This window comes from Tachypleus tridentatus, chromosome 7 (genome assembly GCF_004210375.1).
Source record: "Tachypleus tridentatus isolate NWPU-2018 chromosome 7, ASM421037v1, whole genome shotgun sequence".
In the NCBI taxonomy this organism is placed as follows: domain Eukaryota; kingdom Metazoa; phylum Arthropoda; class Merostomata; order Xiphosura; family Limulidae; genus Tachypleus; species Tachypleus tridentatus.
The window spans coordinates 131,572,022-131,644,110 of record NC_134831.1 but is presented as its reverse complement, the minus strand read 5'-3'; the positions used below and the strand labels follow the sequence as shown (position 1 = coordinate 131,644,110).

The 72,089-nt window shown below is 35.8% G+C and overlaps 2 protein-coding genes across 2 annotated transcripts; both read right to left on the bottom strand.

The window, feature by feature from the left end:
• Window positions 1–51,268: 51,268 nt before the first annotated feature.
• LOC143256617 (uncharacterized) lies at window positions 51,269–54,279 on the bottom strand. Its single transcript, XM_076514043.1, has one exon. It carries the CDS (start codon window positions 54,277–54,279, stop codon window positions 51,673–51,675), a length of 2,607 nt encoding a protein of 868 aa, XP_076370158.1. The 3' UTR covers window positions 51,269–51,672.
• Window positions 54,280–54,400: 121 nt separating this feature from the next.
• On the bottom strand, window positions 54,401–70,848 carry LOC143256616 (uncharacterized). Its single transcript, XM_076514042.1, has 4 exons — window positions 70,573–70,848; window positions 59,390–59,454; window positions 58,730–59,030; window positions 54,401–56,859 (listed from the first exon to the last, which is right to left on the bottom strand). The coding sequence occupies exons 1-4, from the start codon at window positions 70,664–70,666 to the stop codon at window positions 54,401–54,403; spliced, it is 2,919 nt and encodes a 972-aa protein (XP_076370157.1). The 5' UTR covers window positions 70,667–70,848.
• Between the last annotated feature and the right edge of the window lie 1,241 nt (window positions 70,849–72,089).

Genomic DNA, 72,089 nt, shown 5'->3' with positions numbered 1-72,089 from the left:
ATAACGTGGTACGTTTTCGATAATAAATAAAGATTTTATTATGAAAATAACCAACATAAAAATTCATCATAAAGCGCAAATTCTCAAAGTTTCTGAGCTTAAATAAGCTTCAACATTGTGTCAATTAATCAACTGAACTGAATATTATTGTTTTCCAATTAAAGTTATAATTACCCAACATATCAAATCTTATTATCTCCTGCCCCCCGCTAGTATAGCGGTATGTCTCCGGATTTACAACGCTAAAATCAGGGCTTCGATTCCCCTCTTATTATCTCCATAACTGAAAGAGTTACGTGAGGAATTCGTGGGCGCATGCGTTGGAAGATTTTTAAACTTTATTTACTACGTGTAAGCGTAGATTGAATGTAGATAGTATTTGGAGAATGGACTTTTATCCCTCAGATTCCAACCTCAGACAACAGTGTTTTGGGGTTAAATTTATGTGTGTGAAATTATTCATGCTTATAAATACACAGAGTATTGGTGCTGTAATCCTGTTGATTAGGGACCTGGAAGCAAAATAACTGAGTTTTAATAATCGACCTAGGTACCAAGATTTTGACCTCGTCGCTATTACTAAATAAATCGATTTGTTTGCCAGTTTTATTCAGTCCATTAGGCTTAATGTACTTTGTATACTAGAATTATTTCGTGAACATCACATGTTGTGTAATAGGCTAATCCACTTAGATGTACCCATCACAGTTATTGAGACACCAAGCACGACTGTCAGATTCACTCAAAACTCGAGTTACTTAATCTTATGCATGAGTTTTCTACGCAGGTTATTTAAAAGTAGTAATTATGTTAAATGCACATAACTCTTATAAACGGTTTGCATTCAAACACATTGTACCACAAACGAAAAAAATGCCTCAGAACCTAAACACAAGTTTCGTCCTACTGAGAGATATGAAGAGCCAACTGGATGAAAAATTCAAAAATAAAGACTTCAAAGACGACAGAGTGTCTACAAACAGAGATACAGTGAACATTACCTAGATTGTAGTTGTATGAGCAAAATGTTTTCCGTAAAATAAAGACTTTAAAACATTCTTCCAAGACACGTTATGAATAGTAGCTGGGAAATAATACATCAAATACAAACTCGAGCCACTACTTATATAAATGGTTGGAGAAGTTTTAAGGTCTAAATGTGTTTTGTAAAACGATTTTAAAGTCCATAAATTGTCCTTCAAAACAAACCTGTTACGAGGTTCGTCTCTAATCGTTTTTCCAAAAATGTATGCCATAGTTTCTTTTTTAACACATTGTAAGTCGTTAACTGAATTTATAATTCTTTATTAAGTGTTTTCTATAACTTGATAAACAACGTAAAGGATGATAAATGTAAATAAGTGATTACTGCTACATCAAGACCATTATATCTAGTTATAATACATATATACATAAGTTCACTTTCTCCAATAAAAGTTTCTAAAACACTTTAATTGTCTTTGCAGACACATGGCCTTTTTAACTCGACAATTGAGTTGAGATCCTTTCTGTTAACAGTTGTGACCATGTTAAGGCAAAACTATGAAAGGCGAAAAATATCAGTATTGTAAGTGAACATTATTATATATAACATTGTTGTTTTGTTAAAGTTAAGCAAAAACTACACAATGGGCTATCTGTGCGGTGCTTACCACAGGTATCTAAACCCGATTTCTAGTGATATAATTCCATTGGTACGGCTGTGCCACTGGGGTAGTATATAATATAGAGTAAAAAAAATAATTTCTATTGGTGAGAAATTTTACTGTTACAATAAATTTCTTACATTGTTTAGGAACTGAGATTATTTAAAAATATATATTTGTAATTATAGGATGAAATTATGAAACTAAATTTAAACTTTTAAGATGTTTTAATTATTCTTTTGTTTCCTATATTCCCCCAAAATTGTGCAGAGAACTATCTGAGAACAGACGTCTATAACTGCGAACTAATAGGGTAGAGGTAAGGAAGCTAGTTTATGAAACCCACCGCCAACTCTTCGGTTGCTCTTATCTGACCGAATTATGGAACTTGACCGCCACTCTTATAGAACAACAAGGACATAACGTGCAGCTCGTTTTTATGGAACACGGATGTTAAATCCACTCCTCACCTATCTGGAATACATAATGTGATCAACAACGTTTGGCATAAGGTTAAGAAGTATGTGGGCCCGGCATGGCCAGGTGGTTAAGGCACTCGACTCGTAATCCGATGGTCACGGGTTCGAATCCCGTCACACCAAACATACTCGCCCTTTCAGCCGAGGAGGCGTTATAAAGTTACGGTTAGTCCCACTATTCATTGATAAAAGAGTAGTCCAAGAGCTGGCGGTGAGTGGTGATGACCAGCTGCCTTCCCTCGAGTCTTACACTGCCAAATTAGGGACGGCTAGCACAGATAGCCCTCGAGTAGCTTTGCGCGAAATTCAAAACAAACTAAACCAAAGAAGGATGTGAAAAATGTTAGCTTTAGATTTATTAAACTTATGACTGAAAACTAAAAATAGATATCGTACATAATTTAGTATTAATACGTAATAAACTAGAGAAATCTGATAAAACTTTATCGTCCTACAGCCTTCTTCAAGCGTACAGTTCTTTATAAAATGAGATAGAAGACATGTAAACTTCTAGTTTTAAAATTGCTAGTTAAGGGTGCGCGTTAAAGAAATAAAAAATTATGTAAAGAACAATGTTAGTTAATGTTTCATTCTTGACGTCCTCATTACGTCATATTTGCATACTCTGTTTTGTGGAAGTTAATTTATATGATTTAGCGCGTGCGTGTTTAATGTTAAAGCATGGTGATTAGAGCACTCGACTCACAATCGACGTGATCTAATCGCCGTCACGCTAGGCCTTCAATTCAATTGTGAGAGTGTTATCATGTCACGGTAAATCCCACTATTCGTTGGTAAAAGAGTAACCTAACAGTTGACGGTGGGTGGTGTTCAATAACTACATTCCCTCTACTCTATCACATCCAAACTAGGATTTGTTTGTTTGTTTGTTTGTTTTGGAATTTCGCACAAAGCTACTCGAGGGCTATCTGTGCTAGCCGTCCCTAATTTAGCAGTGTAAGACTAGAGGGAAGGCAGCTAGTCATCACCACCCACCGCCAACTCTTGGGCTACTCTTTTACCAACGAATACTGGGATTGACCGTCACATTATACACCCCCACGGCTGGGAGGGCGAGCATGTTTAGCGCGACGCGGGCGCGAACCCGCGACCCTCGGATTACGAGTCGCACGCCTTACGCGTTCGGCCATGCCAGGACATATCCTCTCAGCCCACCGAGGGGAATCGAACCCCTGATTTTAGCGTTGTAAATCCGGAGACATACCGCTGTACTAGCGGGGGGCTCCAAACTAGGAACAGATAGTGTAGATAGTCCTCGCGTAGATTTGCGAAAACTCCAAAAGGAATCAAACCAGAGGTCTGTAAAATGTGAAAGTTCGCCCTACTTTAGAGGTCAATTTATCCCTTCTTCTATTATCAAAACCTTAAAATAAAATAGCCCATTTAGCCCATAGGACACAAAAGTGCAGTATTCGAGCCGGCCAACAGTGGTTGATGGAACACCTAAGTTTATAAAGTAGTGGAAACCTGTTCTATTTCAAGAGCATTATTGTGCTTCATCTTTGGTAAAAATCATCAAAACAAAATAAACGATGTAAACAGTTGGATAATTTCCAGTTACCATACCAAAGAGTATGATAATCGAGCCAGCTAATTTTGGGTGACGTATGCTAACACACCCACCCACACACACACATATGTAATGCATTATTTGTATAATAAAAAAAAAGATGTTTGCATAAGATTGTTACTTTCAGATCAAATCCTTTGTGTTTCACTTTTGGATTCTCCTTGAAAGCTGTTTCAGTTCTATTCCTTGTGAAGAAAGAAATCCTCAACAACAAATAAATGCTAAATTAATCTGTAGTTGTTTATTTCTGAATTTCTCGCAAAGCTACACGAGGGCTATCTGCGCTAGCGGTCCCTAATTTAGGAAGGCAACTGGTCGTTACCACCCACCGCCAACTCTTTGACTATTTTTTTACCAATGAATAGTTTGATTGACTGTCACGTTAATACGTTCCCACGGGTAACAGGCTGCGCATGTTTGGTGTGACGGTGATTCGAAACCGCGATCCTCGGATTACTAGTCAAGTGCCTTTACCACCTGACCATTTCATGGAACTCTGTGGTTGTTGTTATCGTAATAACTTGCTTGGCACACATTAAATTCTAATATTAGGTAATAACTGATTTGTCTTTTGAGAAGATCTCAAAATGATTTTTACATTCAGTAAAAATGTTAACAGTTATTATTCCAAGTTAAAAGCTAGGAATATTTTCTCTCCAGGTATTTTAAATTCTTAGGTTAGTTAGGCTTTTAGTAGACGTCTGGTTTTAATGGAAATATACATTTTGAATTTTGACAGACCGTTTATTAAAGTTCATAACAATCAGGTGCTTACAAACGCTTTTTTGTTAACTATTTCTTGCCGCTTATGAATGTTGGAAAGATGTACAATGAGTAATTTATGAGAATGAACTCATATGTAGAAAATGAATTAAACTGCTTTAAACTCCGTTGTGTATAATTATGGGCCGTGCGTTTCGTTGTAATTAAGCCACGTCAGAGATGGAACTCAAAGCGCAATGTCATTTAATAATCGGTAATATGATGTTTAGTTATTAATTAATCATGGATATGCGAGTGAGACTAAATAGCGAAATTTGGTATCGACTCGTTTACAAGAATGTTCCTCGGAGCAAGAAGTGACTCGTTGTTGTAGTTTTGAGAGAACTTCTTGTACTAGTCAGTTACTTGTAATTAGGTATTATTCATGACCATAAGGCATAATGTAGAAAACTGATTAGTGTCCTTAGTTCGAGAATAAAATCTTCTTGGTCCAAACAGCAAATCAGGAATGTTTGGATTTTCGATTTGTTTTGAATTTTGCTCAAAGCTACACGAGGACTATCTGCGCTAGCCGTCCCTACTTTTGCATTCTAACATTAGATGGAAGGCAGCTAGTCATCGACACCCACCGCCAACTCTTGAGCTACTCTTTTACCAACGAATACTGGGATTGACCATCACGTTATAACGCTTTCACGACTGAAAGGGCTAACATGTTTGGTGTGACGAGGATTCGAACCCACGACCTTCAGATTACGAGTCGATTACCTTAACCGCCTGGCCATGCAGGGTATCATTTGGTTTGAGAAGAGTACCGCAACACGTGATGATAAGTCTTTCCTTCATCAAAGTCCCGGCTCAGCATGACGAGGTGGTTAGGGCGCTTGATTCGCAATCTGTGGGTCACGGGCTCGAATCCCTGTCACACCAAACATGCTCGTCCTTTCAGCCGTGGGGTGTGACGGTCGATCCCACAATTCATTGGTAAAAAACAACTAGCTCTCTTGTAGCTTTGCACGAAATTAAAAAAAAAAACAACAACAAGCAAAACAAGCACTAAGTCCATTGCTTCAAAGTTAAGGACGTCTGGCACAAGTATGTCTTGCGCTTACTGATAAAAAGAACTAAATGAAACAGACAGTTAACCAGATAATTGTAAATTATTTTAGTGAAACCCCTCAGACAATAATTATATTTAGTCATTCCGCTAATAGATTAGTGTGTTAAGAAGGACTACGATAGAAGTCGAATCACAAGGTAGCTTGCACTATTATTAAATGACTTTAACATATTATGTTTGTAAAGATTTAGAATAAAAGAGAAAATAGCTTGAGACTACTTCCGTTTTGGGGTTGGGTATTCTTTGTTTTGTCATAATTTACTACTAGCAATGGTTCAGTTTGCTGTAATCACTTGTAATAAACAAACAATAGGTTTATTTTTCTCTACCTAAATCTGAAATTATGTCTCTTTATTTCTTCTACATTACATTATCACCTACTTCAACACACAATAAACTTCTCATGACTCAGGTCGACGGCTCGGCATGGCTTAGCGCGAAAGGCGTGCGACTCGTAATCCGAGGGTCGCGGGTTCGCGCCCCCGTCGTGCTAAACATGCTCGCCCTCCCAGCCGTGGGGGTGTATAATGTGACGGTCAATCCCACTATTCCTTGGTAAAAGAGTAGCCCAAGAGTTGGCGGTGGGTGGTGATGACTAGCTGCCTTCCCTCTAGTCTTACACTGCTAAATTAGGGACGGCTAGCACAGATAGCCTTTGAGTAGCTTTGTGCGAAATTCCAAAACAAACAAACAAACAAAGACTCAGGTCGTCTGATACTGGTTTATTGGGAAACAAGTACCCATAATCAGGCAAACAGCAAAATCAGGGGACGATACCAGTATATTGTACTACTTTATTTTGTTTATCTAATCCACTGGGCTTGGCATGGCCTAGCGCGTAACGCGTGCGACTCGTAATCCGAGAGTCGCGGGTTCGCGCCCGCGTCGCGCCAAACATGCTCGTCCTCCCAGCCGTGGGGGCGTTATAATGTGACGGTCAATCCCACTATTCGTTGATAAAAGAGTAGCCCAAGAGTTGGCGGTGGGTGGTGATGACTAGTTGCCTTCCCTCTAGTCTTACACTGCTAAAATAGGGACGGCTCGGTGCAGTGGGCTAACAACCTACTCACTTAAATACTTGTTGAAGAATCCGCAAGCGATTGCTGCCCTATGTTCCTAGATGGAATCTAATGGTGATAACTAACTAATCCACTATTTTAACATTAACTATTAATAAATGTAGAATCCACCTGTGAAACTGTTTTCAAGCAGTATATAAAAACTGTATGTTTCTCTGTTTATTTTTTATCTTTTGGCTCTGTTATATGTGTTCAAACAAATCGATATTTGTCTTTTCATTTCACAGTTAACAACAACGCTGAGTAATGACGAATGTTACTCCATCTCTGGATAACCGCTATTGCACACTTTTCGTTCAGAAACTTTAAGATGCCATCAATTATACTGTATAATTTGTTCCACTGAGAGAAAGTTCGGAGGAAAAATTTAAATACATTAACACAACTAATGGAAATAATTTAATTATTTTTTAATGAGAAAAACTTATTATTGCTTGTTTGTTTTTAAATTTCGTACAACACTACGCAAGGGCTATCTGTGCTAGCCGTCCCTAATTTAACAGTGTAAGACTAGAGGGAAGGCAGTTAATCATCACCATCCACAACCAAAATTTGGGCTAGTCTTTTACCAACGGATAGTAGGAGTGACCGTGACATTATAATGATCCCACGGCTGAAAGGACGAGCATGTTGGGTATGACGGGGATTCGAACTCGCGACCCTCCGAATACGAGTCGAGCGTCCTAACCACCTGGCCATACCGACGCTCGTTACGACTATAAAATTTATCATGATATTACTTTTTTATTACTCTAACCAAATGTTTATATAATCCACTCTTAATGTTTGCAAAGTTTTATTGGATTATCATCATTAGTGTCCCCCAGTGAGACAGCGATGTGTTAAGGGTACATAACATTAAAAAACGGATTTCGATACTCGTGACGGGCAGAGCACGGATACTCCATTGTGCAGCTTTGTGATTAACTTCAAACAGGAAAAATCTTTATTGGATTATTTCAAATTTATAAAATATTTTTAGAATATCACTGTTAGATTTGTTTAAATTTTTTCAAAATCTTATTGAAATATCAAAATATCGGATTTAGCATTTGACTGGTGAAGAAGTTGAGAGGCCGTTGTGTTAATTCCAATATGTTTAAAAGAACACAGATTCTAATAATGTTTTGTGAAAAAGGTATTTTGCTACTAAGCTAGTTATTTCATTTTTGAATTTTTGTCGAATTAAATTTTTATCTGCAGAAGATTTGTTGTTGTTTTTTTTAATTTCGCACAAATCTACTCGAGGGCTATCTGTGCTAACCATCCCTAATTTAGTAGTGTAAGACTAGAGGGAAGGCAGCTAGTCATCACCACCCACCGTCAACTCTTGGGCTACTCTTTTATCAACGATTAGTGGGATTGACCGTCACATCATAACGCCCCCACGGCTGAAAGGGTGAACATGTTTGGCGCTACTGGAATGCGAACCCGCGACCCTCAGATTACGAGTCGCACTCCTTAACACGCTTGGTCATGCCGGGCCCACCTACAGAAGAAGAGTTACTTCAACAAAATTTAGGGGTGGTGGCAAGTTTGTGTCAGGTGTCGTTTAATTTCTTCTGTTTTCCATCTGCTGTCGCAAACAAATCAAAATTTTTACTGAGGTTCATAACCGAGTGTAACATTACTGTATGTGGTGTAATCGTGTCGATATAATCGCTGAACGATGCAGCCGTGATAATTACTTAACAACTACGAAATATGAATCACATCAGCTGAATGGACGTCCACTGACACGTGAAAACACTGAGAATTCACAATTATGTATATCATATTACAACGGACTGTATTTCTGGGTAATGTGGGAAAAGAAAAAACGTTTGAAAATTCGTACTTTTACTTTATTTGTTTATGAAGAAAACATCGAACATTTTTTTATATCCCACGATATCTGAGGAAGAAACACTGGTCAAACTCTGGGAGAACTCCCGTTACCCTGAAGCCAATAACTTCGACGACCAACAGAATTTGGTTTGTTTATCTGCCTCTTGATTCCCACGTAGTAAGGAGCCAGTGATCTTGTGATTTGTTCACTTTAGCAAAAACACTTCCTTGTGAATGTTTTAAAATTCCACATAAAATATTCTCCTTTACTTTCGTCGAAAAACACTGAGGGTTTCTTTACTGTGTTTCAAATATTAGGATTTTTTACACTGCAATATTTTTAATACTGTTTTCAACCTGTATGATAACACTACCTATCGCTGTACAATGATAGGTAAGAATACATATTATCGTGGTATTTTCTTTGTGCTGTCATTAAATACTGCACCGTCGATATACACCTATAATGAATGATATTTTATATTCTATTCTCCATTTTCCACTATTTAGATTTCCATCCCCTGCCTTTTAATTAGTTATCGATTTTGTTTCACAATAGAAGATGTCTGAGTAGAGCATGTTTCTTGTTTTTGGAATTTCGCGCAAAACTACACGAGGTTACTGCGCCAGCCGTCCCTAATTTAGCAGTGTAAGACTAGAGGGAAGGCAGCTAGTCATCAACACCCACCGCCAACTCTTGGGCTTCTCTTTTACCAAGAAATAGTGGGATTGACCGTAACATTATAACACTCCCACGGCTGGAAGAGCGAGCATGTTTGGTGTGACGGAGATTCGAACTGCGACTGCTGGATAAAAAGTGGAATACCTCAACCACCTGGCCAGGCCGAGCCAAGAGTAAAGCAAACTAGAAGTAACTTCTTGCGAAATTCAGCAAATAAACAGTCGATATGCAAAGTATGAATTGTCTACCATAAATCTCATTTCATGTGCTGATGGTTAAAAGTGCCTTTCATAATAAAAAAACTTCGATTAAGTCAAACATGTCCTTTTAGGGACTATGATTCAATGTCGCCAAATCTTTCATTTAATTTTTTATGTCGTTATTTCTGATATTATAATATAACGCCCACACAGTTGTTGATTTAGATGAATGAAATGAATCTGTTTTTATAATATAACGCCCATACAGTTGTTGATTTAGATGAATGAAATGAATCTGTTTTTATAATATAACGCCCACACAGTTGTTGATTTAGATGAATGAAATGTATCTGATCATTTTTCAACCTTTCCTACGCTAACTTGTTATCAAAAAATCGTAATTTTCTACTGTATTATTGGTGCTTTGAAACTCTTGCTGGCGCTTGAAGCACGAATAAAAAAACGTCTACCACTGTTTGGTGAAATGTATTTGGTTCTGTGATCAGAAATCAATGTATTAGTCCGCTAATTCAAACGTTTACAATACCTACGTATTAACAGTTGTAGATTTAAAAAGATGTAGAAAACAATATGAGACAAACTTTGAAAGATAAAATTTTGAATATGTTCAACATATTAACATATTATGTATTCTTTGTTGGTTTTTTTGTTTTATTTTCAATGAAGCAACAACTATCAGTATGTTTATATGCAAAAACGGCTCGTTTGGGCTGAGAAAACACTTTTACATAGAAGGTCGAAACGTTGTTCGCTCTTCTATGTAAAAGTGTTTTCTCAACCCAAACGAGCCGTTTTTGCATATAAATTTTCTCAACAAGTGGGTTTCTCGTCATCACTGATTAGAACTATCAGTATGGCTTTTTTAAACCCAAAGCACTTAAAAAATGGTTGAATAAGAACATCTTTTATAAAACAGCTTCTAGAAACAGTTACTACAGTATTTCATGAAATTTATTCATCTATACCTGTGATACTTTCTGATAGATTAAATATAGTTTTGTTAAGACTTAAATAAGCACATTTTATTCAGCTGAATTCGATCTTACTTCTGTTTGTATAATCATCTAGAACACAAAATATTTCAAAAACGATTATAAATTATTTATAATAAGTAGCTCTTTCGTAATTTAGTATATGTTACATTTTAAAAAATATAGAACAACTTTATTTGTTTGTACATTTCGGCTAGCGAAATTAAGAATCAAATACGTAATGCTAAAATAGTGTTCACCTCTGTAGGCTTAGCGGTAAGCCTGAGGGTATATAACGATAAAAATACAAAACAACAACCCTATACCCTTTGTTAACAGAGCACTGATAGCCAACTGTGTAACTTTACGTTTAGTAGCAAACAAATCATGAGATTCAGACATAAGTCTAAGGGCATATAAAGCTAAAAATAGAGTCTCGATACCTGTATTATGTAGTTTTGGCTTTAGAAGTAAAAAAACAAGCAAACAAAAAGCTATGATAGATTTTTTCTAACTGTCATCCATTGTAAGCAATCCTAGAACTTTTGAGGGTTGTAATAGCAATTTTATCTCACTAATTCTTATCAATACAATAGTCAGTTTATTTCAGTCATCAAACTTTTATGACGGTAATCTTAGCTTTACAGTTTCTTTTTGTACCCTTTTTTATCATACAAACGAATAAGGTTCAAACAATTATATTTATAGGGTTCTGAGTTCTTTATAATTCATCTTACAGTAACCTAAGCTAATTTAATGTGTATGTGTATGTGAATAATGTTATACCACTGAGCCCAATTCATTATTTTATATTATACAGTGGACCGACCGTTTAATGATTATTTATATACATGTGATATATAAACGCAACAGATTTATTTATTTTCATCAGAAGTAGGACTGAACAGAGAATATTTTGAGTAAAGGTGTTAATACACTTAGATTACTTTCCAATTAAAAAAGGACTTGTGAACCTCATAAATACTGTATATATATATATCACTATTATAAGAAGCTTAATAGAAGTTTTGTGGTCTGTTGACCCAAGCTGAACTGTGGTGATAAGCCTTGAAACTGTAGTCTAGAGAATCCATTAGGCCTCGAAGTATTTTTTTCAATTTTACCTTTGGTGAAAATGAAACAAAATCTTTAACACACACTTACATACATACATACATATGTATATAATGATTAAAATAATTTGTCTTATAAACGTAATTATATAGTAAATAGTCATTATTTCTTACATTGGATATTTCCTTGAGACCATCTCACCAACTTTCTTGGATTTTTATGTGTAAACTGTTTTGTTTACGTAATTACATTTAATATAAAATTGTATACGGTATATAATGCAGTAAGGTTATCTTTGTAGCGCTATCTGAAGTTGGATTTAACAAAATGTCCATTTCCTTTTGTTTTATAGTTTTTTCCAGAAGCTAAGGTGCGATTTAGATCAAATGGGTTTGGAGTTACATAAAATATAACATACATAATACTGCTTGATGTATTTAGTTATTGCATATTGTTACTTTGATTATCAGTTTTGGATGAACTATAAAAACCATCTAACTCCCTCGTTTTTTGCGTTATCTAGTGGCAAGAAATTGAACTTCGCATTAATATATTTTACTAATTTTAGAGAGACCGGGTATGACTTAACGGTTTACATGCCCGGATTGTGGGTCAAGAAAATTCGTGGTTTGCTTTTCTTGTAGCAAACATTTACTCAGTGAGTGCCCTATAAACGTTACGATAAAGTAGTACTTTATTCAGTCAGGAAACACTCACCCAAGAGTTGACGGTTGGTTCTGTTTACTAGTTTCCTTCCTTCTTGTGTGCCAATTTAAAATTAGAGACGACTTTGCTCAGATAGTCCTCGATTATCTTTGCTCAAAAATTCTTAACGGACAACAAACAGCTTTGTATTTAAACATGAGTGTTAGGTCTCCATGAATGATTACAATCAATGTTAAGTAATAACATAAATTACATTTATAATTTTTTTACTAGCCATCTTGGTGCCCTTACTCTAAGCTTTTGATTGGACTTTTTTCAAAGATATTTATGTTAATCTACAAAAGTTTAACAAAAACCATTATTAAATTTAGCGCATTTAGGTATATGAACGTTTCTTAGCTTTGATGTTTACAAATCACTACGATAGGAAAAGACCACTCAGATTACACCTTATAAAAATTAATTTACATTACATTTTCTCATGGAAATCGTTATTGTTTTAATTCGTAGTTCGGTAAAATTACTTCTCAGTCCAAATTACGTTATTTTAATGGAAAAAGACGTAATTAGCGAAGATTTAGATTGGTTCTTGTTCAGTACAAACCTACACAAAGAATATTTTTTTCAGTAGAACAAGGCTGTAAGTGCTCTCGATTTCTAATTAAGGTGGACGTCTGATTTGTAACGTACATCATTACGGTTAAGATGGTTTTAAGATATATAACTCATAAACTGGCATGATCGATATTTGAGTAAGAAAGCGCTAGTAGGAGGAATGGCAGTGGCATTCTTTTGAGATTAATTGGAAGTAAATACCTGACGCTCTCTTCTCTCAAAACAAATGATTAGCAGGATGGTATTTCTTTTGATAAAATTTATGCTTCATTTTTACATCGTTAGTTTGTTGTTTTTTTTTAATTTCGCGCAAAGCTACACGAGGGCTATCGGCACTAGCTGTCCCTAATTTAGCAGTGTAAGACTAGAGGGAAGGCAACTAGTCATCAACACCCACCGCCAACTCTTAAGCTACTCTTTTACCAACGAATAGTTGGATTGACCATCACAATATAACACCCCAAGGTTGAAAGGGCGAGCATGTTGGTATGACGGGGATTCGAACCCGCGACCCTCAGATTACGGGTCGAATACCTTGTATACCTGGCCATGCCTGTCCTCAGTAATTTTTAAACAATTTAATAATGACAAAAACATTCTTTTACACTTTATCTTAACAGATTTATTTTTACAGTAAAATGAAAAACTTTATCCAGCTGTGTAAACAAGAAAAAGATTGTTTATGTCTTTAATTATAAAGTAAACAATGGGTTGTCTGTGCTTTACTCACCACGAGTATTGAAGCCCGATTTTTAGAGTCGTGAGTCGACTGACTTACTGCTGAGATATTGGAAAGGGGGTAAAAGATCGCTTTCACGCGACATGTTTCAATAACAATCATTATAGAACTAGGGTACACTAGCGTGACGTTTATCAAACATTTAATAACACGGTTATCGTAAATCAAAGGTAACGTCTATAAATAATAGTTTAATTACTCCATTTAACTGATTACAACTCCTAGGAGCATGTATACATAACTTTCAAATTAGGCTTCAGACTTATGGAAAACTAAATACGTGTTTGTGTTTCCACATCAGGCCATCTGCTGAGTCCACCGAGGGGAAAACTGAATACGAAAATAACAAAAATAATTTCTTTTTCAAAGTAAATTTATATTTTTCTTATGCTTTCAAAGAATCCTAAGAATCCTGGCATTTTTTCCCATTACAAAAATGTAAGATAAAAATATTAACAAATGACATTATTTATTTGGAACGCCAAAAAGTGTGGTTAAATCCCACATGATGAGTTAGCTCTAGTGTTACTGTTCATTATAACTAAAACAAATATTTTACAGGATTAAATCCCATCTTTAATAACTGGTCCTAAATCCTTCATGTGCCTAAATATTAAAATGATATCATTGTTTGTTTTAAGTTGTTTTCGCTCATTTCTGCGAATATTTTAATGAACTCAGACGTTTCTAAAATTATGCCTTAACTTGAACAAGTGCACGCACCTTGTTGTTTTCTCTTTTGAATAGAGGTGATATACCTTTATTCATTTAGACGTTTGGAAATTAAACGTTAGGAAAAAATTAAACTTTTACGTGCCAAAACGTGTAGATTTAATTAAACTTCTTATAATCCGTCCGAAATGATTTTTTATTTGAACATTTATGGTACAAAAATGTTTGAGCTTCTGTTAGCAGCCATGAAACAGATTCGGTAAAACTCGGTGAGTTTGAACGTTTTCTTCGACTGTTTATTCTATCTGTTTTGTTAGTGTGACTCAAATGTATTTAAAATTTCACATTTTTGATCATTACACTGAATAAAAAGTGGGTGTAAATAATAACGTACTCACTTAAAAAAATTAAAGGTTATAGAAATGGAAGAAAAACTTAAATCAAACTGGCATATACACGAATGAACAAATTATATATTATTAAATTAAACTGATATATTAAGTTCAAGAAAACTAGTTGCCATTTTAGAACTTGAAAGAGAAATATTAGGAGCTGGAAATAAGACAAAAATTATCAATATATCACATGTATAATAAACGATATATCATATATATATGTGTACAGACAAAGCTCAACCAACCCCTCAAGTAGTTTTGTGATAAGTAACAACCACAACTAATATGAGAAGTCCAGCTATAGATTATGTTCAAATCGCTTCCAGATATTTCAACGTTACAGACATATTGAATAACATAGAATGAAATTTACGATTGGGACATTTCAACAAGCATATCATATTATGAACAAACAGAATAAAACAAAATTGAGTAAAAATGTTACTTGGAGAGAGAAAACAAATCTGTTTAGATGTATTCCTGTTTATAGAAAATGTATTATTGTTACACATCCATCTAAAGATCTGATTAAGGCCGTTTTGAGTACAGTTAGTAGCATTCTTGATACTAATACAGCCACCAGCCATCTAACGATATAATTAAGGTTGTTTTGAGTACACTTAGTAGCATCCTTAATACTTATACAGCCATCAGTCATCTAACGATTAAATTAAAGTCGTTTTGAGTAAACTTAGTAGCATTCTTAATACTAATACAGCCATCACCCATCTAACGATTTAATTACGGTCGTTTTGAGTACATTTAGTAGCATTCTTAATACTGATACAACCTTCAGCCATCTAACGATTTAATTGTAATTTTGAGTAGAGTTAGTAGCATTATAACACTACAATTATTTTACGAAAAAACAAAATCATCAGCATAAAAAAATTATTTCTAAATCGGGTAACTTGAATCAAATTGAAATAAAATTTGGCCTATACCGGACGCGAGAAGTTAAATGATTATACCAACTGCAACAATTATCACTTGTTGTAGTAATAACTTATTGTTGAAATTAGTTTTTAAACAGCTTTAAAATGTTTCTTCTAAGATTTATTTTAAAAGTCCCACGTTTTGTTTTTTTATAAAAAACTACTAATTTTAACGGCAAAACTGTCTAACAATGATAAAGAACTACTAATTTTATTTTATGAGAAATAATGAAACATTTCTGAAGGTAGTTTGTACGTTTGCTGACGGTTTATCTTTCTGTATTTTTCTTAAATAATAGATCATATTGGAACTGCTTTATAATTAACATAAACGCTTTTCTTTCACTTTTTTTAATAAGCGGCATAGTGGTATGTCTACGGACTTATACCGATTTGAGATATCCGTGGTGAGCAGAGCACAGATAGCCCTTTGTGTAGCTTTGTGCATAATAGCAAAACAAGGAAATTCTTTTTTATAAATAGATCAAATTATAGAAACTTTTAGAACACGAGAATTCGTGCCAGAGTTAAATATTAAATGAAATAATTGTGTCAAAATCATCCGTAAATAATGTCATCAATACCTGGGGTTCGCTCCCCATTTGTTCAACAAAACGTCCGAGGGCTCACACCATTAAAAACTGAGTTTCGATACTTGTGATGGCCACAATATAGATAACCCATTATGTAGCTTTGTGCTTAATAAAAAACAAATCTGGAGTTTTATTTTAATTCTTTTGATTTATAATTTACATTATTTATGTTTGTTTTGGAATTTCGCACAAAGCTACTCGAGGGCTATCTGTGCTAGCCGTCCCTAATTTAGCAGTGTAAGACTAGAGGAAGGCAGCTAGTCATCACCACCCACCGCCAACTCTTGGGCTACTCTTTTACCAACGAAAAGTGGGATTGACCGTCACATTATAACGCCCCCACGGCTGGGAGGGTGAGCATGTTTTGGCGCGACTCTGGCGCGAACCCGCGACCCTCAGATTACGAAGTGCACGCCTTAACGCGCTAGGCCATGCCAGACAATCATTAATTATGCGAATAATCGGGAAGTTTTCCATCTTTTAACTTTCAGAAGTTATTATTACAATAGTCTGTAATATCCTCTGCTGGGACATCCATATTCTTCGAAATTAAATTATAATTTGTGTATTTATTATCATTCTTAATAATTCATTAACTATTTCTCAAGTTACTTTAATGTCATTTTCATTTTATTAAAATTGAGTATTGTAATCGTCCGATTCGAAGTTCACTTTTGCTAATTACCATATTTCTGTATCTGACATAATTTTATCAGTAAGTGCCACTGATATGTCCAAATGTCCACTGAGGACGTCCAAAGATATTGAATTTTTTTGATACAGTAATACGTAGTACTTCAGCTGTATAAATCCTAATATTATTCTAATAGTATGTTAAAATGTCTCGACAGTAAATGATTTGCATACTCGTGAGTTGATGTATTAAATTTGGATGTAATTATGATATAATGTATCCTTTAGGAAATTAATGAATAAGAATATTATCTGCAGCCTAACTCTGCTTGTTTATCCATTACGAATATATTTAAAATTAATAAAATCGTGGACAGTATTATACCGATTTGGTACATCAGAAAAATCTCATATTCAAACAACTTGAAAAACTTGAAAATCTAGTAAGTTAAATTCAGCGTTTGTGTTTTGGAGTTACTGTAGTACTAATAAGGCTCTCTGCCATCGTCCCCAGTTTGAACTACTGACCAGAGGGAAGACAGCCAATCAGCAGCTCCCTATTACCAACTATCCACGCTAAGGAAGTGGCAGTAACTCTTATTACGCACACACAGATTAAAGAGAGAACAATATTTTATGATATCACAAAGATTCAAAGGAGGATCATCAGCTACAAGATCCAGAGTTCTAACACCAATCTAGCCCACGCACATAACTATGTTTGAGCTTGTAAATAATTTATTCCAGCAATATTCATTAACATCTTCAACTTTCTTAGCAAACATTCTGTTTTTAAACAAGACATACATCACTTTTTTTTTCTCTGACATGGTTTTTGTTTTCCTTTAAAACTTTGTTCAGAGAATTAAATTTTCGTTCATACCAGTTACAGAATTTTTGTATGTTGGTGGTGATGCCACCAAAGGATGTATTGATGCGACTACTGGGGTAGTGGGCGTAGTGTAGTGCTTCTACATTCTCCCTTTCAGCTGCCTCCGCTGGCTAGCCTACGGGTGGAAAGGGGGAGCGGACTGTGTAAGTCTCCCTTTGCCAGTACAGAGCCTCTTCTGCACCAACACTTTTGCTGTGCCTTACGGCCCCAGGTTAAACTGCAAGAGATCTCGGAGCATCTTAGACCCAGAGGTGCAATGTACATGGCCCATCGATGTGCGGACACGCCCTGACATCCATCATTCAAGACCCAACTATGGGTTAAATAGTTTTGCTGCTTTGCGGATTAGGATTTTTATCTAAAAACTAAAGAAACTGGCCCTGACAGAAAGAAGAAGAATTGACTGTCCTCCAGACGGATGAGAAGTCTTCTAGACGACCAATGGCTCAACCTGAGTACTGGAGAGGACACTCCAGCTGCTGATACTACTACCAGCAGACACAACACGGTAGGTGGCAGTCACCGGTTTTAAGGGTGTCCATATCGGCGTAAGGATATCCGCTAAGGGTCGTCTACGACGGTAGTGGTGTTATTTAGTGTTATTGGTCAGTCGCCGACCGCCTAACCGAGGTAGCCCCTGGGCAACAGGCAATGACCCGTAGCTATCTACCTGCCTCATTGGACGTATGAGGATTAGAGGTAGTGCCCTAACAAGTGGACAGTAACTTGTCATCTACAGATACAATAAACTCGACAATTAGTGCCTATGCGGTGCTGGCCGGCGCTACAATGTGCGTGCGCCAGGATAGATGACTCTAATGGTCAACAGGAGAAGAGTGGATAGGAGTAATAGGAGGAAAAGAGGTCCTAGGAATAAGAAACCTAGGAAACGAGCTGAAAAAAAAGACAACTCATTGGAAAGTGTAAAAGATTGAGAAGGAAACATTTCATGGTAGCATACTGCAACATCAGGGGAATAAGAGGAAGCAAACCTATCTTGGAAAAGGTAATAGGGGCATTTGACCTCATACGTCTGCAGAAGACCAAGCTTCAAGACAATGCTGAATTCGATTTGGAAGGATGGAGTTTGGACAGACTGTTAAACAAAAGTGTGATGGATGCTATCAGGACCAGCAAGGAAGGAGCACCATCATCATATAGCATCACTGTCAAGAATGTTAAAGACCTGCAAATAGAGGTGATTTAGAGCTTAGAAAAGGCTTATGAACAAAGCTGGAAGTCAGGAGTCATCCCAGAAGTCTGGACAGATGCTTTCATAAGTTCTGTGCCAAAGCCAGGAAAAGACCACAAAAGCCTCAAGGGATATCGTATCATTGTGGTACAGAACTTTATTGGAAAGATCCCTGAGAGAGTTGTTGCTCGCTACATCACCAAACAGGTTGATCACCTGCTTCCTGATGGTCTTGGAGGATACAGGCTTTACTGTGAAACTTAGATCAATGCTACTAGCTTCACAGCGGAAACGTGGTCTGGTTTTGAACGGAAGGAGAACACTCTAGCAGTTGTCCTTAATCTTGAAGATGTCTACAATAGGGTGCGACTTTCTCTCCTCGCTGACAAGATGTTGCACTTGGGACTCCCAACTTTTTGTATCAGATGGGTTATGTCAGCCCTCAGCCAGCGCCGTGTCATGAAAAACATGGTGAATGGGGGTCAGACTGGTCAACCATAAGCACTGACCTTCCACAAAGTTCATCTCTGTCACCTGTCTTTTTTAACATTTACACCCTTGATCTAGCAAGGCTGGATAGACCTGACATCAGAATCAAACCTTTGCTGACGGCACCTTCGTTCATACCAGGGGGACATCTACAGAAATGATCATAAGTAGGATTCAACCCAGGCTGGACCACATAAGAAACCGATGTAAAGATAATGGCACGCCGATTAATCCAGAGAAGGCCAAAGCACTGTTTCTTAGTCTGAACAAACATGCTGACACATCAAATATTCCTTTTTCAACCTTTGTAGGCACAAAAATCACACAGAAGGGCTCATTGTGTTATCTGGGCATTGTGTTTGACATGCAACTGAACTTCTCTAAGCATGTGGATGAGCTCATTGTTAGGACCACGAAAGGAATGAGTGTCCTTCGTGCTGAAGTAGGCAGGCATGCTATATAGAATCCTTGTGCTTTCAGTGGTTGATTATGCACTGCCCCTGGCACAAATCAGAGATAACCAATTTGGAAGGTTGTAAAGGCTGCAGAAGGCATGTCTCAGGATCATCAAAGGTTGCATCAAATCGACTACAGTATCAGTACTCCATCATTTCACTGGATTTCCAAATATCAAATACAGGCAAACATCACAAAGAGCGCCATACTGTTTGCAAAGGCTTGGCAAAATCCAAGGCATGGACTTCACATGCTTACAAAGAAGTAATCTTTCACTGCTGAACCATCCAATCATAAAAGAAGTTCTCTATGCCACACAAGACCTAGTAGCACCTAGGTCTTATCTAAAGAGGAAGTCGTGGCTTCAAGTAGCTGCACTGGCTTGCAAGAAGATCTGCAATCCATATTCCCTTTCAACCAAACTCCATGGCTTTGGTCTACAGAAGAGGAATGGCCGTGCTAACCTGCAGTGATTGTCACGTTCAACAGAGATTGTAGAGAGTGGCCTCAAGGTGCAGCAGAAGCAGTATGCCAGGAGATGTTCCAAGAATTTGACCAGAAAGAAAATCTCATCATTTCAACAGAGTTTCGTTCACACCAGATATCATGAGAGCAGGTTGGGGATTTGCTGCGTTTCTGGATGGCACACCTATAACTGAGACGTCTGGAGCATGGACCCTGTACACAAGTAACACCAGAATGGAACTTGAAGCTGTCAAGCAAGCTTGTGGATGGTTTGTTCGAGAATTCCCTGATGTCACCACAGTTGTGTTTGTCACCGACTCCGCGGCGGTGTGGCTAGCTACCTGATGGGTGGAGAGAGGCTGCATCTTATCTCTATGATAAATCTCCCGTCTTTGTGAATGTCCCAGGCCACGCTGGTGTCAAGTACAATGAGAAGGCTGACCAACTTGCAGCAACAGCAGAACCAACAGGCCAGATGTCACTCTTTCCTCAAGATGTCTTGCGCCAGCAATCAGCACGCCAGAGCATCAGAGAGTCTCTCATGCACTTAGAAGAGGGAGATAAAATTCTAAGCTTTAAGACCCCTTTCGGCATCTCTCGTGACAGCCACAACAAAGGCCAAGACAGATGTCACAGGAATCAGCTGATCACCCACAACATTAGCGGAAGTACACTCGACCTCCTGTTGACTGGAAGGGTCGAAGCGGAGAGGATTTGTGACCCGCTGGATGCACCCTTTGGGATGCCCACCGGCCAACCCAAGTAATTTCCCTAAACACTGAATTGTGAGCAATCAAACTAATTCTTTCTACTCTGTATTTAAGAGTCCCTCGAAGGTCTGCTGGTAAAACGAATTATAATAAACAAATAACATACATTTGGTGTGGCTGTGTTCTGTAATATTTTACTTTTCTCGTCAAGTTTCAAATGACAAATCAGTTTTTGTTATTTCCATTCTCTTTAACTGAAGCCTTATTTACTTTAATATTCTGATTTTAACAGTATCGATCTAATTACTAAATGTTTTGTCGTTAATCGTACATAGAAGTATATCATACTCTTTAGTGGTTTGAACAAAAAAGTTATTATCCCACGTGTCTCAACTTTCCGTGACTTTAGTGTTGACTTGGATTAAAATATCGTGTATACTAACACTTTCAGTTGTTTGTTAACTTGTTGACAGGGTAATATCAGTTCCTAGGTGGAATATATTCATGCTCGATCGAGCACGTGTTTGGGTCATGTCTATTCCGTATGGAATCGGTTTCTCACTGCAAAAGATCGGTTCCACGTGAAGAAGTTCTTTCCGCATTTGTTATTTCAAGGATATTATATTTAGCAAACTTCCATACTTTTCACTGTCTATCGACAACTTACCATAAGCAGAATCAATAACGGTAGAACAAAAGTAATAATAACCACCTTGACAGAAAAATCCATTTCAAATAGCAAATCCTTGTCACAAACCGAGCGTTTATTCATTATATGTGAACCATTATAATACAAACCTGCAAATTTAAACCTCATGAAAGTTATTTTGCTTCTAATAACGAATTTTCTGTAATTCAGATAAGCATACTTTTTCTTCCCATAACGTAAGTTTTTTATTTGTTTTTTTTTTACAAATCGGAAAGAAAAAAACTTTTACTTACATCAAATTATTATTTCGTTTACGGCAATGAACATATTTTAATTATTGTGTTGGTTAATAACAAATACAAACAAACTAAAGAAAATGGAAGAACGTTAATATAAAACGAATCCTCATTCATTGTGATTTTGTTTGTGTGTGTGTGTAAAATCCATATCTTTTATTTTCAAAGAGAGAACACTATTAGTTAATACAACTCACCGATAGCTCTTGAGTTACTCTTTTATCAATTAGTCGTAATATTATACAGAACAGCGGCTGATATGTCGAGCATGTTCGGTGACGAGGTTTAAACTCACGTACGACTGACTGTGAGTCGAACTTCCTAGGCCCGCCATGGCAAGGTGGTTAAGGCGTTCGACTCGTAATCTGAGGATGGCGGGTTCGAATCTCATTCACGCCAAACATGTTCGACCTTTCAGCCGTGGGAGCGTTATAACGTAACAGTCAACCCCACTATTCGTTGGTAAAAGAGTAGCCCAAGAGTTGACGGAGGGTGGTGATGACTAGCTGCCGTCCTTCTAGTTTTACACTGCTAAATTAAGAACAGCTAGCGCAGATAGCTCTAGTCTGGCTTTGCGCGAAATTCAAAGATAAACAAACAAAGAAACCATCAGACCATGACAGATAAAATAGTAAGGTAATAAGGTGAAACGGATTCCGAGACCAGTGATGAGCTCTGTAGCTTTATTTTCCATTACTAACAAACCTCTTCCAGCAATCTCAGTCGCTCAAAGTCACAGTAAAACTTCAATGATCACACGTTAAACAACCATTTGCTTTATAGGTTGAGAGAGTAAAAAACCAGTTAATTCCATATGCTAGTATTATTCTATGATAATGTACTGAGACAGAAGTGTTAAAATAGCGAGGAAACTATCAACTTTTTGACGTCCATATATAGTTACTACAATTTTCATACACTTCAATATTAAACATCCTCAGGTTACTGGAATAGTTTCTTTTTTTAATTAATATATTCACACTATCGTGTTTTAGTTTTAGAGGTATAAGAAAAAAGTATAATGGGTAACAATAGTAAATCGTGTTTTAGATATCTTGAGGTATAAGAAAAAAGTATAATGGGTAACAATAGTAAATCGTGTTTTAGATATCTTGAGGTATAAGAAAAAGTATAATGGGTAACAATAGTAAATCGTGTTTTAGATATCTTGAGGTATAAGAAAAAAGTATAATGGGTAACAATAGTAAATCGTGTTTTAGATATCTTGAGGTATAAGAAAAAAGTATAATGGGTAACAATAGTAAATCGTGTTTTAGATATCTTGAGGCATGAGAAGAAAGTATAATGAGTAACAATAGTAAATCGTGTTTTAGATATCTTGACGTATAAGAAAAAAAAGTATAATGGGTAACAATAGTAAATCGTGTTTTAGATATCTTGAGGTATAAGAAAAAAAGTATAATGGGTAACAATAGTAAATCGTGTTTTAGATATCTTGAGGTATAAGAAAAAAGTATAATGGGTAACAATAGTAAATCGTGTTTTAGATATCTTGAGGCATGAGAAAAAAGTATAATGGTTAACAATAGTAAATCGTGTTTTAGATATCTTGAGGTATAAGAAAAAAGTATAATGGGTAACAATAGTAAATCGTGTTTTAGTTATCTTGAGGCATGAGAAGAAAGTATAATGGGTAACAATAGTAAATCGTGTTTCAGATATCTTGAGGCATGAGAAGAAAGTATAATGAGTAACAATAGTAAATCGTGTTTTAGATATCTTGACGTATAAGAAAAAAGTATAATGGGTAACAATAGTAAATCGTGTTTTAGATATCTTGAGGTATAAGAAAAAAGTATAATGGGTAACAATAGTAAATCGTGTTTTAGATATCTTGAGGTATAAGAAAAAGTATAATGGGTAACAATAGTAAATCGTGTTTTAGATATCTTGAGGTATAAGAAAAAAGTATAATGGGTAACAATAGTAAATCGTGTTTTAGATATCTTGAGGCATGAGAAGAAAGTATAATGGGTAACAATAGTAAATCGTGTTTTAGATATCTTGAGGCATGAGAAGAAAGTATAATGAGTAACAATAGTAAATCGTGTTTTAGATATCTTGACGTATAAGAAAAAAGTATAATGGGTAACAATAGTAAATCGTGTTTTAGATATCTTGAGGTATAAGAAAAAAGTATAATGGGTAACAATAGTAAATCGTGTTTTAGATATCTTGAGGTATAAGAAAAAAGTATAATGGGTAACAATAGTAAATCGTGTTTTAGATATCTTGAGGCATGAGAAAAAAGTATAATGGTTAACAATAGTAAATCGTGTTTTAGATATCTTGAGGTATAAGAAAAAAGTATAATGGGTAACAATAGTAAATCGTGTTTTAGTTATCTTGAGGCATGAGAAGAAAGTATAATGGGTAACAATAGTAAATCGTGTTTCAGATATCTTGAGGCATGAGAAGAAAGTATAATGAGTAACAATAGTAAATCGTGTTTTAGATATCTTGACGTATAAGAAAAAAGTATAATGGGTAACAATAGTAAATCGTGTTTTAGATATCTTGAGGTATAAGAAAAAAGTATAATGGGTAACAATAGTAAATCGTGTTTTAGATATCTTGAGGTATAAGAAAAAAGTATAATGGGTAACAATAGTAAATCGTGTTTTAGATATCTTGAGGCATGAGAAAAAAGTATAATGGTTAACAATTGTAAATCGTGTTTTAGATATCTTGAGGTATAAGAAAAAAGTATAATGGGTAACAATAGTAAATCGTGTTTTAGTTATCTTGAGGCATGAGAAGAAAGTATAATGGGTAACAATAGTAAATCGTGTTTCAGATATCTTGAGACATGAGAAGAAAGTATAATGAGTAACAATAGTAAAAACAACTCTGTATGACATACTAATGGACCTTACAAATGTTCAGGCGTGCCTGTTTACGCTGTCTTCATTTAATGTTCTAGTGTACTTGTTATTATTTCTAATAATAAGGTTACAAAATTTACAACATGTTTAAAACAGCTCAATTTTCTGCTAATGCTTTCAAAGAAAGAAAATTCTATGTGAGCCAAGTCATTACTGGTCGGCCAACAAAAGAAACTAAATTACACACTTAATGGCACGTGGATTCGCTCCGAGTATCACGTTTTGTGCTGTAGTGAAAGAAACAGAGTTATACATTGAAATATTTTTATTTTTTACTCAAGTTTAAATTAGCAATAAATCAATTTCATATTATTATACACCAAGCTCATACTGGTTGAGTTAAAACAGGAGCCATGTTATGCCTTACAACTCAAGTATACGACATTTAATATTAAATCATTGGAAACATGGTTTAAATCTAAGGTTTAAAAGTTGACGTCAGTGAGTGTAAAAACTGAGTTAAACAATAATAAAACTGTCTGAAGAAATAGAAGCGCAACTTAGAAATACTAAATAAGTGACTTCTCGAGGAGTCAGTCGTACAATATAAAATGTATCTTGTCTGAGAAAAACAAAGCAAATATTTTGGGCCAGTAGAGACCTCTATAATCGTATAAATAAGTTTGGTCAGGTCAGTGGGAGTTCGGATGAAAGAGAAAAGTACCGGACTTTGGAACAAATATGTAATTTCAATTACCATTACACGAATTCCTTTCGGTATGGCAGAGAGGATAATTAAAATATTATAATTATTTTTACATGACCCTCGTTTAAAATTTTACAGTTAATTAATTAATGAAAATGTGATTTCAAGAAACACCCAAATATTTACGTTGTATAAAATAAGAAACTGAATAAATGTCTTAATAATAGAAAAAAGATCTCAGTAGTTAGAGAAAATCCTAAAAAAAATCCTTGGGAACACGATATGAGAATTACTGTGCCGGGTGTAGCCTAGGTGTAACGTACTGGGCTAGAAATCGAAGAGACCGAGGTTCGAGACAAACTGCCATACTTTATGTTATGGTATAGAAATGATAGTAAATATTGTTAGTTGGTTTTAAAAAGTCACATAAAGCTCTTGTGTCAATCAGTAACTGAAAATTAAGGACGATTCTCCATGAAACCTAGAGGTCTTTCACCTTAATTCCAGTGTGCATGAAATGCAGTTCGTGTTTGAAACTTCCAATACCATTGTAGCGATCACCAACGTTTATTAAACCTTTAACATATTCTTCATTTTAACTTAAAGTTTCTAAGTGTTTCCATTATTCTAATTCGTTATCTTTTTTTTACTGCAAAATTACACAAGGGCATATCTGCACTTGTAAATTTACATTTACCACTGACATACAGGGGGAGACCTTATAAAATGTTTAACGAAAATAATGGCGTGTTTGTTTGTTGTTTGTTTTGAATTTCTCGCAAAACTACATGAAGGCTATCTGCGCTAGCCGTCCATAATTTAGCAGTGTAAGACCAGTGCAACTCTTGGGCTACTCTTTTACCAACGAATAGTGGAAATGACCGTCACTTAACGTAGTTTTTTTTTTTTTCAGATGAAATATTTTTGTCAAATGCGTATTAATCAGAATCATAAATCCAAAAACGAAGTCGAACGAAATTAGAATGATGATTTAGTTCATGAAATCTTCTCATAGAATTGAAACTAGAGCTTTTGCGAATTTTATAAATAGCATGATTTAAAAGCGACTGAGATAACATGGTTTGTTTGGAATTTCGCGGAAGGCCACTTGAGGGTTATCTGCGCTAGCCGTCCCTAATTAGCAGTGTAAGACTAGAGGGAAGGCAGCTAGTCATCACCACCCACCGCCAACTCTTGGGTTACTCTTTTACCAACGAATAGTGGAATTGACCGTTACATTATAACGCCTTCAAGGCTGAAAGGGCGAGCATGTTTGATGTGAAAGGGATTCGAACTCGCGGCCCTCGAATTACGAGTCGAGTGCTTTAACCACCTGGCCATGCTGGACCGAGATAATATGATGGTTAAACTTATTCTGTTAATTATCCAACTAGCAAGATAAACTATCTTATCTTATTGCATGATATCTGATGAAAATAAGTCTCTAAATATTCTACTATATGTATATAGTTAACCAGAAAAGATAGGTTTCTAATTGTTTTATTTATCACCAAGAACTCAAAGAGCGACTGTGGTAGTATACATGTTTTACCATTTGTTGCTAGCTGTACTAGAAAGTACGCAGTAGTCTGTGCCTAACTGAAACGTCACGATGCTTGACTCCTACCTTTCAAAGTCCTACAAAATAAACAAGGATCTGTATCTGACTAGAACATCAGGATGGTCGACCATAACCTGTTGAATGTCCTACGAAGTACGCAGGAGTCTGCACCTAAATAAAACATCACGATGGTTGACTACAACCTTCTCTCTCTCCTACAAAATAAACAATGTTTTATACCTGACTGAAACAAAATGGTTATTGACCTCGTTATGCCTTACGATTTCATATGGTTTAAAGCTGAGTGAGTTCAATTGTAATTTGGATTTATAAGTTAATCAATTGTCAATATGTTTCAACTGTATGATGTATGTCAACAATACTGATACACATAGTATTTATTGTATGAAATATTACAAGTAGTTATTTCAAATAATGATTTATAAACAAAAACGTCACATATTTAGAAACAATATTGAGTTTTTTATCTGATTCGGAACTTCCTTGATATCCTATTGAGGAAAAACGATGAGCGAATAACTTCCGAGTTGATATTGGTACAATTTACTTAACGGGGAGATAGTTAGCTCTTAGCTGATCACGCATGAGCTTTTCACAGCTGAAGTTATATAATATCTCCGTGAAAACACTTATGTTCGAAATCTATAAACGTTCTTGGTCAAATATCTGTAGTTTCCCAATTAATAATCGTTTCTTAAAGTTTTAGCTTTAGTTGTTGTACCAGTAATATATACAGATTATTGGCTCATTGTATTGGTTACTTTTTACAGGCGTTAAGCGAGATTCTAGAAGCTTTAGCTTGCACTACAGTACTGATATTTGCTTCCACACACAATACATTGTTGATTCTTTCTGACGAATTCACTATTATATACGGCCTGGCATGGCCAGGTGGTTAAGGTGCTCGACTCGTAATCCGAGGGTTGCGGGCTCGAACCCCCATCACACCAAAAATGCTCGCCCTTTCACCCGTGGGGCATTATAATGTAACGGTCAATTCCACTATTCGTTGGTAAAAGAGTAACCCAAGAGTTGGCGGTGGGTGGTGATGACTAGCTGCCTTCCCTCTAGTCTTACACTGCTAATTAGGGACGGCTAGCGCAGATAGCCCTCAAGTGGCCTTCCGCGAAATTCCAAACAAACCATGTTATCTCAGTCGCTTTTAAATCATGCTATTTATAAAATTCGCAAAGGCTCTGTTTCAATTCTATGTTTCAATTCTATGAGAAGATTTCATGAACTAAATCATCATTCTAATTTCGTTCGACTTCGTTTTTGGATTTATGATTCTGATTAATACGCATTTGACAAAAATATTTCATCTGAAAAAAAAAAAACTACGTTAAGTAAGACATTATTAAGACTACCTTGACTCCTTATTATTAAGACTACCTTACTCTCTTTATTATTAAGACTACCTTGACTCCTTATTATTAAGACTACCTTGACTCCTTATTATTAAGACTACCTTAACTCCTTATTATTAAGACCTACCTTACTCTTGACTTTTCCTTATTAAGACTACCTTATTAAGACTACCTTGACTTGACTCCTTATTATTAAGACTACCTTGACTCCTTATTATTAAGACTACCTTGACTCCTTATTATTAAGACTACCTTGACTCCTTATTATTAAGACTACCTTATCTCTTTATTATTAAGACTACCTTGACTCCTTATTATTAAGATTACCTTGACTCCTTTTTATAAGACTACCTTGACTCCTTATTATTAAGACTATTATTATTAAGACTACCTTAACTCCTTATTATTAAGACTACCTTGACTCCTTATTATTAAGACTACCTTGACTCCTTTTGCTACTAATGTTTTTGCTGATTCTTGTTACTATAAGTAAAACTTATTCCCAAATATTTTTCACTTTCTCATCAATGACATCTTTCCTCCATCTCTTAGAAAATCATGATATAAAATGAAGAAATCGAAGCTTCTTTAATTTTGGTATAATAAGCACTTCTAATACAAGGGTCACTTCATCTGCAACTGTGTGGACTTGTGAAGTTAAAATCCGGACTTCGATTATTAGTATTGGACAAAGTTCAAATCGTCCATTATGCAACTTTGCGCCAAAGCAGAAACAAACAAAATCTTTACGAGGTTTTACTTACCAGTGCTGGAAGAAATGATTCCTAAATGAAGAAGTAATTGAACACCTTTAAAAACGTTGTGGTACTTCGTTTGAAGTTAGTGTCAACGTTTGGGATTTAAGAACTGTCCACGAATTATTTCAAAATTTTACGACGTGAATTATTCTCTATTTCCAACATAAGCTAGTCTTCACGCTACGTAACGCCAAGTCAATTGCCAATATGAAAGAAAAAAAATAAAACCACTCTCTTTTACCAAAACGCTGATAAAAAAATAACTAAAACTCCTAAATAACTGGATATTCTATAACTTTATTTCAAATGGGATTCTTTTTCTTTTTTTAAAGCAAAAGATCAAAGAAATCAAGTGAGTTAAACTTTCAATAGAGGGCTTTGATGCGGAAGCATTACGGATAATTTTAAAGCAAAACATTTTCAAAAACGAAAAATAAATTGGCTAACTTTCCTAAAAGTTGCTCCAACTTTATTCTTCTAAAATGTTTATGGTCGGTATTTTCTATCTTACTTTGCATCAACGAGCTCATTCAATAGGAGATTCGTAATATTTCATCTGAGCTTTTTGATGTTTCATTTACATCCCCGCCAGTGGCGGAGTGGTATGTCTGCAGACTTGTACTGCTAGAAACTGAGTTTTGATAGCTCTAATGGGCAGAGCATAGATAGCCCTTTGTATAATAACAAAATAAACATTTTGTTTACATTTATTTTCCTGTTTGTTTCGAAATTTTTCGCGAAAAGCATAGAATTCTTTAGTTTTTAACTGAAGAACTCGAGAAGAGATAGCTTTTTGATAGCACCCTCCGCCATCTCTTGTGTTATTACTTTATGGCCATATAGTGAGATTTGACTGACACTTTATTAGCGCACCTATGACCTCAAAGTACGAAACTCATTTTTTCGGCAACAGAACACGAACCATATGTTCCATGATTCCTAGTTTTGACACACTAACCTTTAGGGCTTGGTCACGCCAAACTCTTGTCATGTAAAAATGAAATCCCCATCGCCGGTGAGTGAAGGGTAACTTTACGGACCTGCAATCCGGAGATGGTTTGTTTGTTTAGTTGTTTTGGAATTTCGCACAAAGCTACTCGAGGGCTATCTGTGCTAGCCGTCCCTAATTTAGCAGTGTAAGACTAGAGGGAAGGCAGCTAGTCATCACCACCCACCGCCAACTCTTGGGCTACTCTTTTGCCAACGAATAGCGGATTGACCGTCACATTATAACGCCCCCAAGGCTGAAAGGGCGAGCATGTTTGGCGCGACCGGGATGCGAACCCGCGACCCTCAGATTACGAGTCGCACGCCTTAACACGCTTGGCCATGCCGGGCCCTCCGGAGATGGACAACGCGCAGATTGTCATTTGTGTATTTTTGCACTAAAAACATCAAATAAACGATCATACAAAAGATAATCCAAGAAAAATAAAATGTGTAGTTCGTAAAATGCTCTCGATAGGATTATAACATAATAGCTTATTCCTTTATGTTTGTTTGTTTAACAGCGTTAGTATTAATATAAACTTTTCTCCAGACTTCTGGTGGCTAAAAAGAAATTAAAATGCACTAAATTCAATAACATAACATTAAAGAGTGTTGAAGAAGAGCTGAAATCTTAACGAATTATTTTGCTTGTCTTCATTGCACTATATATCAATACCACAGTATTCAAATATAAATTTTCAAGGTTAGTAAATAAGCTGTATTTGAGACTAAAAATAATATGAATTTTTGGGCTCAAAAATGTCTTACTTAATGTGTATGATTTTCCTATAGCAAAGCCACATCGGGCTATATGTTGTATCCGTCTAGGGAAATCGTAATGTCTCACTTTGCCACTTGGAATCAAACCATAGTAAGAAAGGAAATGTTTTACAGAGGCTCAGAAAACCACGTGAGGGAAATTCCGAGCTTCTGATTTGTTATTCTCACATGACAGATAACAGCAGGTACATGTGAAAAAGTGTTTCCAGAAATAAAAAGGTGCGAGTAGGACCACTGTGTTTGATTTAATAAATGTATCAATACATCTGGGGGCCTGGCATGGCCTAGCGCGTTAAGGCGTGCGCTTCGTAATCTGAGGGTCGCTGGTTCGCGCCCGAGTCGCGCCAAACATGCTCGCCCTCCCAGCCGTGGGGGTGTTATAATGTTACGGTCAATCCCACTATTCGTTGGTAAAAGAGTAGCCCAAGAGTTGGCGGTGGGTGGTGATGACTAGCTGCCTTCCCTCTAGTCTTACACTGCTAAATTAGGGACGGCTAGCAGAGATAGCCCTCGAGTAGCTTTGTGCGAAATTCCAAAACAAACAAACAAGCAATACATCGGCAAATAAATAAGCGAGTTATGCATCATTGTATGTCTTATTTATATATTGACATACCGCGAATAATAGAATTATAAATTCCAACACTTTTTATATTCAATATTACGGTTTTCACTGTGGTATTTTTGTTCAAAGTTCTTTGAAATTTTTCAAACGGTAAGCACGACTTGTCATATTCATCCAAATGTTCCTTACAGAAATTTGATTCAATTTTAGTAGGAAATGATATATTAAACTTTATTTTATATGGGTTTATCTTTATCCTCTAGTAATTAATCGAAAAGTGCCTACGAATGTTCTAAGGATTTTCTCCCTCAAATCCTTATTTTCTATGTTCTATTTTTAAGGTTTCGCTGAGAGCAATGATTAAAAACGAATAGTTGAATAGAAATATTTTACATTTTGCAAACGGAAAATAAATACCAAACTAAGATTGGGAAATAACCACCAGAAGCAAAGCTTACTCGGAGTTCATTGCCATACTAATCTCCAAAAAACCTTGTTCGTTTAAGAGAATTTCTTTGAGAATTAAATTATCTTAGGGCTAATGAACCAGCGGCAGTGTTAAGTTAATGTGCGCTGATCTTTTTCAAAGACAAAGCTGTTTAAATTAACTGAAAACTTCAGTCTTTAGCAATAATTAAAAATTATTTTATGATAATACCCACAGTTGATTTATAAGCTATGAAATTTTTCCTAAAATCTTGCAAATTTTCTCTTTCTGGTTAATAATTTGATGGAAGTTTTGCGGCAAAGCTTTATTAGGTGGATCACTTTCATTCCAAAAATTTGCTTCATAAATCGTGTTAAAAACACTAAACGTTATTTTACATTTGTAACAATAAGATGAGAAAGCTAGTCTATAATCTAGAATTTTTAAACTGAGCTAATAACAGTGGCAGAAAGGGTAGGAACTTTGTGGCGTTTGAACGTAATTAACGTGACTACTAGCTTGATCTCGAATCAGGGCTGTGAATTATTATCTTCAAATACCATGCTTCACCCAACCCGTATTACACTTATGCGATGAAACTGATCGTAAGGACATATTAGTTTGATCTTATTGTTATTATGTGAGATGTTTGTTTGTTTCGAATTTCGCGCACAAAGCTACTCGAGGGCTATCTGCGCTAACCGTCCCTAATTTAGCAGTGTAAGACTAGAGGGAAGGTAGCTAGTCATCACTACCCCCTCCAACTCTTGGGCTACTCTTTTACCAACGGATAGTGGGATTGAGCGTCACATTATAACATTCCCACGGGTAAAAGGGCGAACATGTCTGGTGCGACGGGGATTCGAACCCGCGACCCTCAGATTACGAGTCGAACGCCTTAACCCACCTGGCCATACTACGCAAATTATGTGCGAACTAACTGCTTAGCTCTTTCAATAATTTTATTACAAAAATAAATTAGCATAAAATGTTGACATGTTGTGTAGTTATTAATGTCGTTAAGACACAAACGACGTATTTAACTTATGCATACTGCACATGTGTATCAGGTTTATGATGTTAAATATTGTATGTATATTTCATAGACGTCAAAACTGATCTAGACTGAAAAATATGTAAGCTGTCATTTTTCTTATAATGTTTTGTAATAGAGAATTAGAAATATGGTTGCGTATATAGTTGTTTCATCCGTAAGAATAAATACATTTGACATCATATATGAGTTCTGGACAAACAAGTGTAGAACATTATATCAATGATGACGTTATTGTCTGCCATATATCCTATCTTTTCCAGTAAATAAATCTTTTGACTTCTAAGATGTTAATATGGCTTAGAAGCTCTACGTCTCTATAAAGCGGCTTCGTTTCTGCTTTGCAATAAGCTTTTATGCAGTTTGTGTTTTCAGTATTTTGGTAAGAAAACAACAACACAGTTTTCGCCATGTTTGTTGGTTAACGTCAACTCTGACCCTCAAGTATTAGCACTACTATGGTTCTTACAATTAATTATAACTAAAGGCAAGTACGTAAATAAAAGAATGAATACATTTTATTGAACTGTGTTACTATGACAGAAAACAAACAGTTTCAGTAAAGTGAAATCAGGTAGATCTTTATGTTTTATGTCCCCGACCTTCTTCGTATATATAGCTTAATTCTAACTGATTTTCTCTGAATACTATAGCAACCTCACAGGTTTCTTTATCTTCACAAAGACTATATTCTTAGGAAACGCCAATCCTTGTAACAACTAAATATGTAATCAAAACTTCATCATATGTATGTATGTTATATATAAGTGTCTTTCAAGATCACTCAGTATATATATACATATATATATACATATGAGTACTCTCAAATGACTAAGTTACAGATGTAAGAAGAAGAAACTGGAAGTAAAAGCAGATATTAAGTTCTACACGTGAAACAAAACTAGAACATGAAACTCAAAACAAAACCTTTATTCTATGCTGTAGGTTCATTCTTAATTCAGCCAAAATGTGGATCATACAAAAAAATAGATAGCCTTTTATTCCTTTCCGATATTTGAAACGAAATTATACGGAAAGTTGAAGAAACAAAATACTTGGAACCACATGGAACTGTAAAATGTGTAATCGTACAATACAAGAAATAAGTTTAGTTTAACAGAGCTCAAACTACAAATTAAGCTTGAGAAACTATGATTAGACAATAGTCTCTCTCTCTCTCTGTGTTTATTCTTTTACTCAGATATGTCTGAATTTATCGCAGTTAAGACTTTTAACGACAGATGGAGCTATTATAGACCTTTTTTTCACTGTCTTTTACAATCGATTTTCGACTAGTAATTGTTGTCAGGGTCTAGAAATGACGCTTAAACATATATTTTTCCAATTTAAACTATGTCTGTATTAGTTTTATTATGCAGCGCCATCTACTAGGAACGTTATTGAAGCAAAACATACAAAGAAACATTTGATTTTACCTATAAAAATAGCATTCTAATTGATACTATTAGCAAAAACGACGCCCTGCTGGCGGCTGTTTTTGCTAATAATTACTAATCATAGTATTAAACTATGAAGATTTTGTATATTAAAATTAGTAGCACTTATTAAACCAATAATAGTGATTTTTTAAAAAACTCCAGTTTCTCTCTACTACATTCAAAAATTATATCAATAAAGATATAATTCAATCCTCACGTTCAGTTCTAGTGAAGGTCGTGTTTTTATTGTGAAGAGAATACTTTTACTTAAAACTGTGTTATATTACAAAAAATAATAGTTGTCGCACATGCCACAATTATTTTTCTAATTGTCTGAATCTTGAATACCCAAAGTATGAAATTTACAATAGATTTTTGGTTGTGGTGTCATTATATGGATGTCGCAAAAGTTTTGGTTACACTGATATTGACGTACTCGTTACGTCCATTATAGTAAGATGTCGTAGCAATAGGTTTCATACGAACATACTAAGCAACCAAATGTCTCCAGAATACTACATGCCTGTTATATTTAATTATACTAAGACTATGTGTGTTGTGCCACAAAATTATTAACTTCCTGAGCTTCATAACTCATGCCACAGCATGCTTGTTTTGAATTTCGCACAAAGCTAGTCGAGGGCTATCTGCGCTAGCCGTTCCTAATTTAGCAGTGTAAGACTAGAGGGAAGGCAACTAGTCATCACCATCCACCACTAACTCTTGGGCTACTCTTTTACCAACGAATAGTGGGATTCACTGTCACATTATAACGCCCCTACGGTTGAAAGGTCGAGCATGTTTGGTGTGCCAGGGATTCGAACCTACGACCTACGGATTACGAGTCAAGCGCCTTAACCACTTGGCCATGCCAGGTCTAGCTGATCAGCACATTTCTAATAAGAAAATTTCTAGGCTTAGTTTTACCGATCTAAAGGTGTTTTCTATCTTATTTTCAGTGTTCATGAAATAAAAAAAACTCACAACAGCAAAGTTTCACCTGCGGAAGGCTTTTAAACTGCCTCCAAAATGCATATGTTATTTTCCTTTCTTGTTTCCATTTAAACACAGTAGCTTGTGCAATCAAAGCGTGTGTTCAAATTTGTGCAACATTGCTAGTGACGCTAGTGACAAAAATAAAACTACACAAACAGACTATATATCTGTGCTGGATACTGAAACCCAATCTTTAGCATTATAAACCTTCAAACTGACTGCTGATCCACCGAGTGGATATCGAGAATTGATATTTTAGGGTTTCACGTGCACGTGTTCTAACTGATAGATTCATATCAGACAATACAAATAATATTGACTCTAATATGCGTTTGTGTTACATGCTATAAGAAAACAAACACAAATGTATCGCATGCGCAATGAATATAAAAATATTTACATATGAACATCTACTTTAATGGCACATCCAGTGGCACACCGATATGTTTGCGGACGTATACTGCTAGAAACTAGTATATATAGTTTTAGCAATTATGCATGTCATGATTTGTTCCTGTGAATCGTTCAAGAGAAATAAGCTCACATGTCGTTTCAGTATATTAAAATATATTACTGGGTTTTATCGTTATCACGGATTGCTACTGTATGATACATATGTATAACAGTTTGCTGAATACATACCGGATAAATGTTGCTACTAAGTACAGAGCTACACAAAGAGTCATCTGTGTTCTGCCCAACACGGGTATTGAAGGCCGGTTTCTACTATTTTAAGTCCGCAAACACACCGCTGTGTTACTGGATGTGCCATTAAAGTAGATGTTCATATGAAACACACAATACACGTAAATACTTTTATATTGATTGAGCATCTGATACATACATACATACAGCACAGATATATAGTCTGTTTGTGTAGTTTTATGCTTGGCATTGGCAACAAAAAAAATTACACATCTCTGAATCTTATTGCATTTTACAAACAGAGAAGAATGTATATCGAAATCACGTGCCTACTTCACGTGATTTTACTTGTATTATTTCCACTGAAGATTCATACGCTTCATAAAACTCTAAAATAATTTTAACCTTTAAAGTTAGTCAGTTGATTATGTTAACCGAGACATAGTATAGAATGCCTATGATTTTTTTTTTTCCAGTTTTTGCATCAGGAAAGTCGATATTATTGAAGTATTTCTGTGGCGATCGAACGAGTAATGGTATTAAGAAAGGGTTAACAATGTTAACAAATATGCTATAGTTTAAAAATCAAACGTGTTTACATAGCATTTTTATATCAAGTATGTTTCTTATGGAAATGTTTGCCTTTTGACGATCTCGTTTAAAAGACCAAGAGCAGATAGCCCTCGTGAAGCTTTGCATGAAATTCAAAACAAACCAATCAAAGGACTTAATATTTCCATAACAAAAACAAGACGTGTTTGATATACAAATTATATGTAAATACGTTCATTTTTCTGCAATACAGTACACACATTACATATGCAACTTCTTCGTAGTACTACTAATAGCATCATATTTGATGTAGAAATTAAAGGTGGATATTTTCGAAGACAATATTCCTATGAAACTGAAGAGTTACATCACGTTAGCTTATCAAATACATTACTGTTGAACACTTTCCGATTTACAGAAACAGATATAACTATGAAAGATGCAAAAACGAATGTTCACAAAAAGAGCATTTAGGTGCACCTATATATTTAGTTTCGCGAGTGTCGACATGTGATATTTGCACACTAAGGATATATAATGCAGAGATCCGTGGATACAATGTACTTAGTAGGAACAAGATCCACTGCGCTTACAACCCACACTGGCAGTAAGGAATGAGGAATGCACCGAAAACTTTTTGATTTACCTACAAACTATAAAAAAAATGGAAAATTGTTGCAAGATAATGCCTTTCTATAATTTGGAATAAGGCTTGTCTCACTGTCTCATGCGCACATACAGAGCATTATTATTATTATTAATTATTAATTATTATTTCTACCAGAATGTTCCACTGTCCTTTTCTTTTCCTTAAACATAATAATTTAATGTTTCATTTTCTATTTTATTAATTTACCCTGATGCACCTAGTTAGTTTATGTATAAGTTTTTCGTTTTAATACATAATGTAACATTAGCTGTGCATTGTATTGGAACTGTAAGCTTTTGTTCAGAATTAATTTAGATAATTTTCATCAACTCATGAAGACTACAGTTACTTAGTTTTAAGTTAAACGTAATTAGATTTTCTTGTGATGTCGTTATATAATCTCATTCAGCCAATTATCAGTAAAAAGGACATTTTGTTATTAAGCTCGCTGTGAAGCGGTACAGCAGTTAATGTTAGCTTTATCCAGCTGATAAAATTACGCATTAAATGTAAAGGTTTTATGCCAGAACTAGTAAACTTAACTACAGCTGGTATCGTAGGTTTCCATTCGGTTCTTTATTTTATGTATTCCTTCTGAAAAAAAACATGGAAAAATGACTAGTCTATACAAAGTCACAGCCAGTTAAGAAAGGAACTTCTTAGCCAACGTGAGCTATTAATCTAGCAGTTGTCACGAACAACAGAGGTTATTAATTTATTATCAAGTTTTATTTGGAAAATTTAATTGAAAATTTTAAACTATTAGCTGAGATAACTTAAACAGTTGTTATTCATGATGTTTTAAAAACACGTAGATCCAAGAAGTCTTAATAAAAATGAAATAAAAACCCTAAAACCCGAGCACTTTCAAAAGGTGGAGCTTTCTTCTTCTGGGACAAACTGAAGAAAAGCGCTCGGGTTATAGGGTTTTTATTTCATTTTTAAAAAGTTGTTAGTTCTAAATGAGTTCCTGAATTTAAAAGTTTCAATTTAATGTAACTTCATGTCGATAGGTGGCAAAATAATCGTAGAAGTTCTTCGCACGGATATCTCGAACAATGAACGCGTTTCATTTCTATTTGTTGTTGCGTCTTGTCGGCGCCACTTTCCAATGATTATTCTCAGTCGTTGTGAACAATACACTTAATTAAAAACAGACGTATACTCCGCAGACAGTACATTCAAAATCGAAACCCCACACTTAAAACTCAGATAAACACAATAAGAAATAAAATACGAAACTTAATCAGACAACAGAAACAAGAAAATTGGGACACCTTCTGTTCCGATCTAAATCATAAAACTGATCCTAAACAATTCTGGACACATTTGAAAAGATTTACAAACACAGGAACAACAAACACAGTATATCCACCACTGGAACTGGATGGAGAAACAGCATACACTAACACAGAAAAAGCCGAGATATTTAAAAACACCTAGAAAACACGTTCAAAACACATCATGAACCAGACATGAACAGATACTTTTATAATACAGTCACAAACTTTATTGACCAAAACAGAAGCATTTTACACCTAAATTTCCAGTCAACAATATTACACACCAAGAAAAAAAAAAGACTGGAGCACTCATCAACTGGTAAAACATATCACTGTTACAGAGGTAGTAACTGCTATTAAAACACAAAAAACAAAGCTCCTGGAGAAGATGGTATTCAAGCTATCCTCCTAAAACAAGGCACTCAGAGATTATATGAACACCTAACAGCGTTATTTAATCTCTCACTATCAGCTGGATATATCCCCGTTTCTTGGAAGGAAGCAATAGTATTAATGTTCCAGAAAGAAGGAAAGTCAGCGAATAAACCAAACAACTACCGCCCGATTAGCTTAACCAGTTGTATTGGCAAAGTATTAGAGAGGATAATTAGTAATCGTCTGTCAGTTTACTTAGAAGAAAATTCAAAATTACCAGAAATTCAAAACGGTTTTCGAAAAAACCGCCAAACTACAGACCACCTGATTCGACTTACAGAATCAATTACCGACAGCTTCAACAAAAAAGAATGCACTGTAGCTTGCTTTCTCGACATTGAGAAAGCATTTGACACAGTGTGGCATAACGGCTTAAGACATAGATTGCTTGAAATGGCATTACCCCAGGAAGCTATTCGCTGGCTGTCCAACTTCCTGGATAACAGAATGTGTAAAGTAAATGTAAATGGGGCCCACTCAGGGTCCTTTTCACCCGAAGCAGGAGTCCCGCAGGAGGGGTTGTTAGCCCTATATTATTTATAATGTACGTGAGTAATATGCCTCTGTCGGACCTAAATTTAGGTTATGCATCACAGTTCGCTGACGATGTAGCAGTCTGGAAAAGTGCCCCACTCCGTCAATAGCAGCAACGAACCTACAACCAGTCCTAAATAACATCGAAGAATACTGCCAGAAATACAGAATCAAAATTAATATTCCAAAAACCCAAGTCATAGTATTCAGCAGACTGAATAAGCTGAAAAAAGATCCACCAAAACTCTATATGAATGGATCACTTTTACTGACTGCTACTTCTGCTAAATTTCTAGGTCTAACCTATGACTCAAAATTAACGTGGTTACCACATATTAAAAATGTACTGATACGAATCTGGAAAAGAGCAAACTATGCAAGAAGTCTTTCAGGTAAAATCCAAGGAACATCACCAGACAACATACTTAAAATCTACAAAACGTACATTAGACCAACAATAGAATATGCATCACCTGCCTGGATTAACATAGCACCCACACATGTACAGAAACTTCAACGTATACAAAATTCTGTACTAACTTCAGCATACAAAGTACCACGTAGCACCTCAACCACATTCATGCACAAGTATGCAAACATAGATACAATAGCTGAAAGACTCTTGCATAATTCTCTAAAATATTTCAATAAGAATTGGCACAAAATGACTTAATGTGTGATCTCGACAGATATCACGTACATGATGTAAATGGTACTAAATACCTCTCCCCTTTTAACATATATTTAAGAAATGTAACACAAGCTGGCCACAATGCACTAGACACTTAGTCCTTGTTTCTTTTATTTTTTATAATTATTATTTTCTTTTTTTTAATCATTATTATTATTTTTATTTTCTTCTCTTTTTGAATTATTATTCAAGTATTGAATAATAATAATTATTACTTTCTTTTCTGTGTGAGTGTTTGTGTTACTACAAGTAGTAGTAGCATTCTCTCAATCGAGAAAAGGAGAAAAATACAAAAAAAATATATATATGAAAATACAAAAAAAAAAAAATTAAATGGAAAAAAAAACAAAAAAACTTCTTGTTCGTCCATGCATGGACTGAGCCCTGAAATGGACCTGAGTATGATGTCATACTTTTACTCTGGCCCAAAGCTTTAAAAAAAAAAAAAACCCTAAAGACAGACGCTATAATCGTTCGGGAGGGAGGAAGAGGTCAAATGTACCTGACCCTCCTGGGTATTTAACAACATCAATACCCAAATACCCACACAGTCAAACTTGGAACAAGCCAGTTGCCATATGCAAATATAGCAATAAATATATAACAAAATAATTTTCAGACCAAAATAAACTTCCACAACCTAAGTCACACCTGTATCACAGGTATAGCGCATTACAGTGATTATAGTATGCTTATTTGCTAACTTAACTGTACAAGAGATTTAAATGAAAAACAAACAACATTTAAAGCATGTCATAATATTAATCTCATAAATCAAAAGTAATTTATACACATAACTAACATGAGCGATATCTGGTCTCAATTTGTGTTTGAGTAAATTCTTTTGAAAGTTATTAAGATCTGAATGCAATATAAATTGACAACGATGTTACATTTATCTATGGTGCAGTCTAATACGCTTAATCTAGCCACGAATTTCACCCTTGGATGTTATTTCAAAGCAATTATCTTTTAGTGCACTTAATACAGCCACGTTGACAGCAAAAATAACTAAATAAATAACCATCTGATAATGTTACTGCAGGAACACGTTCTTTAAGTTTATAAATAGTTCTGTAGGCGACAATTGAAGATATAACTTACGAATTATATTCCTTTAACTGGTAACCTTTATATTTTAAAGTTATAATAGCAGAATGTTTAAGAATTTCATATATGTGTGATTTGCCAAAACTTTGTTTATTCAAGTAATGACATACACGTGAAAACCGCTTCTGTTTTGGAAGTTCTGGATATCATGAAACTTCTCATGCAAAACTTCATAAGTGCTCAATATCTTGCTCGTATTATGAAATAAAATCATAACCATATCTTCTTTTAATAACATTTTGATATAAGGTTTTGTCAAGTAAAAGTTGAAGCCAGCAAAGGTTTTTTTATGACTAATATAATGTTTATAAAGTAAATCTTTTGTGATCGGTATAAGGTTTGTAAAGTTAAGATACAAGTCATTAAACGTGTTATGTTTGTTATAAGGTTTGTTTATTGTTTATTTAAAATTTCGCGCAAAGCTACTCGAGGGCTATCTGCGCTAGCCGTCCCTAATTTAGTAGTGTAAGACCAGAGGGAAGGCAGCTAGTCACCACAACCCACCGCCAACTCTTGGGCTATTCTTTTAACAACGAATAGTGGGATTGACCCTAACATTATAACGCCCCAAAGGCTAAAAGGGGCGAGCATTTTTGGTGCGACCGGGATTCGAACCCGGAATCCTCTGATTACGAGTCGCACACCTTAACCTACCTGGCCATGTTGAAACTAAGAGATAATTTTGGAAAAGGAGAGTGTACTAGATCGTTTTGTCATATTTATAATTTTATACCTGTTAAATATGAGAGTAGTTTAATAAGTACACTGTTTTATAGAGCTTACGATATTTGCGGTAATTATTACTGTGTTTCATAAACATATAGAAACTGTTAAAATCTTTTGTTAAAGAATGGTCTTAATGTCCTTATTCAGTGTCTATTGGTTTTAAGTCAGTGTAGCGATTTTTTTTAACATTAAGAATTCATAAACTTCAACGCTCCTATATGGTTTATCAATATGTTTTATTAATTTATACTTCGTGAAGGTTTAAGTATCAGTTTTGGTTTACTGAACAAGACGTATGAACCAGCATGTAAGCAGTCAGGATTATGTTATGTTTTAATTTGTCTGTTTTTATAACTATGTGGCCCAGTGGTTAGGGCATTCGACGTGTAATCTGAGGGTTGCAGGTTCGAATCTCCCTCACACCAAAGTGTTGCTCTTTCAGCCATGGGGTGTTAGTATGTGACAATCAATTCAACTATTCGTTGGTAAAAAAGTAGCCCAAGAGTTGATAGCGGGTGGTAAGGACTAGCTTTCTTCCACTGTTAAATTAGAGACATCTAGCGCAGAAAGCCCTTGTGTAGCTTTGCGTGAAAATTCTAAACAAACAAACAAAGCTTTCGCTCTGTAGATCTTTCTAGGGTATAGGTTATCCAAAAGTCCCATTATACATCTCTATAATTTACATATTTACTGGGGCCGGACATCGCAGAATGGTTACTGTGTCGAATATTCTGCATATTCTAGGATTCAGGGATCACATCCTACTACCGCAAAATCGCCCTTTTTACTTTGGGGTTATGGGTATGCATTAAGAGAGAAAGACAGGCAAATCTCCTTGTTCGATCAGACAAGAATAACCCAGGAATTGGTAGTAGATACTGTTAACTAGCTGTTTTCTCTTTAGTCAATCAGTTAAAATTACAGACGGTCTGAACATATAATACTTTATTTATCTGTGTGCAAAAATTCTGAAGCAAACAAATAAAAACAAATAGGCATAAAGACAACTCGGCTTCTATATATTTTTTCTATCTAATCATTCTGTTGCTATCTAATCAGCTTGTATTCAGTTTTTTATTGTTGCTTTCTTATCGGAAAAGAAAGATTTTCTTTTCCCTTAGTCATTCCTATGATTAGCAATGTTTATAACATTAAAACACCAGAGATTCACATCTACTGCTTTCGTTAATGTTTCTCCCTTTACCCAAACAAAAAGGTGTGGCCTAATCTTTTCGATAAGTCAATCAACTATTTTCTGGGCTTATTAAAATATTATTGTACAAAAGTTAGTTAGAGTTTGATAAAGGATACTTCCAGGAAAAAAATATAAAGAAAATATTCTTGTTTATGTTAGAGTTTTACCTGTCAGATTCTAGTTAAAACACGTCTATGGACACTGGAAACCAACAATATTACACTTTAGAAATCATTCTGATAAGTCGATCAACTGTTTTCTGGGTTTATTAATATATTATTGAATAAAGTTTAGTTAGAGTTTGATAAAGGATACTTCCAGGAAAATATATATATATCGTTTTTAAAATTAGTTTCGTCTATCTTTTATATGTACTGTTTAAAGATGTAAATATAAATATAGCTTCTGATGTGGTTGTTTTTCAAAATGTTATTTTAGCGCTAGACAATATAATTAACTTTCTACATTCTGTCCACTGCAGAGAAATGATTTATGAAGTTTTGTGTTGTAAATCTGTATGTGTGTCTGTTTGTGTTTTCTTATAGCAAAGCCACATCGAGCTATTTGCTGAGCCTACCAAATGGAAACGAATCCCTGATTTTAGTGTTGTAAATCCGAGACTTACCGCCGTACTAGCGGGGGTTATAAATCTGTAAGCTTTGCGATCGTCTACAGGGAGAATTTTCTGGTAATGTGTTGATCTGTTAACGTTTCCAGATTTGTCCACAGAACATTTCAAACGAGATTTTGCAGTCACAAACAGTTGTTAAGCACAACGCTTCACAACTGGATATCTATGCTAGGTACACTTCTGGTATCAAATCTCAAATTTTAGTTAATAAACTCCCAAGCTTACCTGTCAGCCACCGGAAGGCTTTCCTAGTCATTTTTTATGTGGTTCATGACATTATGAATTAAGGCCAGCATTTAAGTTGTTACATCTTTGATTAAATCCTATGTTCGATTTCAACTTCTTCGGCTGCAATGATTTGAATGTCAGTAACTTTATAACTTTTTTTATGATTAACAGGAAAGGTGACCCATTACGTCTACTTTAGTCCTCTTTCATTTAAATCAGCTGAATAGTATGTGTTTTTGTACACAGAACGTATAACAAACTCAAAAATTAGGATTCAATTTCAGTAAGCCTTATAACAAAATAAGCTTGTATTAGCTTTCACCACTAAAAGGTATTTTATCTTTCATTTTGTTAAATGAAAATGAGCAGAAATCCAAATGTTCGTATTCGTTCAAATCGTAGATAGTTTCATAGAATATAGTCAACAAGTAGGTAAAAAAAAACAACTGGTCTTTGGTTAAAAAATTTTGCCGTGCATTATCAACTGAACGATCTTGCTGCTGTGCTCGTGGTCATGAGACACTACACATTGTACTGGAGAGTTAAACGTACGTCCTAATGGACAAGGTCTTGCTAGGACATTTTTGAGTTCATTGTATCATTGCTATCACTGCTGACACGATTTCAATTGACAATATCTTATCACCCAGTAATACAGTTCTTTTTCTGTATGATTAATGTTCTTTCTAAACTCGCGCGGTGTTAAGACAGGATTCTTATCAGGATTCGTTTAAAACTGACTGGTGACTCGAAAGTTTATTGGGAAATAAAAATTTGAATGTTTGTTGATCGAATGCAAACGATAAAAGCTGTACTGAGCAAAGATTTCCTATCACTGTTTCAACATCAAACAGAACTTGCTCAAGTCCCTAGTCTTTCCTAAATAACCAACAATCGTTTCTATTACCAAGTGGAAGGAAATAAGTTACTTAATATCTTATCTTTGTATTAGTTGTACGCGTTGTTTACAGCAGTTTTCCTTGTTGTGTTTTTATAGTTGCATAAAGGTTTTATGATTTACAAGTATCAGTACTTTTTATTTTGAATTAGAAGCTCACATTTGTTAAGTATTTGTTTCTTGACAACGTCTGGTATAAATTTAAGTGTTTCCTAAAAAACAGTTAAATGAATCTCATTTTACTTGTTTTTAACGTATCGACGTTAATAGGATCGGATTACCTGATGTTAAGCATAATACTACACAATGGGCTATCTGTGTCATGTCCACTGTGGGGATTATAGCTCCGAATTTTAGCCTTCTTATTTTGTAAAATTACCGCTGATTCACCAGGAGACTGAATTTTGGTGCTTTGCTAAAACGCTGAAAAACACAGATAGTTTTATAGCATACCACAAGTTTAGGAACAATCATAATAAGTCCCTCAGTGGCACAGTGGTATGTCTGAGGACTTACACCACTGACAACCGGGTTTTGATACCTGCGTAGCTTTGTGCTTAATTCTAAACAAACAAACAATCATAACAATGGGTTAAGCATGGCCATTATTATTATTATTTCATAATAGTGGTGTGTTTCCTTAAGACCAAACTAAGTGCGAACTCGTGAGTTTCGAAATTTTGTTGATTGGTGAAATACTGGTTCTTTTCTGCATACAAAAAAAAAATAGAAAATAAATAACTAAATAGCCCATTTCTCACTCAACGTTTCTTATTCATAACTCCTGCCCCCTCCTGTGGTTCATCGGTAAGGTTGAAGGATTGTAACGTCAAAAATCGGGGTTTGATCCCTGCGGTGACAACAAAGCAGGTAACCCATTATGCATTATTGTGCTTTAATGATCATAAAAAAAGTTTCATGAATTTTCAAGGTTACTTATTCGTTCACTGCGAAAGCTAATGTGAAAATCTTGTATACGTACAGAAGAAACTTGGCATGCTAAATGGGTGATGTTTGTCATGGGATTTTACTCGCTTTTAAGACTGAAAATTAATTAGCTTTCAAACAGAATAAATGTATTTTTTACAACAGTTCACCATATCTCCCTTTCTTAATATATCGTTGTAAAGATCTTTTATGTTAACGGCTTTAAAGTAAGGGTTTACTACCTTTACATTTTAAGTTATTTTTCGGTTTCCCCTACCTTGAATCGCCGTCACTAATGGCAAATCTGATTAAAAGTATGTTACTGTTTCAAATTTGTTTCAAATTGTACTGCAGTTTAAAATCAAAATAGTGTTAAACCCGGAATGGCCAAGCGTGTTAAGGCGTGCGACTCGTAATCTGAGGGTCGCGGGTTCGCATCCCCGTCGCGCCAAACATGCTCGCCCTTTCAACCGTGAGGGCGTTGTAATGTTACGGTCAATCCTACTTTTCGTTGGTAAAAGAGTAGCCCAAGAGTTGGCGGTGGGTGGTGATGACTAGCTGCTTTCCCTCTAGTCTTACACTGCTAAATTAGGGACGGCTAGCGCAGATAGCCCTCGAGTAGCTTTGCGCGAAATTCAAAGAACAAAACAAACAAAATAGTGTTTGACGTTTCAGGAAAATTTTGTACTATCTCCCCCCCCCCAAATAAAATATACCACAGATAATAAAAATGAATTCATTGACACGTTTATTATCTCGAACATTTTAACAATAAAATGCAATGTTCTGCTGTTTTAATTGCAGTGTTTTTGTTTAATACAAAAATGATTTTGGTAACTCCATGTCTAAGTACAACGTTTCATTCTTACTTTCTTATAAGCTTTATATCATGTACACAGTACGAGTATCCGCAGTCTCGACGCATTTATTGGGTATAAGAAAGCCCCTTTTTTAGACCCTATATTTCGGTATAACTATTGGGTTTTCAGTCGAATTATATTGAAGCTGATGGATGATTTTCGGAATTATCAAGTGGGAAATAATTAAATTGTGAAACGTCGCTCCAAGTAACTTCTACAATTCAATTCAACTTTGTAACATTTTTCAGGTAATATAATATGTCATAATATAATACGTCATGCGTTTCAAAATAAATTGAGATTTATAATATCTGCATTTCCCCGCTAACTGTGTTTACCCAATTTACACATGCTATCCTGGAGTCGTACTTTGTTTTTTTTACTTAACTTTAACAATGATTAACCAATAGTTTAATCAATAAATTTCGACAAATTAAATCTGTTCATAAAACCTTTTTCTCTGGTTTATTTATTGAATTCTGAATTAATGGCAAATATGTTCTTCCTTTCTGTCAATAATTTGATTATTATGTGAACTGAAGTCAGTGGTGAGAAGACTTTGTTTGTTATCAAGCACAATGAGACAGCTATCTGTGCTGTTTTCACTTAGGGCTCGGTATGGCCAGGTGGTTAAGGCACTCGACTCGTAATCCGAAGATAGCAGGTTCGAATCCCCGTTACACCAAACATGCTCACCCCTTCAGCCGTGAGGGCGTTATAGCTAGTCATCACCACCCACAGCCAACTCTTGATCCACTCTTTTACTAACGAATAGTGGTATTGACTGTAACATATTAACGCCCCCACGGCTGAGAGGGTGAGCACGCCACTGGTGGGTCAACGGTGCGCTAATGGACTTAAAATGCCAAAATAAAGTGTTTATATTCTCACAGAGGACAGGGTGCGGACAGTAAATTTTTTTATATTTGCACTGATAAAGCAATAACAAAACTAAAGTTTTGAGCCTGACGATGTTAGCTTACAATTACGACATTCTGTTGTCGTGATGCTTAAATTCCTTTAAATTATGTGAAATATTTTATTTGTTAATCATCTTTCTGACGCAGTTTTATTGTAGAAAAAATTACTTGTTTTAATTCCTCAGTCAAGTATTTACGTTTTGTATTGTAATAAAAAAACAACGATCTTTCATTATTTAGTTTTTAATTATTTATATACTTATAACAGACTACTATTCTGAAGTTGTTTTAATAATATGGTATTGCCTATTCAAAAACAGGTTGTTTTATGCTATTTGTAGTACTGTGGAATATAATAATGAATCAAAAGATTAGTGTTCGGTTTTATTTGTCGCTGTTTGTTTTGAATTTCGCGCAAAGCTACTCGAGGGCTATCTGCGCTAGTCGTCCCTAATTGCCGTCCATAATTTAGCAGTGTAAGACTAGAGGGAAGACAGCTAGTCATCACCACCCACCGCCAACTCTTGGGCTACTCTTTTACCAACGAAAAGTAGGATTGACCGTAACATTACAACGCCCTCACGGTTGAAAGGGCGAGCATGTTTGGCGCGACGGGGATGCGAACCCGCGACCCTCAGATTACGAGTCGAACGCCTTAACCCACCTGGCCGTGCCGGGCTGTGTCGTGGCTATACTTTTTATTGTTTTTTTACAACTTGCTTTTACTCTCGTATTTGTTACTAACTTCAGTTTATGAATCTCTAATTTCTCAAGTCACGTTGTTTTAACAGTGTAGTTCATACCATTGTAAACATGTTTGTTATTATTGTTTAAACTTTTTTTTTAAATAAAAGATCATTTTTAATGTTCAGTAAGCAATTTACTGAGCTGAATATTTTAATTCAAAAATACAATAGCAACAACTTTTTACAATAGGCAGGTTTTCATTTTAATAACTTCAACTCTTCGACCCTTACAATCGAGTCAGTATCAGGTAACTTGTAATCTAAGAGTCGCGGGTTCGAATCCCCGTCACACCAAACGTTCTCACCCTTTTAGCCGTGTGGGCGTTATTATATCACGGTCAATTCCACTATTCGTTGATGAAGGAGTGGCCCAACAGTTGGCGGTGGGTGGTGATGACTAGCTGCCTTCCCTCTAGTCTTACACTGCTAAATTAGGGACGGCTAGCGCAGATAGCCCTCGAGTAGCTTTGCGCGAAATTTAAAGAACAAAACAAACAAAATAGTGTTTGACGTTTCAGGAAAATTGTGTACTATCTCCCCCCCCCCCAATAAAATATACCACAGATAATAAAAATGAATTCATTGACACGTTTATTATCTCGAACATTTTAACAATAAAATGCAATGTTCTGCTGTTTTAATTGCAGTATTTTTGTTTAATACAAAAATGATTTTGGTAACTCCATGTCTAAGTACAACGTTTCATTCTTACTTTCTTATAAGCTTTATATCATGTACACAGTACGAGTATCCGCAGTCTCGACGCATTTATTGGGTATAAGAAAGCCCCTTTTTTAGACCCTATATTTCGGTATAACTATTGGGTTTTCAGTCGAATTATATTGAAGCTGATGGATGATTTTCGGAATTATCAAGTAGGAAATAATTAAATTGTGAAACGTCGCTCCAAGTAACTTCTACAATTCAATTCAACTTTGTAACATTTTTCAGGTAATATAATATGTCATAATATAATACGTCATGCGTTTCAAAATAAATTGAGATTTATAATATCTGCATTTCCCCGCTAACTGTGTTTACCCAATTTACACATGCTATCGTGGAGTCGTACTTTGTTTTCTTTACTTAACTTTAACAATAATTAACCAATAGTTTAATCAATAAATTTCGACAAATTAAATCTGTTCATAAAACCTTTTTTTCTGGTTTATTTATTGAATTCTGAATTAATGGCAAATATGTTCTTCCTTTCTGTCAATAATTTGATTATTATGTGAACTAAAGTCAGTGGCGAGAAGACTTTGTTTGTTATCAAGCACAATAAGACAGCTATCTGTGCTGTTTTCACTTAAAGCTCGGTATGGCCAGGTGGTTAAGGCACTCGACTCCTAATCCGAAGATAGCAGGTTCGAATCCCCGTTACACCAAACATGCTCACCCCTTCAGCCGTGAGGGCGTTATAGCTAGTCATCACCACCCACAGCCAACTCTTGATCCACTCTTTTACTAACGAATAGTGGTATTGACTGTAACATATTAACGCCCCCACGGCTGAGAGGGTGAGCACGCCACTGGTGGGTCAACGGTGCGCTAATGGACTTAAAATGCCAAGATAAAGTGTTTATATTCTCACAGAGGACAGGGTGCGGACAGTAATTTTTTTTTATATTTGCACTGATAAAGCAATAACAAAACTAAAGTTTTGAGCCTGACGATGTTAGCTTACAATTACGACATTCTGTTGTCGTGATGCTTAAATTCCTTTAAGTTATGTGAAATATTTTATTTGTTAATCATCTTTCTGACGCAGTTTTATTGTAGAAAAAATTACTTGTTTTAATTCCTCAGTCAAGTATTTACGTTTTGTATTGTAATAAAAAACAACGATCTTTCATTATTTAGTTTTTAATTATTTATATACTTATAACAGACTACTATTCTGAAGTTGTTTTAATAATATGGTATTGCCTATTCCAAAACAGGTTGTTTTATGCTATTTGTAGTACTGTGGAATATAATAATGAATCAAAAGATTAGTGTTCGGTTTTATTTGTCGCTGTTTGTTTTGAATTTCGCGCAAAGCTACTCGAGGGCTATCTGCGCTAGCCGTCCCTAATTGCCGTCCCTAATTTAGCAGTGTAAGACTAGAGGGAAGACAGTTAGTCATCACCACCCACCGCCAACTCTTGGGCTACTCTTTTACCAACGAAAAGTAGGATTGACCGTAACATTACAACGCCCTCACGGTTGAAAGGGCGAGCATGTTTGGCGCGACGGGGATGCAAACCCGCGACCCTCAGATTACGAGTCGAACGCCTTAACCCACCTGGCCGTGCCGGGCTGTGTCGTGGCTATACTTTTTATTGTTTTTTACAACTTGCTTTTACTCTCGTATTTGTTACTAACTTCAGTTTATGAATCTCTAATTTCTCAAGTCACGTTGTTTTAACAGTGTAGTTCATACCATTGTAAACATGTTTGTTATTATTGTTTAAACTTTTTTTAAAATAAAAGATCATTTTTAATGTTCAGTAAGCAATTTACTGAGCTGAATATTTTAATTCAAAAATACAATAGCAACAACTTTTTACAATAGGCAGGTTTTCATTTTAATAACTACAACTCTTCGACCCTTACAATCGAGTCAGTATCAGGTAACTTGTAATCTAAGAGTCGCGGGTTCGAATCCCCGTCACACCAAACGTTCTCACCCTTTTAGCCGTGTGGGCGTTATTATATCACGGTCAATTCCACTATTCGTTGATGAAGGAGTGGCCCAACAGTTGGCGGTGGGTGGTGATGATTAGCTGCCTTCCCTCTAGTCTTACACTGCTAAATTAGGGACGGCTAGCGCAGATAGCCCTCGTGCAGCTTTGCGCGAAATTCAAAAAAACAAACAAACAAATATTATCAGGTAAGAATTGCGCTCAAACACTTGTTGCTATGGGTGTAAAAACTGTAATTAAAATCATATTTGGTAAAATTTATTGACATCATGTACATTTTTTCATTAAACTTATTAGAACAAAGGATGCATCAACGCAGTATAAGCTTGCTTATAATTTTTCACCAATTTTTCTGCGTTTATTTACTCTTCCGATTAACATTATAAGTAAACATATCTAATACGGACAACTACAGTATCTAGAACCTTGGAAAACTCTGTAGATATTGTTATAAAGTTACAAAAAAGTATTCCATTTTTACTTCAATTACTATTGATATCTCTTTAGTTACACGATTATAGATCACTTCTCGGCTAAAGATCATAGAGTTAAAAAAAAGGAAGTCTCTGCTATCTCTGTACACGAAACGTTCCGTTAAGAAGACCCATAAATTTCATTGACGTTTATGTACTCCTTCAGTCATCGTAGTTTACGTCTTTAATTTTAGTAGAATGCTCATGTGAGATGGAATTACAATTAACATTTTCTTCAAAGTCACATGTCCTTAAATCAGAGTTAAATAAGTATCCTTGTTTGCAGTGGTGTGAAGTCTTTATGCCGTTTTCACATTTATAAAACACGTGACAAAATCTCGCGTAGTCCGGATAAAAACCGTTAGGTTTGTTTGTACAGTCGAATACAAACTGGTGAGGAATACCGTGCACATGATCTGGTATGTGTTTTTTCTTAATAAGATCGCTGACTGTGCTTTGTTTACCAGGATCTACGCATGAGACATTCTCGGCCAGTTCACAGGCCACTGTTTTTGTGTTGAACAGTTTTCCTGTAGAACAGCTGTAGTGGAATGCTTTACCATTCAAACATTCGTAATACGTTCTGCATCCAGATTTGTAGTTTGGATGGTATCCAGTGACTTTGTTTCGACAAACAAATTTTTCTTCAATTCTTGGAGTGTGACAGACGACGTTGTTAGGAAAGTCACAGGTTTTTGTCTCAGGGTTAAAAAGCATCGCACCTGGGCAGTTGTATGATTCTTTGATATCATGGAAACAAACATGAAATTTTTTACAACCGCTTTCATAATCAGGAAAGAATACAATTTCTTTTCCAGAACAAGCCAACTCCATTTTAGCTATTATTTCTGGTTCTGTCGTAGATTTGTAAGATAGAGGTAATGACATGGAACTAAAGACAATTTCTGAACTTGCTGGTTTTTCGCCGATAACAGACGGGTTTGTTGTAGTCGTAATATTCTGTAAACCAAATTGTATGAACAAAGCATTTGTAGAAACTGTGGAAGAAGACATACTTTCTTGAAGTACAACTTCCTTAGAACTGTTTTTAGAATTCGATATGATTTCTTCCACGCTGGGATCGATTGTATGAAGTAAAGACTTATCACTGTTTTTCTCCTCATTAGTGGTGCCACTCGTGAGGTGTTGTGAAGAATTTCTACTTAATTTATTATTTGGCGCATTTTGCTTATCAAACTTTGTAAAACGACTGCTACCGGATGGATGGACAGTATCTTCACTGGTTTCATTTGCCCGTCTTGTCACCATACTATTTAATTTATTAGTATCGTTTATGTTTCCAAAACGTAATTGACTTCTAAATCTTAACTTCCTAGGTTCTTGATGTTCTGTACGCTCTTTGAGTTCTAGGGAAGAGCTACTTGCAGCAGGCGACAGAGTTCTTCTCATTAATTGGATAAACATTCGTTTTGTCCCGTCATCACGAGTTTTGTTTTTCTCCGAGGTATTACGCTGATGAAAATCATCATACTTGAAATCTTTGTAAAATTTTAGGGTGGTACCAAATATTTTGTCCTTCACATCATGTCCTTCCTTTATGTCTGTATGTTGGACACTGGAACTCAGAACAAATGATTCATTTTCAGCCATGTTTCTTCCCGTGCTTTGTTCAATCTCTCTAAAACGAATGCTACTAGATTGATGGGCAGTACCTTCACTAGTTTCATTCGCACGTCTTGACACCATATTATTTAATTTATTGGCATCTTTTATGTTTCCAAAACGTAATTGACTTCTAAAACTTAACTTCCCAGGTTCAATTGGTTTTTCTTGTTGTTCGGTACGCTCTTTGAGTTTGGGGGAAGAGCTACTTGCAGCAGGTAACAGAGTTCTTCTGATTAATTGTAAAAACATTCTTTTTGTCTCGTCATTGTGAGTTTTGTTTTTCTCCGAGGTATTATGATGGTCAAAATCATCATACTTGAAGCCTTTGTAAAATTTTTGAGTTGTGTCGAGTATTTTGTCTTTTGCATCACCTCCTTCCTTTATGTCTGTATGATGGACTGTGGAACCCAGAGCAAATGGCTCGTTTTCAAATACGCTACTTTCTGCGTTCTGTTTGTCAATATATGGATCAAAATGTTCATAAATTGTGTGATATGAAAAGTCATAGTCCTTTGTGATATTTGTTGTCACTTCACCATTTTGTATTTGACTGTTTACGTTCAGCTTTTTATATTTTTTATTTACTGATTTTTCTTCACTTGAAATTCTCTCAGCATTCTCTTGTTCTATTAACGATACACCTGCTTTCCCATTCTGGTTCTTACCAAAATGTCTCTCCGTATAAAAGATGCGGTGTACACCAAAGTGTTTTTCTCCTTCTGCTGTATCATTAGTTGGATGTTCATAAAGTTCGTAATAAACATCTTCGTCATCAGATTCTTTGGGAACAGTTCTTACTTCAGTCTCTACAAACTGGTTCTTTCTTTCTTCATTTGATTCTTCATTTTGGGCATTAATATTTTGCTTCCTTAACAACCTGTGTCTTTGTAGATGTTTTCTGTACAATGGGCGTGATCCTTCCTTCCGATTCTCACTCACTAAAAGTGTTGTATTTTGTTTTTTTGGCCTAACTTTTCTCACCCTTTTATATATGTTAGCAAAGTTACGAGCTCTGAGGCCTTCTGAAGAGATATTTTTATGGGACTGGTCAATAGCGGAACTGTTATTAAACTTTGTATAACGATTACTACCGGATGGATGGACAGTATCTTCACTGGTTTTATTTGCTCGTCTTGTCACCATATTATTTAATTTATCAGTGTCATTTGTGTTTCCAAAACGTAATTGACTTCTCAAACTTAACTTCCCGGGTTCAATTGGTTTTTCTTGATATTCTGTACGCTCCTTGAGTTTTTGAGAAAAGCTACTTGCAGTGGGTGACAGAGTTTTTTCTGGTTAATTGGATAAATACATGTTTGGTCTCGTCATCTTGAGTTTTGTTTTTCTCTGAAGTATTGTGCTGATGAAAGTCATCATTCTTGAAACTTCTGTAAAATTTTTGGGTGATACCAAATATTTTGTCTTTTACATCAGCTCTATCCTTTATGTCTGTATGATGGACACTGGAACCCAAAGCAAATGACTCGTCCTCAAACACGTTTCTTCTTGCGTTTCGTTTGTCACTATAGGGGTCAAAATATTCATCACCTATGTGGTAGGAATAGTCATAGTCACTTCTCATATTTGTTGTCACTTCACCATTTTGTGTCTGGCTGTTTACGTTCTGTGTCTTATATTCCCAGTTTACTGATCTTCCTCCATTTGAAATCCCCTTATCGTTTCGTTGGTCTACAACCGACAGAACTGTTTTTCCATTGTGGTCCTTACCAAAATGTCTCTCTTTATAAAAGGTGCGACGTACACCAAAGTGTTTTCCTTCTTCTGCTGTATCATTGTACGAATCGGGATAATCGAAAAATTCATAATCAACATAATCATATTCTACGGGAACACCTGTTGTTAAATAAGTATCTACAAACCGATTCCTGTTTTCTTTGTTTGTTTTTTCTTTGCGAACATTAAGTTTTTGCTCCCTTAAAAACCCGTGATCCTGTTTCTTTGACAATGGACTTCGATTTGCACGCAATGAAAATGTTGTATTTCCTTTATGTGTCCTTGATATTCTAACAGCAGAACTATTACTTTCTTCAGGTTTGATTACAGAGATGCACTTTGCGTGAGATTTCAGATCGCAGATCATTACCATCGTGTTAAAAAAATGAATTTTGGGACAGTAAACTGTTATCTTCCGACCATTTTCGCAGATAAAGAATTTTTCGCAATTAAATGAGTCGTGTGGATACAAACCATCAGTTTTAGAGACACAGGAAAATTCTTCGTTGTTTTGTGTCCACTGCTCTTTAATCTGTTGACAGCTTATTTGGAGTGTATCCTCACAAGATTCCGATTTTGGATTATATATTTGACCTTCGGGACACATGAAGGAAAACGTTTTGCCGTTACTACATATATAGAATACCTTGCAGTTTTGTTCACCAAGAAAGTAAAGACCGTTAGGTTTCTCTCGACAAGTGAATGGCGTTTCGGAGTTTTGTAATGTACGATTCTTGCGCGATTTAAAAGTACTTAGATCAAACAACTCAGCTCCGCCATTTTGGCAGCGGATGTTATCATCTGTATCGCAAGTGCGTGTCATTACGTTGAACCAGCTTCTTGGAGGACAACTGTAGGTCCCACCCACCTCATTCCAACATTCATGCCATCTCTTGCAACCACTATTCACGTCTATATAAATCCCTTCCTCACTTTTCAAACATTGAAAAGTGCCAACTACTTGTGGTGCTCTACAATGAACAGACCCAGGTTCTTGACATTGTTTTGTAATGCCGTTAAATCTCAAACCCTCAGGACAAACAGCAACATCTCTGCGCCCGTAGGCACAAATATAGTATCGCCTACATCCCGTGATAAAGTCAGGAAATAGTCCCAGTCTGCCTTCACAGTTGTATTGAGAAATTGCATAGTGGCGAAAGGAAGGTTCATCGCCGAAGTGATGGCAGTACACGAGCGATGATGAAAGACAGGTGTTGCTTGTGTAATCAAACAGGGTTGATGGTGGGCAAAACCTAGTAACGACTTTACGATATCGGAAACATAAGAAATAAGCCGAACAGCCGATGTTAATATCGGGATAAATGCCGTCGGCTTTATCTTCGCAATCAGAATCTGTTACAGAAGCACATGTTAACAATGACCGAGATTCGCACCTCGAAGTAGCCGAATTCATCAGTTTACCCCGCGAACATACTCCACTGTGTACCGTGTAACCTTCTCTGCAGATCTTGAATTCTCTACAACCGGTTTCAGTAAGAGAATAAACGCCGTTAGGTTCATGCTCACACGCTGCATTCGTAGGTTTCTCACAGGTGGTTTCGGAAGGGTAATCACAAGTCAGAGAGCGCTTATTAAAAACCAGATTTGTTGGACAAGAATAACGTTTCAGTTCTCCGTTAATACAGAGGTAAAATATCCTGCAGTTGTCTTCATAGTCTGGATAATAACCATCGGGCAAGTCGTTGCAACTCATAAAAGATGAGTTAGGACAAGAAACTGTTCTTGAATGGTCACACCGCATTATATTTTCATTAAATATTTTCCCTTGTGGACAAACAAACTCTAGTTTCTCCCCGTTGCTACACAGATAATACCGTTTACAACTTTCCGTATTGTCAATATACAATCCTTCAGGTTGGTTCTCACAGGTTGCTGGAAAACACGGTACTTCACGAGCCTGGCGGCAGGAACCTGTCCTCCAATCGAAAAGCATGTTTTCATCACAACTGAAAACCGTTTTTACACCACCTGTTGAATATAAATGTATATATATATATATAAATATAAAGCGAAATATATTTGTCAGTTATTCTTTAAGCATATTTTATTATTTTAGGCATAAGGTCCATCAGAATATCCGCGCACTTACAATGCCGAAAATAGAGTTTCAATACCTGTAGCGGGCAGACCACGTACAGCCGGTTGTATAGCTTTGCGCACCAGTATCGAAACCCGGTTTCTAACGTTGCAAGTCCGCAGAGATACCGTTGTGCCGGTGAGGGAGTACAGTTTTATTGTATTCATTCAAGTGGGCTACACTCAGCAAAAATAGCGCTAATTTTGCAATTTCGAAAACTGACAATATTTTTAAAAAATGCATTGATATATAAATTATGCTCAGTTTTACGAAGCTCCATTACTCTCAGTTTGATGTTATTATTTTATGTCTTTGATCCAGTCTCAGAGTCATAAACCAAATATAAATTTTACTGAATAAGTGTTTGTTAAAATTTCAGTTTTAACGGTCAATAAAATTTGTTTTGTTTGTTTGTTTGTTTTGAAATTCGCACAAAGCTACTCGAGGGCTATCTGTGCTAGCCGTCCCTAATTTAGCAGTGTAAGACTAGAGGGAAGGCAGCTAGTCATCACCACCCACCGCCAACTCTTGGGCTACTCTTTTACCAACGAATAGTGGGATTGACCGTCACATTATACACCCCCACGGCTGGGAGGGCGAGCATATTTAGCGCGACGGGGGCGCGAACCCGCGACCCTCGGATTAGGAGTCGCACGCCTTACGCGCTTGGCCATGCCAGGCCTATCAATAAAATACAATTATTTTTTTACTTATAAAAAACAAACAAACGTGATTTGAATAAAAATAGAAGCAGTATTTAATAACTTGAAACCTTTAACATATCTAAAAATAGTTTGGCCAGTTATAAACGTTTTCTGTGGGTGTTCAACACAAACCTATACAATGGACCATTTATGTCCACGAGTGTCGAAACTCGATTTTTAGGTGTATGAACCTTCGGACTCACCGCTGATCCACCAGGTTCTAGTTATAAAAGAATAAGTACGAAAACTTGGAGAGCAGTTTTCCTATACCATGTTACTTGACACCAATAAAACTCTGAGACAAGTTTAATCAAAATATATTACTTTAAAGCCCACTTTCCGGGGTAAGATCCTCTCTGATTTCTTGTTCCTTTAGTTTCCTCATTCAGTCCTCAGGGTTAAAAATGACTTTTTTTAATCTGGGATATTTTAAAGAAAAAGTTGCCTGAAAAGCCTATTTAATCTTATGGGGGATAAGCAGAAGGTTTACAAACTTACAAAGCTAAAATTCAGTGTTTTATCCCTTGCGGAGGGCAAAGCTTAGGTAGCCCGTTGAGTAATTTTGCAGTAAAGCCCGACGCATTTTTTAACGCATACACTTTTGACCCATCAAGGTTTTTTTTAAAAACAATAATGCTAACACTGTCTGTTCTCACAGTTACTGTGGTACAATAGGACATCTAGCGATAAGGAAAAAATGATACTTCATTCGATTTTATTTTAAAATACACAATATTACCATAAACTTTGTTATTTGTAATTAATCATAAAGTTACATAGTGAGATCTTTCTTGTGGGTCCGCTGTGAGTATCTACGCCTAATTTTTGTTTAACGTTACATGCTCGTAGACCAGAGAACCCTAAGATTTGAAATGTTCATTTTAATAATTCAGAATTCTTGAAAGTTTTGTTTTAAATTTTCTCCATCAAAATCAGCTCCGATGTAAAACAGATTTAATTTTATGAATCAATTATTAATAAAACCGAATAGAACAAATTTATATATAAGAAATCGATTTATATAATGCGTCTCTTATTTCTTGTCCATTTTAATTACCTTTACAGAAATAAAAGTTACGACATCCACTGGTGTAGTCGGTGTAAATTCCATCTTCCTGATAGCTGCAGTCTCCAACTAACGAAGGCCACGCTAGCCCCTCAAGGTCAACACAGCGCACCCTACTAGGAGCGTCACAGTATCCTGAGTTGGGATTGAAAATAGTGTCATTGGAACACCAGGAAACGTGAGTTTGTCCACTTACACAAAGGTAAAACTGCCTACAGCCTTTCTGGTAGTCGGGATAAGCACCGTCATGTCTTCCAGTGCAGTCGAAAGACTGGCTGAAGTCGGGTCCTGTCTGACGTGATATCCATATATGCTTATTAATCAGAATATAATTTCACGAAATATCATGAGTAGAAACCATAATGTGCAAAACTGTTTCTCTCCATACTATAGATATTTTGGCTTTCCATTTATAAGATACAAATTTTACTGTGCAGCGTTACAGGTATTATCCCGTATTTAGAAATATCAAATAATAGCAATAGACCTTAGTAAAATATGAATAATCTGATTAAGTTAATGTATTGCTATCTGTATACGGAAATGTCTTCAGTACTAATAGACAGCGTAATAAAGACCTATCATTTATTTCGTATTCTTGTAAATAGTGTTGAAATAACAGAAAATAAAATAAATCATGGTATATGTTACCTGGAGTGTAGCATGTGATATGTGTTCTTGTCCTTCAACATCCAAAATACAGACAGAAAAGAGTCCTATGGGAAGATAATTATAAGAAAAAAATGTGTTACCTCAATCATCCAACCCCGAGAAAATATGAAGCCTACACATAGTTTTTACAGGCAAGTTAATTTTTAAAGTTTGATAATTTTATTCTATTAAGAAAAAGAAGGAAGAAACATTATAAGTTACATGAAGTAATATTTTGTTTTCATTTCATTAATAACAAATGTCTAACGTCAGTAATGTAAATTCGTGTGTAACAACGAACCATTCTTTAAAAATTCAACACACACTTTGAGAGAAATACAATATTAAGAATAAATGTGCTTAATCTTCTATTAGTCATTACGTAATATTACTGTCATGACAACTTCCAAGGTACAGGATTCTTGAAAAGGATAATTAGTTTGCTTCTTAGACTGTACCAAATACATGTAAGCCCTTGGAAACTGCGTCAAGAGGCTTAGCAGGTATTGAGACAAATGAAGCTATTATGTTTCCAATTTTTTCGCTCACCTTTTCTGTGACAACAGCTTTTCCTTTCGAGGTGTCGTTAGTAGGTTGCGAACCTTTAGGCATTAATCATCTTTCAATCTTTATTTATTATCTAGCTAAGAACACCAGCTTTGTCATAATAGCTATTTGGGTTAGAAGGTTCTTTTTTGTAATTGACCCCCAGTGGCACAGCGTAATGTCTGCAGTCTTATAACGCCAGAAACAAGTATTCGATACCCGTGGCGGGCAGAGCAAGACAGCCTATGCGTAGCTTTGTACTTAACTTTAAATACACTTTTGTAATTAAAGCTTTCACTTTGCAATTGAGGTTGTTGCTTTGTATTGGCTTAGGGTGTGTTTCAGAGTCCACTATACATGCAGTCTTTAAATCTATGTTGTGCGATATCTTCCAATCCCGTGGACAACAATGAAGGTTCCTCTCGTACAAATACTGTATCCTTTAGCTTTAAGTCGTTTAATAATCGCGCTGCACATGATAGATTTTCGTAAAAAACCCGTCACATGTCACTTAGTTCTCAAGTTACAAGTTACTTGTAGCGTCATTGCACTTTCGAACAGTCGAAAATTATCCGTGAAACAAACATAAGCGTTATGCATATCACACTCTGGTTTAGCGGCTCGGGCCTGAGAGAGCTTGGAACTGTATTAGCACTAGCAAATCTTTTTTAATTTTCTGCACCCCTGCAGATCGGTTTTGAAGTACGTTACAGTTATAAGCTTTCGAATCGCTAATTACTGTTAGCACTCTATATTTACATACTCTCACAGTTGCTCAGCGTTCTGGCCCGGGAAGGCCAAGTGACTAGGACGCTCGACTCGTAATCTGAATGTCGCGGGTTGGAATCCCCGTCACATCAAACATGCTCACTCTTTTAGCGGTGGGAGCGTTATAATGTGACGTCAAATCCCAATATTCGTTTGTAAAGAAGTAGTCCAACAGTTGGCGATGGAAGATGATGACTAGCGGCCTTCCCTCAGGTCTTACCCCCCCTCAGTGGCTCAGCGGTATGTCTGCGAACTTACAACGTTAAAAACCGGGTTTCGATACCCGTGGTTGGCAGAGCACAGATAGCTCATTGTGTAGCTTTGTGCTTCATTCAAAACAACAACAACCCTCTAGTCTTACACTGCTAAATTAGGGACAGTTAGTGCTGATAGCTCTTGTGTAGCTCTGCGCGAAATTCAAACTAATCTTGGGTTTTTACCTTTCTCATAGTGCAAACAACATGAAACGTAGTGTAAAGTTATCGTAGAACACTTAATTTCGGCTTTAAAAAAAAAAACGTATGCTTTGATATAACATTTTCATTTTTAGATTTTAAAACTTCCAAAATTTCTTGTCACACAATGTATTATAATATACTCAATGCGCTTTACTTTTATCTTAGAATTTCACTTTAAAACGTTAATCATGAAAATTCTAGTTTACATATCCAGTCAGTTTGAGTTTGATTCACGCTCATTAGCATAACTACTGTTAACACTTCATGTTTTCAACTGCAGTAGTCAGTAACAACAAATAAATATGTTTCTGTGACATAGGAATTAACTTTTCAAAATGGCGTTGTCATTATCTTTGTCAGTCGAGGTGCAATATTTTTTCTAACAAATTCCTTATTGGAGATCTGAGTTTATTTAATATTTAAGTAATGTTACAGATTTGTTTTATTTTTCACCAAAGGTAAAACTGAAAGTATCTATTATGGGGAGGTCCAATGCATTCTTTCATTGGCTGTAGCCCCCAAGCAGCACAGCGGTATGTCTGCTGACCTACACTGCTAAAAACCGGGCAGAGCACGGATAACCCATTGTGTATTTTTGTGTTTAATTCCAAAAAATTCAGTCAATCATAGGCTGTATCATCTGCCATGGATTGCAGTTTCGCCTGTTCAGAGGGTAGAGCCAATCAAATGCCTATATCACAGATGATATTTGCAAGCATACCTTTGGTGAAAAGGAAAAAAAAAACTATCTGTAGCATTTATAAATAATCATTAAACAGTTATTCAGCTGTATGATATTGAAGAATAAATTATGTGCTATGCATTATATTATTTACCCAAGTAAATTAAGTTAGGTTACTATACGGTGAACTCAAAATGACCAGAAAAACCCGAAAATCTTTTAAGTAATATAATTTCATTTCAATACATAATAAATTATTTTACTTATATGCATCGTTGGAAAACGATGTTGATTGTTATTAAGCATAAACCTAAACAATGGGCTATTTGTGTTCAGCCCACCACGGGTATCGAAACCCGGTTTCTGGTGATATAAGTCCGCAGACACGCCACTGTGGGACTGGGAAAAAGGAATATGATAAACATAATGTTTAATAGCTCATCTTATCTCATATGATAGAAAAATATATCAGCAGGTTTAACCTTTAAAAGAACGTCTAAGGAAACTATAAGTAATAAAAATATGTTTAATATATTTTGAAATGGTGATCTAGAAACGTAAGAGCACTCAAGAGTATAAATTGCATGGCTTTAGGAAAGTGAGGTAAACAAAATGACTGTACCGCCTGATTACTTAGAACATTCAGATGGAAGATATTTTTTGCTCTCGAAACCGGCCCGGCCTGGCCAGGTGGGTTAAGGCACTCTACTCGTAATCTGAGGGTCGTGGGTTCGAATCCCTGTCACACCAAACATGCTCGCTCTTTCAGCCGTGGGGGAATTATAATGTAACGCTCAATCCCACTATTCGTTGATAAAAGAGTAGCACAGGAGTTGGCGGTGGTGGTGGTGACTAGCTGCCTTCCTAGTCTTACACTGCTAAATTAGGGACGGCTAGCGCAGATAGCCTTCTTGTAGCTTTGCGCGAAATTCAAAACAAAACAAACCAATTTCGTACACTCCAAGTATAAAGTTCTTGATAGATAAGTGGTAGATGGTTGTATTAGCTTGAGTGATTTGTATTATAATTAACAGAACGATGTCGTATCTTGCAAGTTGTTACTTTAAAAAATAAGGCGTACAAAACTGAAATATTCTTTTACATTCATAAAGTTGAGTTGATAAATAAACAACAGACACCGCATTCTCAAGCATAATGTTCATTGTTGATATTAATTGACAATCTGCGCATGTCTAAAAATTGTTTTTAATGGTATACAATGTATAGTGCTGATAATGTTTAAACATTTGCACTTGCAACGTTAAGAATTGCTTGTTTGTTTGTTTTGAATTTCGCGCAAAGCTACACTAGAACTATCTGCGCGAGCCGTCCCTAGTTTAGCAGTGTATGACTAGAAGGAAAGTAGCTAGTCATCAAGTTCTATCGCCAACTCTTGGATTACTCTTTTACCAACGAATCGTGGGACTGACCGTCACATTACAGAGCCCTTACGGATGAAAGAGTGAGTATGTTTGATGTGATGGGGATTCGAACCCGCGACCTTCAAATTACGAGTTGAGCGCCATAACTGGTATACATTTGTCTAAGCCACCAGAGAGAAAGGAAGAAACAAACTTGGTGTATAAATTAATGTGCTGCACAATATAAATTGAAAGACGAATAAAAAGTTGGGGCAGATAGCCTAGTGGCTTTGCGCCATAGAACACCAAACCAACCAACCAACGAATAGAGTATTCTTTATGGTCAAATGTGAAACATAGAGAATGGTGGATATTTCAGTTTTTTAAACATTAATACGATCTTTATTTCTTTAAAACAAAGGTCCAATAACTCCAACTACAAAACTGAGGATTGTAGAGCGATTTATAAATATTTTACCGACATAAATAGTCTTGTTTCAATGAACGAAACCCAATCTTTTCATTAATTTGATAATAAATATTTTACCGGCATAAATAGAGTCTTGTTTCAATGAGCGAAACCCAATCTTTTCGTTAACTTGATAAAATAATTACAAACTTTTACCATAGCCAATCGCTTCAAGTCGAATTACCTGTTTTGTAAGGAAAAATATTCTTATCATACTTACGGACCACTTATAAAATATTCAATATAGAATACTAATATAATATTCGGTAACTAAATTATTTAACGTTTGATATATAGTTACATATAAACTTCTATACGACTGATATTTATTAAACTATAAATGTATATGTATTTAAAGAACGCTATTATAAATTATGTTTGGCCCTAATTTCACAAGGAATTCCATTAAAGAAAGGGCTATGACATAGCCTGGTGATTAGGATGCTTAACTCAAAATCTACAAGTCGCCGAATATGCTTGATCATCCTTTCAGCTGTTGGGGTAATATAATGTTATGATCAATCCAAATATTCATTGGTAAATAGTAACCTAACAGTTGACTAACTGTTTTCCTCTAATTTCTCGGGCCCGCCATGGCCAGGTGGTTAGGGTGCTCGATTGGTAATCTAAGGGACAGGGGTTCGAATCCCCATTACATCCTCGAAACATGCTCGCCGTAAAACATAAACATCCAAATACACCAACATACACACGTCCAAGCTGAAAGAAAAGTTTCTGAGCTTTAAACTAATTAATACTCATGTTTTGTATCAAAATTCAGATTACACTACAAACTGCTTCGCTTGTGTTCAAATTTTCACAGGCCACATAAATTCCAGGGACTTAGGAGCGAAATTTAAAAAAAAAAGATGAATAATAATATTTCAACCAAACAGTATCTGCTTCAACTACATCCGGTTCGTGCCAATGAGAATTATGAAACTGCATGAACAATTGTTACGAAATAAACTAGATGACGTTGGTAGAGTGTGTTTTCATCAATTTTATAGAAGTCATTTAGAAATCAAAATCAGAATGAATGTTGATGGATGAATTTAAATAAGATAAAATCGCAACGTTGTTTATTTTTTCAATGGCGCCCATTAGTATGAGGCAACAAGAAACGAATGACTTACCTATATATACTAAAGACAGTGTAAAACACGAGCCAGCCATCACATATTATTTGAAAGCTTGTTACAAGCTGTTCACTTTCTTTCCTAGCTTGTCGCTTTTATAACGCAATAAAATCGAATAAGTTAGGGGAAGGGGAAAGCCTCATTTTCACAAATATTAATTTCAATTTGCGATCCCCATAAAATTTATATCTGAAACAATGGGGTCACACGTAAAGCTGTTTCGTAGCCAGTAAATAGACTAACAAGGGTTATGCATGCTCGATTATTATCCCATGTCCGCCTGATCACCTTCGTAGGATCAGTTAATTTATAATCAACTAATAAATCAAACGAGTATAATATAAGAATACAGCTGTTGAAACTAGTACAAGTCCCGTAGGCAATTCAAAGAACTGTTATTCATATCGGTACATATCTTTGTAGTTCTCATGTTTATAATATTTCCGTATGTTTTTGCTGAAAAAGGTCTGATTTCTAGAGTTAATTTAATATAGGCCTTATTGTGAGACACATTATAGCATTCTTCCGCTCTAACAAAGAGGGCCGGGCATTACCAGGTGGTTAAGGCACTCGACTCGTAATCCGAGGGTCGCAGGTTCGGATTCCTGTCACACCAAATATGCTCGCCCTTTCAGCCATGGGTGCATTATGAGTTACGGTCAATCCCACTATTCGTTGGTAAAAGAGTAGCCCAAGAGCTGGCAGTGGGTGGTGATGACTAGCTGCCTTCTCTCTAGTCTTACACTGCTAAATTAAGGACGGCTAGCGCAGATTGTCCTCGTGTAGTTTTACGCGAATTTCAAAAATAAGCAAACAACCTAACAAAAAGGACACTACTTGTCCTGTACATATTTATAACCTCATAGATCTTGAGTTAAAAGTTCTTAAAAAAAAAAGAATCGGCACGTGCTTTTTGTTTGTTTGGAATTTCGCAAAAGCTACTCGAGGGCTATCTGCGCTAGCCGTCCCTAATTTAGCAGTGTAAGATTAGAGGGAAGGCAGCTAGTCATTACCACCCACCGGCAATTCTTGGGCTACTCTTTCACCAACGAATAGTGGGATTGACCGTCACATTATTACGCCCCCACGGCTAAGAGGACGAGCATGTTTGGTGTGACGGGGATTCGAACCTGCAAACAATTTCGCAAAGATTTCGAATTCAATGGATAATACTTTTGAATTTGTTTTGGAAAAACTGCATCTTCTCGTAAAAAATAATTATATTTGTAAAAAGAATGTGATGCTAACAAATAATATTTAGTGCTGTGACAAAATGCTTCATGTTTTTGAAATGCAGTAATTAAAATGGTGATTTTTATTACACTTCTTACATTTACCTCCCAAAAAAACTTTTTTCCAAAGTTACACAAGTATGCATATATAGATCTTTTTTTTTCTATCCATAACTTCATATTTGAAATCTGTAATAACTAATTAAAAAAAAAACGTAGGGAAAAATTGTGTACGTTCTAGTTTAATTCAATTGGTTTCCCCACGATAAAATACTCGCCATCCACTGCGGAATTCAAACGTCTATCATGATCACTAAGATGTTATGTACCGATGTAGCTCCTTCATTGTCCACGATTACTCTCATAGTTACCCCAAGTTAGGACACTCATACATGGGGTCAAAATATGTGTTATAGGTTTGGTCCTGCTAGCCTTTGATTGGAGCAGAAAAAATACGCCTCAGGGATCGCGAGGGATCCAGGAACACAAAATCATATATAGGTTTATCGACCCTCAAAACTATTATTAAACCTCTATGAGGTCTGAGTAATCTTTCTGGTACATGTTAGGATTTCTTGATTCCCTCCTTCCAGAGGTACTATGTACATAAACATACCCTAGGATCCCCTCAAATCCGCTTGTTAATTTTGGTTCTGCTAACTTCAAAAGTATGAGATAGATTGGCTGGGCAAGGAGATAATACAAAGCAAAATGTGGTGCGCCAGATGTAACGAGTGGAAAAATGAACACAAACTTCGACACCATATTTAGTTTTAAAGACTGGATAGCCTTCTCTTAGGCCCTATCATTTCTGGGTGACCTTTTGTAAGAGTTTAGGATCTAAGATAGGGGATACGCCATACAGATAAGAGCACCCATCGAGTTCGTCTGCCAAACTGAGTTCTGTTAGCTCTATAATTGTAGATGAAGTTAACTGGACATACATACAAAGTAAAACAATTAATTAATACGAGGTTATTTTGACAACTTTCGACGTTTAATATTACAACATAAAAACATGTGTTCTTGACCAAATACGCAAAGGACAGATTCATAACTGAAAAGCCTCCCAAGTGATGCAGCGGTTTGTATGTCTGAGAAAACTTACAATCCAAGAAACTGGGTTTTGATACTCTTGTTTGACAGAGCACAAACAACCCTTTGTGTAGCTTTGTGTTTAACTATAAACTAACAAATATATCTGAAGGATTTCACAGTTTCACTTTGTGAACCAATTCAAGTACATTGTAATAACCATGCTCCGAAAAGTATAGTGTGCAAGCTGGAAGAAGTCAAGTGTTAAACGAATAATCCGGTGAAACCAAGAATACGTGGTTCACGTCTATAGCTACAAAATCGCTCTACATTGTTTGGAGTCTTGGAATATTATAAGAAAGACGGTCAACCCACCCTCAGCCACGATTCAATTAAAGTAGCCCAAGAATTGGCAGTGGGTACTATTAACTTGCTTCATAGTGTGTTCATATTTGTAAGTTGAAAGGGTTTTAAACTTACCACTCAATTTAAAGAACCCACAACTTAAGCTTTATTCATTTCAGCTATTTATTTTAAAAGATAAAATATGAACCAAAATTTAATAGGGCTGGTAATAATTTCAGAAACCCCATAGTTGTTTTCTGACCCAGTTTGAACTAAATATTATGCTCACAGTGTAAGGTGGTTTCTGTGAGTAAAATAGTTCAATAACCTAAACATTTCATATTACGGAAATGCAAGCTTATCTCGATCAGATTTCAACTGCTTAGAGAAATATTATGTACAGCCGTAATAGTGCTTTTATATCAGTTATCCAATATCTAAAAATCCAGAAACATAACAACTGAAAAGCAACACATTTCAAGTACCAGCAGAACACGGACAGTAAAACAGCTGGTTTAATCTATTTAACCCTTTACTACAATATTGTGTACTACACCGTTCAATGGCCTCCAATGAAAAACAAAGAATACGAGTCCTTATTTCGTTCAAATAAATTTACAACTTCTATTCGGTAGGCATAAGGCTCGACATGGTCAAGCGGGTTAAGGCGAATCCCCGTCGCACCAAACATGCTCGCCCTTTCAGCAGTGGAGGCGTTATGATCTGACGGTCAATTCCACTATTTGTTGGTAAAAGAGTAGCCCAAGAGTTGGCGGTAGGTGATGATGACTGGCTGCCTTCCCTCTATCTCTTACACTGCTAAATTATGGACGTCCAGCGCAGATAGCCCTTGTGCAGCTTTTCGCGAAATTCAAAAACAAACAAACAGTACGTATAATGATTGTTAAACTGTTTGAAGGAAACATTAAGTGGCCTTGTCACTTTCAAATACTTTAAATTAACTAGAAAACTGAAGGTTATAAAACTACACAGCGACTGAGAGGTATGGGCTGGAGGCAGAACGTTTTGTACAGACACACAATTACCGAATCCCGGTAAGATTGATGAAATATCAGATATATTCGATATGCGGAGACATGATTTTGAAACCTACCTGGTCCTAAATTTTAAGATTTTCCGAAATTTGTTCAATTTGCGGTAACTTTTTAACCAATATGACGATCATATCAGGTCATAATTATTGTAAGTCATTCTTAATATGCTTAAGTAAAAACACTAAAAAAGAAACTTTAAAATATATAGTTACACACACTACCCAAAGAGCTGCTCGTAACAACTGCTTCGTTCATAACTTTATATAGAATTAACCCTTAAACAGCAGGAATGTTGTAGATAGCAGCATCAATTGATGATGGCCGCTGTTTAAGGGTTAATTATTCTCAATGGTACCGATTTTCTCTAAAAGAAAGCTTGACAAAATATATGTGCTGTATGATTATCAAACATAAGACGTAACATAGTAGATTTTTAGTCAAATTTAAAATTTTGATTAATAAATCTTAATATATCTATATCTGATTTATGAAATTATTTCGAGAACTCTCCAAGTGTATTCATGCAATAGATATATAGATAAAAACAAAATGAATTGTTTGTTTTTGAATTTTGCGCAAAGATACTCGAAGGCTATCCGCGCTAGCCGTCTTTAAGTTAGCATTGTAAGACTAGAGGGAAGGCAGCTAGTCATCACCACCCACCGTCAACTCTTTTACCAATAAATAGTGGGAGTGATCGTCACATTATAACGTCCCCACGGCTGAAAGGGTGAATATGTCTGATGCGACGGAGATTCGAACCCGCGATCCTAAGATTACGAGTCGAACGCCTTAACCCACCTGGCCATACCACGCCAATTATGTGAGAACTAACTGCTTAGCCTTTTCAATAATTTTATTACAAAAATAAATTTCCAGGAAAATGTTAACGTGTTATCAATGAAAGTGAAAGCAGTTTAAGGTAATAATAACTGTACGACAAATAACTTTTAAAAAAAATGGCGATCAAAATAAAATAGTGTCAAAGTTTATATAATAAACTAATTTTTTGTGAATCTTTACTTGTTATCCGCAAGTAGATTTTAATTATACAAAGAGGATTGCGTTTCACGAATATATACGTGTTTCTTAAAGAACTAATCAAGATATCCAAAGACGGAATCATTACAAAAACCTTGTAAACATCTTTTATAAAAAAAATGCAATGTTTCTAAGGTCTGTGTAACATCTGCACTTTGTATGTCATACACTTCACGCTCAAACCTTACCTTATCTTTGTCAAATATCAACCAAAGCTACTCGAGGGTTATCTACCCTAACTGTTCATAAGATTGAAGTAACATACTGTATGAAATGTAGCTAGTCAACATCAGCCACAGCTAACTCTTTTTAACAACGAACAATTGGACTCTTCATCACATTATGGCGCCCTCACGCCTGAAAGAGTGACCGTATTTGTAGGAGGGATTCGAACCCGGATTGCTCCATCCATTAGGTCATTCATATCTTATAAACGTGATTCTTCCAGTGTTATACGCATTTAAACTAATTTCTTTAAACCTTGTTAATTTAAAAGCAGGCGGTAAGTGCATTGCAATTTTAAACACGTTTATCGTAATTAAAATAAATGAAGAATAAATATAGAAATGAGAGAAAGTGAAGTGTCGAAACATGTCGAAACTGCAAAGAATAAAATTATTTTTTTTCGTATTTCACCAAAGATCTGAATAATTATATCTGCTTCTTCATCTGTTATTCTTTTCTTTATATAAACCACTCATTTTAGTATTGTAACTGTTTAATGAACCCATAAATTTTGTGTTTTAAATATACCACGATCGTACGAAACCAGAATAAATTACGATAACACAAACTAAGTGGCATTGGTTGGTTGGTTTAGTGTTTTATGGCACAAAGCAGCTAGGCTATTTGCGCCAAACATCCGGTAAAATGTTCAAGTAAATTTAATAAAATTCATAAAAGGAAATTAAGGTAAAACAAAACAAAGTTGCAAAAAGGTTAAATAGCATAACACCAATGTTTACATCCAGTCTACAACGTCAAGATAAAAACTACAGTAATACAAGTTGTAAAGGACTTTCTGTAGCGTAACTGTAATTATTATAACTCACCAGGAAGATTAACAGGTAAGTTCAAAAACCCCCGCCAGTCACCTGAAGTTGGCCTTTCCAGTCCTGGTTCCAAGTTATTTGACGTTATGGCCATCTTCAGAAAGCAAAGTAATAAAAGTTTTAAAAGACTTGTAGCAAAATTGTAATTATAACTCACCAGGATGACAAACGGGTAGTCCAAACAGCAGCGTTAGTCAATTGAAGTTGGCCTTTCCAGTCCTGGTTTAAGTTATTTGACGTCACGACCATTTTCCAATTTCAAATCGAACTTGATGGACTTTGAATCTCAAAAGGGAATCTCATTTAAAAAATAAGTCTAATGTATAAATTAAAAAATCTTAAATAGCATTAAAAAGATTAAGGGCCTTTAAAAACTAAAAAACATTTTCAAGGTGGACAGTCTCACTGTCACCAATAACACTGTCTAACATAATGGACAAACCTCGAGACATAACATGTTTGCAATGGTGCCGTCGTTGAGAGTCATAACAACGACAAGACAGTATAATGTGGCTTATTGTGACCTGAGTGTCACACAGACTACACATTGGTGCATCAGTTCTACATAAAAGAAAACGAATTAAAAAACTGTGACCAATGCGTGGTCTAGTTAAAACATCTTCCTCTTTCCGATAATTATGGAAGCAAAACTACTAAAGTCCAATACAGGGTTTTATTTGGAAAAACTTGTTTCATGTTGTCCTCTTCAAGTCGACTGCCAGCTGAACCTTGAATACAGAAAAATAGACCATGTATGGAACAGGCACAGCAGTGACAGTGCCAGAGCAGATAGATTTAGCTGCGGTGTCGGCAAGCTCTTTCCTGCAAATAGCAACGTGGCCCGGTATCCAGAACTGGATAGAAAGAGATGTTAAAGAGAAATGGGCCAGACAGTTTTGAATATCAGCGAGAACAGGGTGTGAACTAAGATGAAGCAATTCCAGGGCCAGAAGAGATCTAAGCGAGTCAGTCTAAATAGTGCAGTTTGAGTACTACTTAGCTTCCATGTGATCCAGGGCAAGAGAAATAGCATACAGTTCAGCAGTGAACACAGAAGCTGTAGAGTGGATTCTGTGTGCAACCAAAGAACCACAACAAACCATGGCAGAGCACACACAGTCTCCTGATTTCAAACCATCTGTGTAAATAGGAATGGGAGGATGGTTCGAAAGATGTTCAGCAAATAGCAGACAGTATTTCCAAACGGGAGTGTCTGCTTTTCTCAGATGACTTAAAGTTAGGTCACATTTGGGGACTGTAAAAAGCAATGGTGGGATGGGCCTACCAGTAGATACAGCAATGTTATCCAAGGACAGACTCAATTCATTCAACTGTACCTGAATACGAAAGCCAAAAGGAGCAATGGCAGATCGTCTATTCTGAAAAACTATGGCCCATCGAGGAAGGAAAACACAACCCCAGGTGGGATGCTTTGGTAAGGAATGAAGTTTTGAAGCATATAGTAAAGACAGTTGCAAATGACAAAGGTGCAAAGGTTCATGAGACTCTTTGTATTA

What these genes read in the sequence shown, in the direction of transcription:
- LOC143256617 (XM_076514043.1), bottom strand. Translation starts at nt 54,279, where the DNA reads ATGGTGACAAGACGAGCAAATAAAACCAGTGAAGATACTGTCCATCCA.
- LOC143256616 (XM_076514042.1), bottom strand. Translation starts at nt 70,666, where the DNA reads ATGGCCATAACGTCAAATAACTTGGAACCAGGACTGGAAAGGCCAACT. An exon ending in CTTACCTGTTAATCTTCCTG is followed by an intron (nt 59,455 to 70,572) that starts GTGAGTTATAAT and finishes ATCTTCCCATAG; the next exon opens with GACTCTTTTCTGTCTGTATT. An exon ending in TAACTTTTATTTCTGTAAAG is followed by an intron (nt 56,860 to 58,729) that starts GTAATTAAAATG and finishes TATATTCAACAG; the next exon opens with GTGGTGTAAAAACGGTTTTC.